Source organism: Coturnix japonica, chromosome 5 (assembly GCF_001577835.2).
Source record: "Coturnix japonica isolate 7356 chromosome 5, Coturnix japonica 2.1, whole genome shotgun sequence".
Lineage (NCBI taxonomy): Eukaryota > Metazoa > Chordata > Aves > Galliformes > Phasianidae > Coturnix > Coturnix japonica.
Window position 1 is genome coordinate 8,013,728 of NC_029520.1, and position 71,266 is coordinate 8,084,993.

The 71,266-nt window shown below is 40.2% G+C and overlaps 2 protein-coding genes across 6 annotated transcripts in view; both read left to right on the forward strand.

Annotated features, from left to right (window-relative positions):
* The first annotated feature begins 3,072 nt into the window (after positions 1-3,072).
* Positions 3,073-25,539, forward strand: LOC107314410 (acyl-CoA (8-3)-desaturase-like). Of its 2 annotated transcripts, XM_015863609.1 has the most exons (13): positions 3,073-3,140; positions 11,928-12,106; positions 16,526-16,636; positions 17,757-17,954; positions 19,013-19,114; positions 19,275-19,403; positions 20,763-20,823; positions 21,464-21,540; positions 22,302-22,399; positions 22,844-22,940; positions 24,050-24,129; positions 24,630-24,755; positions 24,964-25,539. In XM_015863609.1, the coding sequence occupies exons 4-13, from the start codon at positions 17,760-17,762 to the stop codon at positions 25,013-25,015; spliced, it is 1,017 nt and encodes a 338-aa protein (XP_015719095.1). In that variant the 5' UTR covers positions 3,073-3,140; positions 11,928-12,106; positions 16,526-16,636; positions 17,757-17,759; the 3' UTR covers positions 25,016-25,539. The 2 variants fall into 2 exon arrangements, with proteins under 2 accessions (XP_015719095.1, XP_015719094.1); XM_015863608.1 differs by lacking the exon at positions 11,928-12,106.
* A 14,162-nt stretch (positions 25,540-39,701) lies between these two features.
* The window catches only part of CPT1A (carnitine palmitoyltransferase 1A), a 33,007-nt gene continuing 1,442 nt past the window's right edge, over positions 39,702-71,266 (forward strand). The window contains exons 1-20 of one of the 4 annotated variants that reach the window (XM_015863642.2): positions 39,702-39,833; positions 42,485-42,673; positions 49,155-49,309; positions 50,032-50,171; positions 50,573-50,744; positions 53,980-54,081; positions 54,595-54,732; positions 55,913-55,990; positions 56,675-56,782; positions 58,306-58,393; positions 60,183-60,378; positions 61,689-61,877; positions 62,099-62,204; positions 63,455-63,571; positions 64,351-64,515; positions 65,153-65,287; positions 66,205-66,357; positions 67,238-67,342; positions 68,222-68,314; positions 69,689-71,266. The exon at positions 69,689-71,266 is cut by the window's right edge and continues 1,442 nt beyond it. In XM_015863642.2, the coding sequence (XP_015719128.1) occupies positions 49,169-49,309; positions 50,032-50,171; positions 50,573-50,744; positions 53,980-54,081; positions 54,595-54,732; positions 55,913-55,990; positions 56,675-56,782; positions 58,306-58,393; positions 60,183-60,378; positions 61,689-61,877; positions 62,099-62,204; positions 63,455-63,571; positions 64,351-64,515; positions 65,153-65,287; positions 66,205-66,357; positions 67,238-67,342; positions 68,222-68,314; positions 69,689-69,775 (2,313 nt within the window). In that variant the 5' untranslated portion in view covers positions 39,702-39,833; positions 42,485-42,673; positions 49,155-49,168 and the 3' untranslated portion in view covers positions 69,776-71,266. Of the gene's footprint in view, positions 39,834-39,885; positions 39,903-40,255; positions 40,359-42,484; positions 42,674-49,154; positions 49,310-49,984; positions 50,172-50,572; positions 50,745-53,979; positions 54,082-54,594; positions 54,733-55,912; positions 55,991-56,674; positions 56,783-58,305; positions 58,394-60,182; positions 60,379-61,688; positions 61,878-62,098; positions 62,205-63,454; positions 63,572-64,350; positions 64,516-65,152; positions 65,288-66,204; positions 66,358-67,237; positions 67,343-68,221; positions 68,315-69,688 lie in introns of those variants that run through there. The other 3 variants (XM_015863644.2, XM_015863643.2, XM_015863645.2) reach the window with 3 other exon arrangements.

The following is a 71,266-nucleotide window of genomic DNA, read 5'->3' on the forward strand; positions in this document are numbered from 1 at the left end:
GGTTTTGCTGCTGAGGCTAGAAGAGCTGTTTTCACGGCATAGCTTGTGTATCCCTGCACTTCCAGGTTTCAGTTATCATTCTGGAAACTCTCAGTTCCAAACAGTGTTGTTCAGCCAAGGCAAAGATAGAATGTGATTTTGCACTGCTAAATATATAAATGTTCTGACCATAAAAATGAGTGGACAGCCCAGGTGCCCTCAGCCCCTCCTCACAGGAGTGCCTCCAGCCCTGTCACAGCTTTTGTACCTTTCTCTGGATGCTTTCAAGAACTTTAACATCCTTGTTGTATCATGGAACTCAGAACTGTACACAGTATTCAAGGTGAGGCTTTACCAATGCTAAATATATCAGGAGGATATATTTTTGACCAGATAGCCATGCTGTGTTTAATGCACCTCAAAGTGTGGCTTGTCCTCATGGCTGTCAGGGCACACTGCTGGTGCTCTCCAGCAGGCATTAGGTGATTGGAGTTCCCCATTAGCACCAGGGGCTGTGAAAGTGAGACTGTTCCCATCTGTCCCTAGAGGGCCTCATCCACTTGTTTTTTGTCTCTGATCAGGCAACCTGTAGTATGCACACATTAAAATGTCACCCTTGTGGGTCCTTTCGTAATGCTGATTCATTCACTCAATTGACTCCTCAACCAACCCAAGACAGCTCCATGCATTCCAGATACCCTTGCCTCAGAAAGCCATTTTCCAGGTGTCAGTGACTTCTGAGTTCCTCTTATGCACTGAGGAAAAAAGCATCAGCATAATCTGAGTAAGCAGAAGGAAAGAATGTATCACAGCTCTCTCTTCTTTCTTCTCCTCTATTCACAAATATGGGATTATACTCATTTTTGTGACAGCTGAAAGCTGAAATGTTAAGACAAATACCTGGAACTGCACAGCTCATGATATAATAGCAAGTGCTGATAGCAACACTGAAAATGCATCCACAGGAAACACAGCAACAAACCCAGAGGTCCCTATCTTGGGCTAAATGCCAACACGTTAGAAGCAGCAGATGTTTTTCATCACTCCCCTGATTAGGTTATGTCTAGTTTCATCCCATGGCCAGAAGGGATGTGGTGCCTTGCAGCTTGCATCTCCTTTACTTCCTCTGTGTTACATCCTTTGACACCCCAGTAGTGGTTGGGACAGTCTCCAATAGCCTAAGCTAATGAAGCTTATTCTTTTGCCTCAGTCTGCAGCTCACTAAGCCCTTGTATGCCTCCTACAAATGGAATTGCATTATGAAATTAATTTCATTACATTGCTTGCGGTCTTTTGTCCAAGGACACTGGGAGATCTTGATCTGTCGAAGGCCATATTTCAAGATCCAGGTTACCCATGTATAATTCCAGTTGCTGTCAAGCTTCATGTTTAATGTCCAAAAGACAGCACTTGCAGCACTGGACCAGCCAGTGTATTTGTTTGTCAGAGTGCTTTGTTTGTCTAGCATCACCACCTACTTCCTTAGGTTTATTACCTTAGAGCTCTTTGTATGCAAGCAGCTAGTAGCTGCCCAGGGCTAGGATTAAATAATAGTACTGTTTGGAGTTTTAGAAGTATCCCGCAGGCATTGTTTGAGGGTGCTATTTGATTAGGATTAGGAGCAAGTAAGAGAACTAAACTGCAATACCTGCATGTTATCCATTAATATCCATCATGCTGGATTGGCACAATACACCTACAAAGTATTGTTAAAATGCTGTCAATTTGCTTCCAAGGTTAACACTTCAGGTGGATCATAGCACACCTGAGGAACAGATTTTAGAACACAGTGTTTATACGGTCAGCTTGGATTTGAAAGAAAATGCAGTTTCTGAAGAATGTACTGTTGACAGAGTCGTTGTGACAGGTGGACTGTTTCAATCTGTATTCTATGGGCAAAGACAGCTTTCCAGGCTGTAAGGGAGCAGCCATTTAGATCAACAACCTTTTGGGTTTTGCCAGTACTTTCTTTTGGACCTGTGCACTGGGGATACCCTTCATGAAAATTAGGCTACAGAAAGTCAGTGCATGTCTGGACATTTCCCGTGTCATTTACCCAGACTCGGGCAGTAGATGTGCTCTTAGATGCGTTCATATGGAGAGAGCTGTAGACTTTCCAGGTTACAAGGTACCTGTCCTGAACATTTTAGAAAACAAAGTGCCTTATGTGCAGCTCCAGTCCTCTTGTTGCCTCATTCAAATTTGCCTTCCCTGCTTTCTCTGAACCAAAGGAATTATCTGGTTTATTGAATATTGTGTACTCCTTGCATGTTGGACCTCCACATTTTAATGTAAAGGAATTATAATTATGTGATTATTTTTATGGTACCTCACCAAGAGGTTTTTAAAACAGCTGTTGCTTATTGTTAGATATATTCAAAGGCACAGATTAGGTGACTTGCCTGTGATTTATATCCCTAGTTGTTGAAATTATAGCACTGCTTTGTACTGACGTTGCATTTAGCAAACTCATACCGTTTCCAGAGCTAGCTGAACTTATGAGCCTGGCTTTATGAAGTAAGTTGGCATATGCTGAATACAGTGTCATCTGTACAAATATGAATGCTGATATGTTATATTGTTTTATATTTCCAAATGCAATTGCATGCCAGGCTTCTCTGTTAACCTGAGAAGTTTGGTTTGGCAAGTGATAATGATTTGTGTGGTTTGGTTAACAAAGTGGTTACCATTTACTTCCTGTTTCTGCTGCTTTTCGGTTAGCAGGGAAGCAGAGGAGGAACATCCTAAAAGAAAGGATGAGTTGTGACGCAATGTAGAACCAGTCACCTCACATGTAACACTACAGTGAGGTAACCTAGCAGGTGCTAAGTACAGGTTGTGCAACAAACCAGTCCAGCCACAAAATATAGATCCTCCCTTTTAATCTTGATACTGGTTCCAAATTGATAGAATAAATTATGTTGCCCTACTTTGCTCCCCCTCATTTCCCTCAAACAAAGAAGTGACTGAATTGTTCTCACAGAATGAGTGGGTGCTTGGGATTTTGTAAGACAACTCTAAGTGTGCAATGCACCAATTTTCAGCTGAGATTTGTTGAATAGCTGACCATGATTTTAATATATTTTCCCCCTAGGGAGGATAAAGAAGGATGACACAGACCCATTATTAAGGCTGAGGTGCAGTGAGTGCACATGGTAATGGTAAGAGGGCAGTTCTCCACTAGTTTGTTTGATTTCCTATTTCACTTGCTTCTTTTGACTTTTTATTCTGAAGTCCGCTGGGGTTAGATGTGAAAGTACAGTTCCATACAGATCTCTGTGATTTCATTTATGAAAGCAAAAGTGAAGAGGTAAATTGTTCACTGAGCAAAATGAATGGAAGGAATGAGGAAGAATTCTGAGTTGATCTCAAGTGCTTCAGCTTTTCACATAGCCTCAAACTTCTGCTGCCTCCAGCTATGACTGCTCAAGAATAAATAAATAAATAAGAATTTATTATCAATCATAGTAATGAAGGACTTACTAAATAGGATTCATCTTGCCTAACATTATAAGCTAGGCATTTAGTTTAAGCTGTTACCTAGGTTCTCTTGTCCGTGATACAAGATTATCAGCTCTAGATCTGAGTTAGGTTGTCCATCTTTCTTAAATGATTACAGAGCAAGAATAAATAAATCATTTATATTATGCACATGTTAAGCTAATTAAATGAATTCAGTCGTTGCGTCTGAATTATTCCAATGCTTAACTTACCCTTTTCTGAGGCATGGAACACTTTTATTTATTATGATTTCGTAGTCACATTTTTCCAACATTTCATTTTCAGGTCTTTCTATTTCTTTATTAGTCATTCACAAACAGAGGAAAGAAGCTGCTCAAATTAACCTCACTCCATTCTTTTTCTTAGCCCGCTCATTCGATTTCATACATGTATGGCTTGAGCACCCTCTGCTGTTGGAAATTATCATTTTTATTACAACACTTGTATGTGTGGTGGTGTGATACTGAACCAATTAGCCCAAGAAAATGTTATGTACTATGCTGTTTTCAATGTTTGAATTATCTGAAGGTGTCATATGAGCTCAGCCCCACTCAACTCATTCTTATTCATATAGAGTGTCTAGAGTAGATATGCACACTGAGTTTTTCCCTACCAACGTGATCTGTTTGGAATTGCACAGGAATTCAGAGGCTGAGAAAGAATGTAATTTGTATTCTCCAACTTGGAGAATAGAATCCTAAATGTGATCTTTATTAATGGTATCTTAAGAGGAACAGTACTGCTGCCTGATACCACCTGAAAGCAGAAAGAAGGGAAAAGCTGAGGGAGTGCAGTAATGTCTGTGAGCTACTATGGTGATGTGCCTCTAAAACCAAAATGCAGACTTAGAATCTATCAGACAAGGATTTATCAGTGGTGAAAGACAAATGCCAGGGCTTTTGTATACGATGAGGGAAACCTGTTCTAGATGATGTGCAAACTGTAGGTCCCCCAGTCTTCAGAGCTATTAGTTCAAAATGAAGAGGGAGGAATAATAGGTAAATCACAGAAATGAGCCCATGAGAGGAAACAAAAAGAACCAATCAAATTTTCAGATGATATAATTTTTTTTTCCCCAGCATTTTTTAGTCCAAATATTTTAAAGAATGTAGGTATGTACATTTATTTAAATTCTTTTGAATACCAATGTAATTGTCACCTGTCTTTTGTGGGAGCCCAGTAGATGCAAAGAAATACTGCATTTACTTTTACACTTAAAGAGAGGAAGCTCCTTTCATGAGATCAGGTGAAAGAAGCACATGTTATGTCTTTATTGTAGAAATGACCTCTCATGATGGTAAATTACAGCCTTATGAAATATGTTTTCATCAGCTATTTGATGTGACTTGTCAGTACCTGCTGACATACCTCAGATGGGAAGGTAGGATAGATCTTTATCTTGTGGGTTAAGTTGTAATAATCAGTTTTCTCCAACTGCTAACATAGATAAAGCTTTCTATAAATGATATATGAGAGTCCCTACAGAGTATGGAGAGTCCATAAGCTCCATGCACAGGAAATATCTACTGGATTATTAGTGTTGTGCTTTTTCTCTTGATATTTACAATTCTTGTCCTTTAAAGAAAAAAACTGTGGTGGCCTGTATATATAGAATGCCACTCTCTTTGTTTTCCTTTCCAGCAGGTTAGAAAAGGAAATAATAGTGGTTAAAAAACACTTGTAAGACCCATTTCTGAAACCCAAGGACAAAGGAATTAACAACTGTGCAGTATCGATCACTCTCTCCCTTACAGACTGGCAGTGTGAGGGTGAAATCAACAGAGAATTTTCCAGTTACATCTTCAAATGGGCAGAACTCGATAACGAGACAGCATTTTAGCTGTGCTGCAATAAATGACTGTAAAGAAAGACCGAGACTATGAGATTTTAGCCCCCCTCTCTGATGCTTTGCTGTATGGATGACAGCATATCCTTTGAAACAGTTGTAACTCGTGTCTATGCTGCTTTGCATAGATTCTATCAAGTAGAAGGAAATAGGGATTCTCTTGCTGCAGAGATAGCCAGTTGTTTGGTCTGCACTTTGGATTCTAGGGAGGTGAGAATCGGATGCCAGTATCCTGATGAAGAGGATAAAAGGGTCCAAATTTTGAGTTAGTGTAGTAATGTGTGTGGCCCGCTAAAATAGTCACCCGCTTGAAGTATGCATCCAATTGCATTGGCCAGAGAGAGCCTAATCTCTTCATGTAGGAAGATAACTGAAGTTAGACAGTATTAGATACAAGGAGTCTAGGCCTAAATATTTGTTCTGCTGGGGATAATATAGAAAAATCCTGTCCTAATACTAAAATGAAGTACATACATTTGTGAATGTATTGGAGAGGGAGGAAGAGAGGAGTTGCCAGAATGGGGCATCAAATAAATTATGGAAGGATCCAGGCATAACCTTAATTCTGTTTTCAATTTTTCTGATTCTTGATTTAGAAATACTCAGTTCTCTGATTTTCAGATGTTTGAGTCTGAAAAGCAGTTACTATTGAAATGGAAAAGGACACCACAAGATGAAGTTATTTAGAGTGATTTCAGTTGCTGAATTTCTGACTTGTTCTAAGAATTGGAATGCTTCCTGAGGTGATGGGATAGGATGGGACAGGATAGCTCATTCAGAAGGGACCTTCAAAGAAGATCAAGTCCAGCCACCTGATTACTTCAGGTTAAAGCATATTAATGAGAGCATTGCCCAAATGCCTTCTGAATGCCGGTAGGCACGGGGCATCAGCACCTCTCTAGGAAACACTGGTCTAAACCCTCGTGGTAAATACATTTCTTTTCCTCATGTCCAGCCTGGTGCAGATTTGTGCTGTTCTCATAAATCTTGGAGTAAGTAAACATACACTTAGTTTTACAGAGAGGTTCAAGTAGAGGTTGTGTGTTGTCATTATGTCTATGTTCTGCTGTAGTAGTGAAGTAATTGCTCTCATGCATCGTAAAGTTTGAGATGTGAAAAAGAAGGCTGATAAGAAAAATCACATCCCCATTAATGTTACAAAATCTGTTCTATTGCACCGTGTCTTTAAATGTGACTACAATTATCTCCATAATTTGCTATTTGACTTCTTTTGCAGTTTATCTTACATTTGTCCTGTTATCACGTTTAGAACTTATTCCATGCTAACATATCCTAGGAAGCACAGAGTTTGAGGGATATCTGTATCTTTTGTTCTGTTGCATGAGGTGGAGAGAAACTTGAAAAACTTTCAGAGTGGGTGCACTTTTGAGCTGTCCTTCCCCATTGGTAACATTTAGTGATAGCTCCCACCATGCCCCAAAGAATATATGTTTTGTACATTTTATTCAAGTTTGTTTCTTCCCCTGTTCTTGCAACATAGTATGCACTGCTTGGCTCAGATGACTTCTAAATATGTTTTGAATTTCTATCACATCATGATACTTCTCCTTCTTGTTGACACTTTTATGTTTTTGTTCAGACGTGTAGAGGCACATACTTAGTGCCTCTTCAGCGCTCAATTACACACAGGGAACTTCTGGTCTGATTTAGATCGAAATACGACAAGAATGTTTTAACTGGTGACTTGGTGCTTTGACAAACAATTAGAATAAAATGAATAAGAATATTGCAGGGTTTTCTGAAGAATTTAAGAAGCTGAAAGAGAGAATGCTTTCATGTGGTTCCATTATTTCTTCAAGGGGTTAAGACATCTTCCCAGAGCTTGTGGGTGCAGTTATCACCAAAACAGGGCATAATCAACTCTTCTAGCCAAAAAGGGTGTAGTATGGTGTGTCAGAAAAAGAGATGGTATCACTCTTTCTATTCAGCAAATCTCTTTGCACTGCAGCTGTTGAGTCATACTCTGATGTATTTTGGGGGGTGCAGAAGATAAGATCTGTTATTGTGAAAGAATGCATTGCATCACATGACAGTGCAAGCCCATGTTGCTGTCAGTAGAATACTTGAGCAGAACAGAGAATAGAACAGAATAGAGTAGAATAGAATAGATCAGGTGGAAGAGACCTAAAGAGATCATCCAGTGCAACTGCCTGACCACTTCAAGTCTAACCAGAAGCTGAAGTACATAATTAAGGCCATTATCCAAGTGCCTCATGATCACTGAGAGCACTGGGACAGGCTGTCCACAGAGATTGTGGAGCCTCATTACCTGGAGATATTTAAGACCCACCTGGACACCTTTCTGTGCGTCCTGCTGTAAGGAGCATGCATTATCAGTGCGGTTGGACTGGGGAATATACAGAGGTCCCTTCCAGCCCTTACAGTTCTGTGACTGACGGGCACAGGGAATTAGTCACCTCTCTAGGAAGACTTTTCCGGTGTTTAACATCACAGAGGACTGGACGGTCCAAGATCTATCACTGATACTTAAAAAGTGAGGAAAAATGCCTTAGAAGTCTATGTCTTCTCTCCATCCTCACTTGTTAGGTGATATCAAGTATCAGCTCACTGTTGGCTTAGACTTTTCCTTGCTGTTGATTTACTTTAAAAAGCTTTCTTCATTGTCTGATATTATACTGCCCAATGTCAAATAGGTTGAGCTTTGGCTTTTCTTGTTTTTTCCCTGCAGACTCAAACTGCAGCTATATACTCTCTCTGTGAAGCCTGTCTTGATTTTCAGAGATATCACCCATCCATTCCTGCTGTAAAACCTTGTGTCTGTTTCAGCACAGATATCCCATGCATGTAATAAATTAGAGTCATATCACAACTGCTGATGTGACCATCTTGAATTCTGTGCAGGTGTTCAGGATGATGAACAACGTTAAGAATTTCTAAAGACTTATTACATGTTATTGTGGAAATGGCTTATAGTTCCAGTATTGTCTTTCTACTGTGTGGCTCTGAGGAGCTGTTCTAATCAAGCTGCATGCTTGCTCTCTTCTCTAAAACGTGATCTTTGATTCATAGCAGTAAAAAGAGAGTTAATGGTTGTGGAATTGCAACATTCTGAAGTGGAGGGAAACATGGTAGAAACATGGTACAGCCTGCCTAATACTTTCACAAAAGCTATGATGCTCTATTTTTAAATGAGCCCATCACTATTGACATTTATCATCTTGATCACTGACCAACAAAAATGAAACCTGGAAAGAACAAGATAAGCATAGGCTGTCTTGGAGGACATAATTTGGCACTGTGTTATCAATGACAAGTTCTGTTCAACATATATCAATTTGTGTAGCAGCCAACAGGAATAGCTAAGTGGTTCTTTCTTAACAGAGATTTGTTCACAGCATCACTCACATACTGGCTACTTAGGGAGTTTATCAGTGTTCTCCTAAGACTTTTAAGATTATGGTTTTTCAGCTTGAGTCCTTGATACTTGAGTTGCTTAGATGGTGAGCAGATCTTGCTGAATCATTTGGTAACAGAAAGGATTCTGTGTTCAATTATGTGCTGGACAACTACCAAGTTTTTAGAAGTTACTGGCCTAAGAAACTCTCTCTTTCTTACTTAGAAACATTCGCAATACTTGTGTTCTTATGTACTACCTTGTCTGGAGCCTAGACATAGTGTCTTGTTTAGCAGAAAACACTAAGACACTAAAGACTTCCATGCTTCTTTCTCCCCACCAGTGCTGAGTAGAGTGGAAGGATTGCCTGTCTTGATTTGCTAGTGATACCTTGTCAAATGCAGTCAAAAATACCATTAGCTTTCTTAGTGGCATGAGATCATTGCTGTCTTACATTCAGTTTGATGCTCACTGGGATTCCTAAGTCATTATCTGCAAAGCTGCTTTCCAGCTAGGAAGGCACTAACATATATGTGCCTGTGTTTGGAGTACTGCCATCTGTACACACTAGCACAACTGCTGGTCCAGCCACCTAACCTCAATACCATCTGTGGACAGCAGACACTTGTTAATAGATGACAGCCTTGGTTTCCATAAAACTTCTGGGCATAGGCTACCAGTGTGAAGCTGTACAGGCTTTAGGAGATCCAAATTTATTTCAGCTCACGTGAATGACAGTGTCTTACCCATAGCAACAGTTTGGCTGAACAGGCGCATGTCACAAGTCCTCAATAAAGCATTAGCACCTTTTCAAGCCCGTACTAAAGCAGACTTTCCTGCTTGTTGCTGTCAACTCCAGTAAGTAGCGCTAAGCTCTATTGCCTAATTCTCATTCCTGTAACATATGGCACCATGTGAATATGATGAATCAAAAAAAGAAAAACAAAGAAAAAGAGCTATAAGGCAGCAAATAGTAGTTCAGGTGTACAAGCTTCATTTTCCTCTTAGGTATTGCATTTTTTTAATGTTGGTCTGTTTGTTGTTTTTTTTTTTAGTTTCTATATGCTTTGATTTGGCTTACAGATAATAGTGCTTTTTTTTTTCCTCCTTTTTCTTTTGTTTATTTCAGTTAATACACTGTGTGCTGTTCTCAGAGATCCCTGTTTATGGAGATTTTGGTGTCTATGTTGTGGCTGGCTGCTCTGATTGTTACGTAAGGTACAGAGCGCTGTGTAATTATATGTTTAACAACACAATAACTGATATCATTCAGTTTCTTGGGTTGTTACAATTCAGCATCATCTGTTACTGAAATTATTACTGTTGCCCACACAATTGTAATGAAAGAGGAAACTGTCAAAAAGATTTTACTCAGTTACAGTAACAAAGGAAGAACCTTATGCAATCCATTCAATCTGTTTTCTAGCAGTTCAAAATAGAAAACAGAGAAAGGAACATTGAGTCTTATGTTCTGATTATCAGGCAAATCAGTACCCTGCCTTTTTTCTTGTTGTTCAAACCAAATCAAAATATTTATCAGAGCATAATGTTGCAAATACATCATCAGTGCCCCTTCCGACAGGGTAAAAGAACACACCAAATGGGCAGATAGGGACACACTCAGTATAGAACATGGCAGCAATGGAAGCACTAACTCAGCACCCATCTCCTTGAATGACTTACTAGGACATTTTCCAAATGTGGGAACTGCTTTTGCAGGCCATCAGTAATCAAGCAGTGGAAATTAAACTAGTTTTTCAGCATTTGTGCAGGCTAAAGGATACTACAGCCATGACTTTGATGTCATTCATCCAGTTAATGTTTCTCTGGTGTTCAAGGACTCCGAGCTGTCGATGGCCTACAGAAAGGTAAAAATAATTTCCTCTGGTAGTAAGCAAGTATCTTAAGCTTGGTTTGAAAAATCTGCATTCAGATTCTAACCTATATTCAAGATTCATTAATCAGGGAGCATCCAGCCTGACCCTGAACGTCTCCAGGGATGGGGCATCTACCACCTCTCTGGGCAACCTGTTCTAATAGCACCCTGCCCTTATTGTGAAGAACTTCTTTATATCCAATCTGAATCTCTTCTAGTTTGAAACACTCTCTCTTTGTCCTATCAAGGACTCTCTCTCCTTGTCCTACCAACCTACTACCTATCATGAAGGTAGACCCTTAAATAATAATTTGATGCTTATCTATTTAGCAGCTTGATCTTTTATTGTGAAAGGACAGATTGCAAAATGTGGCAACGGGAAGCTGCAATACTGGAAATGCCTGAGTTTAGTTTATTTGGGGAGGGGAATCCAATAAAAAATGGAGTAGCTGTCAATTTCATGTAATAGCCAGATGTTCAGATTCAATAACTCTTTGTTACAAACTATGTTGTTTTATTGTCTTGGTTGATGCAGTAGCAAATGCTGTTATCAGCATTTTTATCAGAGTAATGTGTACATGTTGGCACAATGGTGAAGTCATGAGTCTCATATAAGCCATATGGCAGTTCCTTCTCTTAATGGGTTGTGTGGCTCAATCTCGAGTCATTAAAGGTTCTGTTATCTAAGGGTTTAACATACATTAATAAAAGGACTTAATAGCTTGGCTACAATTTTAGGTGCTTGGGGGCAGTGGTTTGAATCTAAAGCTTCGGCTAAGATATTGCCTGTCTCCTGAAACAGCCAGGTTCTCAGTGCTGCTTAATGCCTCTCAGAGAAGACAAACTGGTCACAGCCAAAATGGATTCACAAGGGGAAAGTCTGTTTAACAAATTTAACCTCCTTTTATGATGAGATTACCCACCTATTCAACCAAGGGAAGGCAGTCATCTTCTTGGAGTCGTGTAAGGAGCATCTGAGGTGCCTGCTTGTGCTCAGACCAGAGCAGAGGAGCCTCATGGCAGCTGCAGCTCCTCATAGGGAGCAGAGGGCAACACTGAGCTCTGCTCTCTGTGACAGTGACAGGGCCTGATGGTGATGCATCAGGGGAGGGTCAGGTGGGGGTTAGGAAAAAGTTCTTCACCAGAGGATGGTGGGAATGGAAAAGGCTCCCCAAAATAACAGGCAGGACCCCAAGCTGCCGGAGTTTAAGAAGCAAGGAGTTGGACCTGATGGTCTTTGTGGGTCCCCTTCCAACTCAGGCTGTTCTGTGATTCTAAAGTTTTTAGGTATTGGTTTATGAATGAATCATGCTTGGTCTTCTATTTATTTATTTTTTTTAACCTTGCAGTATCCAGTGTAGGAGGAATGCTAGAAGAAACAAGTCCTGCTGTAATCCCAAAGATGTGTACCAGTGAACCAGAGATGGCTTATCTCAATGTTAGTCCACAAAAAGTATCAAAACTAAGACTGAGGGATGGCAAAGCCCAGGAACAAGAAAGTATACTTTCTGATTGCCTTCTATGAAAGGTGAGAAGCAAAGAAACACAATGGTAATGACTGTTAAGCTTTTCTATTGACTGTCACTGGTAGCTAAACTGAGAAACTGACTTTGGTCTTTTCACATGTTCCTGTAAAGGAGGAAAGACATTAATGCCATTTAAATAACTCAGCCGTGATAATTGTGAGATTTCTCAAGGTTATTTGAATCAACCTCTTTAACTCCAACTGCAGAATTATTACCAAGTGAGAATTAACCCTAGAAGACCCAAAACAATGAAAAAAAAATATGAGTAGCTGTGTGAGAAATATTACAAATATGTGGGCATTAGTTCAAGTGAAATATTGCAAATGATGAAAAAAAAAACTCAGACAAATTAATTGCTCAGGTTTAGTCACATAATTTGAAAATCATACTCAGTGTGTGTTCCTCTATCCTGACTGATGCCAACAAGTGCTTGAACATGTGCTTGAACATGTGCTGTCTTTGTATGTAACAGTGAAATCACTGATTCAGGTGTGGCTTTAGAATAGTTTCAAGACTTTATAGTCTGTTCTTAAATTAAAGAATAATCTAACTGCTATGACTGCTTAAGGCTGTTCAGAAAAACTAAATCAAATTTTCTTTTGTAATTAACATCAATTTCCTGAAGTTAGTAGTTGAATTTTGTTGGTTTTTTTTCCCCAATAGTTTACATGCTAATTTTACAAGACAGAGAGAAAGGGAGAAAAAGCCTACTGTCAGAGCCTAGCATAACACTTTGTGTTTGCCACCCCGGCTTACCCACAATAACAGAAGCACAAAGTATGGAGCTCTGAGGAACCTTATTAGTGCAAGGGGCACCATGAAAGCCTCCTCCTCCCTGCCCTGTTCTTCACGATTCATATTTCTCACCAAAGGGCTCATGGGCTGTAATAACAGCTGCTGACACTAAGCACCTGTAGTTACTGGGTGGTTTTTGCCTGCCTGCATTGCAAGTGGGTGCTGGGCTGCAACGAAGAAGCTTTGTTTGAGTGACTGATTGATTTGTTGAATGGGGGTTGGGAAGAGGGAAGCCCAGAGGAGCTCTGCCTACAGCTGTCTCTTTGCTAACACCACCTGTATTTCCTGAAACAAGGAGTGAGAAAATGAGGTGGGCGGGGGCTGTGTTGGTGTGTCCCAAGCCTTATATACCGGTACAGAGGCAGGATGGAGGTTCTGCTGGGTGAGCAGTGAGAGGAGCAGGAGGATGGCTCCACATCATGGGGACAGGAAGCAGGATGGGAATGCTGTGGCCGAACCAGTGATGCGATGGTTCACCTGGGAGGAGGTTGCACAGCGCACGGGCCGGGGTCCAGCACTGCAGGAGCGCTGGGTGGTGATCGACAGGAAGGTGTATGACATCAGCAACTTCTACCGGAGGCATCCAGGTGGTGCCCTTCTTATCAGCAGCCACGCTGGGCAGGATGTCACGGTGAGAGGTAGTAGGATGGGGAAGGGATGCTCACTACCAGCTTTTGCTGTGTGTGGGTGCCATGGCCAGCATCATGTGGCAAGAACATGGGGAATGATTGTGCTGGGAATTCAAGGGGGATGAGGGGCTGCAACAGGCTCAGTGGTACTGTTATTATTTGCAAGCTTTCCAGCTTATGCTATGGAGACTGGTAGATCATGGAACGGGTTGGATGGGACCGTAATGATCATCTGGCTCCAATCCCTTGCCACAGATAGGGACATCTTCCACCATGATCCCCATCCAACCTGGATTTAACACCTCTGGAATGAAGGTGCGTAAGAAAAAGCTTAGCCTTGGGGCAATCAGGTTGTAACTGTTTATCCAGTCAGTGTCCTCAGTACTACTCTTATCTCTTGATCTTATTTTATAGCTGCTATAACCGCAGTGGTTTAGAGCAAAGGTAAAGTGAGCAAGCTGCCTCAGAACCCTTAACAGCCATAAGGCAACTACAGTAATTGCTCTGTTTACTTCTAGGAAGGGTATCCCCTCCTAAGTGTCATCCCACATAATTGGTAGGAAAAGACAAGGCAGCATGTTTTCACAAGCAGCACTCTGGAAAAGTTTCTGCAGTTATTGCCCATGGGCTTTCTGATCCTTCAGATGAACAACATTGAAAGCATCTGCTAAATACCAACTGCTGGCATGTTTGTCTGTGGACAAAGAAAATGTCTACTCAGCACCATTCTTGTCTATCTTAATGCCATGGGAACCTGTGGGAATGCCCATCAAAACATTAAGCAAGTTCCCCGGAGTTTCTGCCTTCTGGCACATGCAGGAAATGTTGAAAAAAGTGATAAATCAAAATGTACACAAAGCTGTGACAAATGAGATTACTTCCTTAGTTTGTGTTTTGAAAGAGCAATGCAAGGCAGATGGTTCCTGGATCTCTTGTATCTACGGGATGTTTGAGGTTCATAAAAATTAGAAACGCTTTGCATTCTATATTTTCCACCGTTCCTTTGCTTTAGTTAGTACTGTCAGATTTCTTTCATCTCAGGCTGCTGGGATAGCCCAAGTGATGGATGAATGTGAAAAATACAGACACTTTGTTTCTAGGATCTCAGTTACTATTTAGTAATGGATATCATGTCCAAATGATAAGCCCTGACAGTCTTCAGCCAGCTTTGTGTGACCCCAACTCAACCATCTTCACACTTGTGCATGTGAAATAGGCTGTGTACCATAACAAGGAATTCCTCTCCAGCAGTCAGTGTGGTGCCATGTGACAGCATGAATCCCTTGTACTTTTTAGTTAATATGGGAGACAGAGAGGAAAATGTAGTGGATGAAGCATTTATTAATGAAATGCAGAAGACTTTAGTGAGGTTTGTGCCTTTTGGAATCAGTCAAATTGTTAAATCTTTTGGATGTGCATGATGAAAAATTAAGAAAATACAAACAATTACTTTGACTGGAAGATGGTGCCAAGAGCATGCGGGCTTGAAGGATGATAACTGTGGAGGGATTTGAGTAAGAAGAGGAATCTGAGGAATGGAAAATGAGTATGATTAATGTCAAAGTATTAGAAAGGCTCATGCTGTATAGAACTGTAAAGGCTCCTTTTATTGTTGATTTCTTTCTCACAAAGGAATAATTGCATTGAGACTGGATTTTTTTCTTCTGGATTACAGTTTAGTTAAACTTGCTTGCATTTTGTTAACTGTAAAAATGTCTACTAGTGCAACAGCATGAATTAGTGTTCCTTCCTGTAGATCGTTTTGCAAAGAAGCCGCTTGTTTGTTTGTTGTTGGAGCTGTGGTTTATTGCTGAATTTCATTGTGGGAACTGCTGGCACGGATTTACCTCTAGTAGTGATTATGCACTCAGTACTTAATGTGTTGCACACAGGCCTCAAAATTAGTTGAACAGGTGACGAGACTTATACAGTTTTGGAATGTGGGACAGATTCTGTAGCAAGTTGGGGATGGAATACAGTAAAGTACTAATTCTGGTATGGCTAGACTGGCAAAAAATTCAGGTGAAAGATGGCTTAAAAGAAAGCCTGCCACAGAGCAGTAAGCTGAAGCCCTTTGTTTGGATGTACAAAAACAATTTTCCACAGGTGGAGGTGTTTTGCTTCTGCAGAACACATTTCCAACTTAGTCTCAGCTGTAGTGCGTCCAAGTGTGCACTCCTATTCCCTGCAAGGCTCCAGCTGCTAATCCCTATGTGCTCTGGTAATGGAGTTGTCTCCTCCTGCAATTCTGCCCTTTTCTCCCCAGCCCTGCCTGGAAGCCATCACAACACTATTTTTTCATGCTTATATCTTTGTGAGAGATCAGTTAACACCTAACCAGGCCTGTTCATGTGAATTGCGTCCTTACATTCATTTCTGTATGAGTATCTCACAGAGTACTAGGAAAATGTTGCCTGTATCACTTGGTCTTTGATGAAATCCATGCTGTGTTAGTTAATCTGGGAGCTGATTTTATACTTGGAGCTGTTTGGAATGTTGTTCTGATCTTTCTCCTAAAGCAGACTTCACATTGCTATCACCTGTCTATCTCTTCCTTCCGAACTTGTATTACTTGTAATTTAGTTTTCTATGGCTATTTAGTGTTTACTTGTCAGAACTCTCAGTGTTCTGTATGTCTACTTGGGGAAAAGTAAGAATGCAGCCTCTGGGAAGGATGTATTTCTGAAAGGCCAAAATCTCTCATGCCTGTGAACAAGAACCACCACAGCTTGCACATTCATAATAACTAATTGCAGCCGTGGAAATCAGACATCCCCAATTTACCAGCTGAAATAAAATCTCACTTTGAAAGCATGCAGGGCAGAAGTGACTAGGGAGGGGATGGGAGGTCAAAATAGGAGGTAGGAGGTAAACCGGCAGTCTCTGTCATTGTGGTTCCTCCAAATGAATGTTTTTGCGTGCACAGCAGATGGAGGGTAGTAACACTGTGTTTTTTCTTATCTCTCAACTTATCCCTCAACTCTTCTGCATTTGTAGGATGCTTTTGTAGCATTCCATGTTGACAAGTTGCTGGTGAACAAGTACTTGAAGCCACTGCAGATAGGGGAGCTGGCACCGGATCAACCCAGTATTGAGCCCACTAAAAATGTAAGTCCATCTTCATAAGTCAAAGACAAATATTCTGAGATTAGAACTTATTTTTCTATATCAATGTGGCTTCTAAATAGCACCCAAGTTCTCCAGATTTTTTTTAATTATAATGTAGAAATAACACATTACTATTGGTCTAAATCCATTTTAGGTGGCTAAGAATGTCATTTCTAAGTTATTTTCCTTATCGCAGCAGCTATGTAAATTAGAGCCTTGGCTCTCATGAATATTAATTATCACCTATTCTTTTTTTCTGTTGATTTGAGAAAGGGCCAACCAACAGCTCAGAAATTCTCTTCAGCTGATGGTGAGATTTCAGACTGTATTCCCTTCTGCTGTAGGTATTTGTAGGGAGAGAATGCAGATAGTGTATTAGCCTTTACAATACAGACTATGAGACTTAATTCCTTGCCTTCTTAGACAGCCTTTGGTAGCAGTCTCAAGTTCAAAATTCATACTCATGTACAGAAGCACTGTTGATGGTGGTGTGAAAAAAACCAGTCTTACATGTCAAAGAAAGGAGAGAGGTGCAGACAATAGAACAGGAGTAGTCCTGGAGTACAGTTGTCCTTGGGGTTGTACAGACATAATTTTTTCCTTATGTTCAAGTCTGTTTCCCGTTCCTTTGGGCCATGATTGAGGCCGTGCTTCACCTACTTCTTACAGCTGGCCTGCACTAGAGCATTTGTGTGCCTTACTGCTTGCAAACTGTTTCCCAGAATGGATTATCAAACTAGGCTGGCAGGGTTCTTTAGGTTTCACTTCATTGAGGAAGAGATCACGGTATTCTGTGTTCATGAGTGTTTTGTATGACTTCTGCTGGGTACTTAACACTCACACATGTATTTTCCCCTCCAGTTTAATGCTCTGTGGAGAGGTGTTAGATGTCAACCTCACCTAAATGCCCTTTCTATTTCCTGGCAATGTCTGAGTAGTGCTGGGCTCTGCTGAGTGTGAACCAGTAACGTCCTGAAGATATTACAGTCTTAGACATCTCTTGTAAATGCCCTGTTACCTGCCCAAGAGATGACAGATGGAGCACCAAAGATGTAGTCTTTTGAGGATGCAGTGCTATACTCTGAGAGCAAGAAATTTGTAACACTTGTGCTTCCCACAGAAAATGCTGGTAAAAGACTTCCGTGAATTGCGTGCCTCTGTTGAGAAAATGGGACTTCTGGAGCCAAATAAACTCTTCTTCTTCCTGCACCTTGTTCACATCCTCCTATTGGATACTGCTGCTTGGCTCATTCTCTTTTACTTTGGGACGTCCTTTGTGCCCTTTGTTGTCTCTCTGCTTGTGCTGACCATTTCCCAGGTAAGCAGCAGAGCCCACAGCATGTGCATATGCATTTCTATCAACTTTCATACATGTACCATTGCAGTATTTAGTTCTCTGTTACTTCGGCATAGCTCTTCTTAAGTACAGAAGACATCCTCTATACATCCTGTGTTTACAGAAGGTGGAAAGAAGAAATTCTGCATGTGGGCAGCTCCCAGTATGCCTAATCTGTTAAGTTTTTTTGGTAAGGATATATTCACAGAATTACAGAATTGTTTGGGTTGGAAGAAACCTTAAAGAACCTCCACTTCCAGACACCCTGCCATGAGCAGGAGCACCTTTTATTAGATCATGTTGCTCAAAACATCATTCCACAGCTTCTCTGGGCAACCTGTTTTGGGGCCTCACTGTTCTCATAATAAAGAATTTATACCTAATGTCTAAACTAAATTTCTCCTTTTAGTTTAAGGCTATTATCCCTTGTCCTGTTGGTACACACTCTGATAGAGTTGCTCCTCATCTTTCCTGTAGTCCCCCTTTAAGTACTAGAACTTTGCTACAGAGTCTCCCTGAAGTCTTTATTTTCCAGGCTGGAAAAAAAAAAAAAAAAAAAAAAGAAAAAAAAAAAGAAAGAATTCAGAGCCCTCTTCATAGGAGAGGTGCTCCATTCCTTTGATCAGCCTCACAGCCCTCCTCTAGACCCACTCCAACAGCCCTTCTTTTGCTGAGGGTGGGGTGTCAGAAACACAGAGGAGAGAGGAACAGTCACCTTGCCCTACTGAGAAACACCACCTGCCACTTGTCTTTACCTGGATGTTGAGCTGTTGAGCAACTCCAAGTCTTTGAGTGTTACCATCCAGCCAATTACTTATCCGCCACATGGGCTATCTGTCAAATCTACGTCTCTCCAATTTACAGACAAGAATCTTGTGTGGGAATTAAGAGTATCAGGATTTCATAGTTCCATATGTTCCTAATGTGTTCATATGTGTCCAAGTAATAAATCTTGATATCTCAAAGTAAATATTAGCTACTTCATTGTTCTGGTTTTATTCTTATGTGCCAGTCCCAGACTTTCCTTTTCCCTTTTTCAGGTCCAGGCTTCATGGCTACAGCATGATTTAGGACATCTTTCAGTCTTCAGGAAAACAAAATGGAACCACCTACTACACAAGTTCGTGATGTGCCATTTGATTGTAAGTAACTGACCACAGAAAAACTTGTGAGATTTGATGGTCTTCCTGCAAAAGTGTGTGCCCTGAAGTCAGTGTTCAGCACTGGGTGAAGAAGGGGATTTAGTGGGAGTTTGGCACTGAGAACACCGTAGCTATCACGCTCTGTTCTTCACATAAACAGGGAGCATCAGCCAAATGGTGGACTCTTTTGCATTCTCGACACCATTCCAAACCCAACTGCTTCAGGAAAGACCCTGACATTGACATGCATCCTTTCTTGTTTACTCTGGGGAAGAAATTCTCTGTGGAGGTCAGTATGTCTGTGTGTGCATGCACATGTAGCCATGTACTAGGAGCTGGGAAGAACCAACTCACTATATAAAAAATATCTAAAGCCAAGGTGTGGTCATAGTTTCTGAGAAGATGTTGTTTTGTCTCCTTCAGCCTTCCTGAGCAGGTCACAGTTTTTACTATGTTCATTAAAAATGGCTTAAACTGTTGGTAAGTCATTTTAAACAAACTAGATAAATGCATTTGCATCATATGTATTTCGCAGTAGGAAAATGGTTTCTATTGGTTAGTGGCCTAGTGGGTTGTATAATTATTCCTCAATGAATGATTAATAATAATCTGTAAAGATTAATATCAAGCATGCCTACATGGGATTATTACTTGATGCTAATGTTTGAGGCTTAGAGATACAGTCTGCTTTGGCATGCTTGCCTGATATGACAGGCAGCTGGCACATTAGAACTAAAGAAACAATAGCTCTTCTTGTAGCTCTCTAGGACTGGTTAGGGCAGATGTCATTTGTCCACATAAGACGTTTTCAGCTTGTGCTGATGAGCCACCACCAGAAGCAATAACCTGAGACAATGCCGCAACCCTTTGCTGAGCAACTTTGTTGCTTTTTGAGGCCCTGCTGAAATAGTTCAGAGCAGTGAATGTTTTTTCTTTTATAAGACCTTAGCCAACATGAAGCTGTCACTTAAGTGTATAGAATCAAATAAGAAAGTAGAAAATGTAAACACAGGGAAATGTATTACTATTTTTTGACTAATAGTACAACACGGACTTGAAGTATCTAAGGTTACACTAAATTAATTATGAATGTAGCAGGAATGCAAAAGCAAAGAAATCAAACAATCGAAGTTCACCTTTATTCACTCAGTTTTTATCATAACTCTCACACTTATGAATTGCATAAAACATTCTGGTACAATTTTATTACATTATTCCCCTTCAACACAGATTAAGGTGGCATCTGTGACAGCAGTTTTACTTTCTACTGTGTATCAGAGCAAGTGCTCTGTCCTTTCTATGGGCTGTTACTTCTGTTTTGGTTTGTCACAAGTGTATTTAGAACTACTTTTCAGCAATTGCGTTTCACTTTTCCCCTACTGAAGAAGCAGCGGCTTGCTTAACTGCTCATCTCTGAAGAACTTTACAGAGCTATAAAGTATTAAAGAAATTATCTGGAGTGGGGATTTATAGAAAAGGCATGTTAGGTTTGTAAATAACAGGGCAGGTACACAAGAGGGAGACAGTAGTAATAAGGTCTGTGGGTAGTGTGCCAGAATAGTATCTCATGAGGAGAGTCTGGGAAATGGCAAGTTAACCATACAGGTTGCTTATTTTCCACTCAGTATTTCATTGCTTGTTTTCACAGCTTGGGATCAAAAAGAAGAAATACATGCCATACAACCACCAGCACAAATACTTCTTCATCAGTGAGTATTTTCATTTTCCTGTGATACCACGAGGAAACTAATGGGTGTTGGAGATGTTACTGCTGATCAGCAGCTAAGGTTGGCTGCATCGAAGGATATAATCAGTTTGAGTCTAATTTTTGGAGAGGTTGAAGACCTAACTGGAATATAATCCTGACTAGCCTGCTCTGACATCATAGCTGATGTTCTGAACCACTGATGTGCCAACCTGAATGATTCTATGTGAGATCAGGTTTCTGTACACTTCTTGACTGAAATATCAAGCCAAATTAATATATTTATAACCAACTGGCTTATATTTGTTCCACTCACCCTATTTGCTGTGGGGTACATTTATCTTAGGTCATGTTAAAATTGTACCTTTACAAAGGAGGAGAAATACTCTTAACTGAATATTTAGAGAAGTTACCTGGAAGAGTGAGGTGAGGGTTCTAAGGACTGTTTACGTCAGCTGTATAATACATGGCTATTAAAGTGCACAAGCAAAACAAAGGAAAAATTCAGAGTTCTCACTTCTCCACTATCATTGCCCTGATCTCCAGGTTCTCATTTCTGCACACTTCTCCCACCTTAGCAAAGCTTTATTCTTGTTGCAAAGCAGCACAGTTTACCAGTTATTATGATGAATTCTCTGTTACAGCTCTTCCTCCACTCCTGTTTCCTACCTACTTCCACTGCCACACATTTTATATTGCATACACAAAGAGGTACTGGGTGGTAAGTAACGCTGTGTTTGTACCCAAGGGGTTAGCTGTGGGCTTCCAGTTCTTCTCAGAGCTCAGGCATGACACAGTGTGCTTTTCTATTGGGTATAATACTGCAGACCATTTGGTGCAGCATTTTCAGTGGCTCTGAATACTTTCTGCTAGTCACGTGTTTCCCTACTTTGATGATAAAGGTATGAGCAACAGGCTATTTGGTTTGCACTGCTTTGCCTCTCTTGCTAATCATGAAGTGTGTGTCCATAGCAGTCAGAAACGGGGGAATGTGGATTTATAGGAACTGTTATTCTTGATTTGTCAGCAGTATGAATGCATTTGGCATTGTTTCCAATGCCAGGCAGCCAGTGCTTATGCTTTGTTCTTCTTTCTCTTGCATGTTATGAGTACAGAAAACTAGAGCAACTTTTAAGCAAAACAAAGTAGTTTGTCTAGAACACTGGAAGGGTCACAGTCAGTGATCTGGTACAAGTCTTAAAGCTGTGTTTTTGAAGGCTTAGCTATTTTCTAATAAATTAATCCGCTCGCTACGACTTATTGTTCAAATTCAATTCTATTACAGCAAGCTGTGTAGAGAAACTGCTAGCTTCTCTTAATTTGGATTTCCTTAGATCAATCAGTTTAGGAGAGAAAAAACACACAACAAAAGCCTACAAAAGTTAAATGTAGAAATTTTCCTTGTACATGTGATATTTAGAGAAGGATTTAAGAAATGCAATATCTAATGATTTTCTTTTTTGTTGTATTTGGCTTTGGAAGGACTTGGCCTGTATGCTGACCTTCTATATCAGATTCTTTTTCACTTATGGGTCATTATTAGAAATGAAGAGTCTCCTGGCATATTACTTTATATTCAGGTAATATTTCTTTACAAGTTTCTTTAGTCTTCATTTGTATGTTCCTTTAATCTGTCTGCCTACCTTTCTCTGCCTTTTTCTTATTCTTCCTCTCATTCCTTGTTTTAATTTGAAGTTAAAATAGAACTGCTTGATTGTTAACTCCAATTTTGCGCTGCCTCATTAACTGTGAAAGCAGAGACTTTACTTAATGATAACCAAGTTGAGAAATACCTTACATACTGTTTAGAGCTTTGGAAATAAGTTCTGCTTCTAGTTTCACATGTAAGTTTCATAATTTCTTAAGAAATCCATAATTACTTAACAAGTTGTGTCTAGGTGGTGAACAGGAAGGTCTGGTGTTCTAGCATCTATCCCCAAGTCTGGCCTATGCTGTCACTTCGGTGGCTCATCACCGACTTCCTTATTTGTTACTGAATTCTGACCTTTTGTCTGATTGCACAGGATGCTGGAGAGCAGTTGGTTTGTCTGGGTTTCACAGATGAACCATATTCCAATGGATATTTACTACGACAAGAATTTGGACTGGGTGTCTACCCAGGTAAAACATGTATTCAATAATTGTGGCCATATCGGTGCATACTCCAGCAACAAGAAACTTCTGTATTGCATTAAGGGTGAAACCCACTGATAACTGGGAGGTGAAGATTAATAGGATTATTACAAGAAAGATATTGAGTTACTGGAACTTGCTCAGAAGAGCAAAGAAGCTGAGGAAGGGACCAGGAAACAGCATTTGAGGAGCAGCAGAGGGAACTGGGGCTGTTTATTCTGGAGAAAAAGAGGCTGAGGGGGGAACTTATCAGTATCTGCAGCTACTTGAAAGGAGGATGTGGTGGGTATCAGTCTGTTTTCTCAAGTGACAACTGATAGGAGGTGAGGAAACAACCTCGACTTGCATCAGGGGACACTTATACTATATATAAGGAAAACTTTCTTCAAGGAAAGGATGCTTTAATCATTACAGCAGAGTACCTGGGGAATTGGTACCATCCCTGAAGGTATTTAAAAGGCATGTGGACACGGTTTAGCAGTGGATTTGGTAGTTTGTAGATGGTTGGTCTTGATCATCTTAGGGTCTTTTATGACCTAAAGGTTTCTAGAAAAATGGGATGCAGTTATAGTAATGGAAAAGGAGAACAGCAATGAGCCATTTAATATCAAATATAGGTCTCATCTCTTTCTTAAATGTACTCCCTTACTTACTGTATTATTCTGCCTTGAACATTTTCCCCTTCTGCAGAGACAAAAGTTTGTCTCCTGCTCAGACTGAGCTCCTTTGAACCAATGGAGTGTCACTGTGGTGTCCCCTCTTTGCGCAGTAACTCATTGGAGTAAAACTATCATGGATGCACCTGCTTCTTCTGCAGACATAGGTTTAAGGATAAACGTTTGACTGTCTGTTCACACACATTCACAGGAGCACAGAGCCAGATCCTGGTTTTACTATGGTCCATGTTAGGCAGTCTACATAACACTGCTGGACCACAAAGCTGAAGGAGGGATATGATTTATGTCTAAGGATAGCTCAGCATAGGCTAAAACAAAACAATAGAACAGAATAGTGCGGTATAGCATGCTCTTAGGACAAATGAAAGGCTGCAGTCACCAGTCAGTACTGATTTTTGTTGTTCTTTTTCCTTCCCCCAGCTCCAGGCAACATGTAATGTTGAGCAGTCTCTGTTCAATGACTGGTTTACTGGGCATCTGAACTTTCAGATTGAACATCAGTGAGTACATAAAAATTTCTTACTTCTCCCCCCCATTCTTTGCATTGAATCCTACATTTAGTTGAAGGCACCAGTGAATTTGTCTTAGAGACTGAAAATTAAAAAGACCATGATAGTGTTGATTCAGAACCTCCACTGGAATTGCAGAAAGTTGGAAATTACCAGTGAAAATTGAATATGAATGTGATCTGTTAAATAATTCAGTAGCAGCAATGTATGTCCAAAGCAGAAGCTTAAATATATGTTCCAAGGCACCCTGTTTAAAAATCTGATGAAGTGGTTTAGGTGATAGAGACTACAGTGGAAAAATAAGGAAGGTGGGGAAGTGGGAAAATACCGAGTTCCTTGTGCTAAAAACATGCCACAGGGAAATACAGGAACAGCAAAAAGTCTTGTTTTGTGTGGGCTTTTAGATTCTTAGAAAGTGATAATGAACAGGAACTTGTAAAAGATAAAGTTTCTGATGGGGCACTGAAAGAGAACTTGTCTCCTATTCACAGCTTATTCCCTACAATGCCAAGACACAACTACTGGAAGGTGGCTCCACTGGTGAAGTCCTTGTGTGCCAAACACGGCCTTGAGTACCAATGTAAGCCGTTGCTCACCGCCTTTGCAGACATTGTGCAGTAAGTAACCAGTTCACACACTGGAGACAAAAATGCAGAAAGATGTAAGGGAGGTGGGAGTTCTTAAAAATAATAACAACAAAATAACAAAACAAAATGGTTCACTTGTAAAAAATGAACAAGAATGAGTGGAAATCCTTGTTTGCCTTGTCTTCAGAAACCCCATCCTAAGCAACTGGACTTAATGTGCTCTTTGACTTTCTCCCAGCTCTTTGAAGAATTCGGGAGAGCTCTGGCTTGATGCCTACCTTCACAACTAGGAAGACAAGGCTTGATGGTACCATTCACAGTCTGCCGTATCTTTGCATCCCCAGCAAGGCTAAGAGCAGGAGCAATGAAGGACTTTAAGGAAGAATAAAAATGGATAAGAATTGGAGGATCAGATTCCAATAGATTTGAAGTTATCTGAGTTTTTCTTTTGGTCTTTCCAGGTATTTTGATTCAGATATGTTACAAGAGAATAAGGCCTGCAGGAGCTGGATTGCTATATCAGGGAGGAATGTTTTGTAACCCTGTCTGAGTAGATGTGGCCAAGAAGCAATTTTGAGCATGTGCTTGAGTCAGATTATGGTCTGGTGCAATTGGACACACTTCAGTTCATGCCAGAGTCTCCTCTGATCAGTTGTTTGTTGTTTGCTTGTTTTTTAGATACTCCTCTTGTGTATGGTTTAATGCTTAATATAATGCTTTCCTATTTGAAGTCATTGAAAACTGCACAGGATTTTGACTTAGCTCAGTGCCCCCAACAATGCACTTAATAATAAACTACAAATTATGCCTGCGGTGTAGTAGTTGTTACATGCAATTGAATAACATCTTCAGTGTTTCTCCCATAATTGCTCCTATTTATTACAACACCAGGCATCCTCAGATGCCAGGAAAAAAATACCTCTCAATCTCACTGCTTTTTTCTTTTTTTTTTAACTTTATTTATTTTTTACTTATCTTTATTCATTGATATCTTTTCATATTTTACTTATCTTTATTCGCTGGTTGTCTTGTGGTGATAAGCCATATATAGGCTTCCTATGCTGAGTTGTTTAGTATGTGTAATACCCATCTCTAAACAAATATCATTGTCAGTTCTGCCCCTGAGAAGCCAGTTGAGAGATTCTTGTAGTGAATGAGCAGTGGAAACATGCACCATGCGTCATAAAAGTCTATAAGTCAACTGTAGGTTTAGAACAGAGTCATCACCTACTGCTCAGCTTTTCTTGTTATAATGAAGATAAGGGATTCTGCACTACAAACAAAGGACTTGGAAGAAAAGAGGAGGAACAGAGATCATCTCCTACTCACCAATCCAACTGCAGCTCTGAAGGTGTGTGGAGGTTTAAAGGAGGACACAAAAAGGCACTCTGGAGGCCCTGGGGCGTGTGGAAGGAAATATGGATGTACTAAAAAGCAAAATAATCACTTTGGCTTAGATCAACAGGTTATACAAGGACTCTGGAGGAGCCAATATAATAGGAACATCCTTGGATCCTAACTCCATACTTAGCTGAGCCTTGGCTGACACACATGGTAATAACATAGGGAAAAATCTTTAGGATTTTTTTTAATTTCTTTTTTTTTTTTTTGCAGCCCAGCAGCAATGCAACTCCTAGGATTTTACATTTTTTCCACTCCTAACTCTTGGCCTCAGCTGAGCCTTGGCATTAATTTTTGTTAATGACCTGGAAGATCGGGTAGAGTGCACCTTCAGTGCATTTACATTTACAGTACATGACATCAAATGAAGGAGTGGCTGACTCACCAGGGAGCTGTGCTGCTATCCAGAGGGGCCTTGACAGGCTGGAGAGGTTGGACTTTTTAGTTGAAGGTTAGAGTTAGGATTAGAGTTCAGGTTAAAATTTAGGTTTATGGCTTAGTGTTTGCTTTTATGTTTAGGCTAAGTTCTAGGATCAGCTTAGGCTTGAGGTAAATGTCAGTGTTAGGTTTTACCTTTAATGGCACCTGAGGAGCACTAGAGATTCTTTAATGTCAGTAAAAGACACACAGAAGGCTCTGTTTGCTTACGTAAATGCATTTAGAGATCCCCGGCATACCCAGAATGTTGCTGGAAATCTTCCTGTGTATTGGAAAGCTCTAACAGACATGTACAGAGCACAGAAAGTCCTTCTAAGTCCATAGGTGCACATCACAAGACTCTTGTTGGCTGTGGAGGAGAATCAAAGTGATTGCAGATGCCCCTGGTGCACTTCAGGTGAAGCACATCAAAGGCCACTGAGCTCCCCAGAAGGCACTCGAAAATTACTAGAAATAGGTCAGTTTCCTGGTCACAGGGCTAGATTTGAGTTTTAGGCATCAAGGATTAGGGTTTCATTTAGTAGTTCAGACATTTTTAAGGTTGGAATAAATAATAGGATGTAGGATTGGCATTCTGAGGACCTTGTGGTCTACCAAAAATACTTCCACTTTCTTATGTGTCACCAAAACACATAGAGACTTCTCCTCTGGCATCCAAACTGCATTCAGAGTTCTGGTATGTTTATAAAGTCACTTGAGATCCTGGTGTGCACCAAAATCCATTTTACAGACCTTTCTGGAGCGCAGTCTGACATAGGATTCTGGTGTCCACTAGAGGGCTCTCCTTGACAAATTCAGAGAGCCCAAACGCACACAGGTGCCCTTGATGCTCTTTGGAGTTCTCTAAGCTTCACCTGACGCACACCAGAAAGCATTTGGAGTGAGTCAGCGTCTGGGTGAGGGTTAAATTAGAAGTTCAGAAGTAGTTTGGTATTTGTGTCTCATTCAGGATTAGGGCCAGTGTCAGGGGAATGACTACAGATAGCAATAGGGATCAGCATTCCAGGGCACCTGGCTTTGGTTTAGATTTAGGGGTTGGTGTTTTGTATTAGGGTAGATTTTAGGGTCAGGGAAGGTTTAGGATAATTGTCAGGAATAGGCTTTAGCACCCAGGGAACACTTTAAAGTGTTTTTCATCCAACAAAAGCACACCAGAAGGTGTGCAATTTTTTTTTATTTTTTATTTTTTTAATATTGGGATATGTCTCTGTGAATTCAAGTGACTTCAGCCTCTCAATCTTTTACAGCAACTGCTGCTGATTATGATGGCTTCAGTGTATTGCCAGGAGTGTGTAAGAGCTATTATCTCTCTCTTGGGCCTTAAGGAACTGTTGTACCTTCTGGCAAGGAGCAGGGGATCCACATCTAGTCAGTGTGCGTGGATTTTGTGTTTGTTTGATTGATTTTCTAATGAGACAACAAGATTGGAGCAATTACGTGGTGTACTTTTCCTTTCCTCACTGAAGCCTGGGGGTGGGAATGGCAGAGAGAATTGAGAATGTAATTGATTTATTCATCATCCTGTTTTCTTTTTGCATTTTCTTTTTCCATTTTAATCGCTTGTATTTTTTTTTTCTAATGGGGTAGGTATCCTATTAATTCTGTCTTTTGGGACTCTGAATCAGAGTAAAGCCAGGAACACCTCCTTTCTGGTAATTTACTTCTGTGGTTTATCCACAAATCATAATATTCTGTCTTCCCTTTCAGCTTGTTACTCTTCCAACTGCATTTAATGCCAGAATTACATCACTAACTTATTTTGTCTGAACAGCTTCCAAGCAGCATTATGATGTCTCCTATGAGATTTAAAGGTGCCTCAGATGACAGTCTGGATTGCATTCCCAAAGTAAGTACCTCTAAGTTGGTCTTAGTGAAACATCTTTGGACTAGCTGATTCTCTCAAATGGTGCCCCTCTATTTGTATACTTCCATGTCACCATTCTATTGCTCCAATCAAATGGGTGGGGTTGCTGTATGGTCCCCCACAACCACTCCCAAAGAGATTAAATCAATTTTCCATTTGCCTGTTCCATTTTTATGTGCTGAGTCACTGCTGGGTATTGGGAAATCATTTCCAAATGTATCACTTGTTGGGGATTCAGTTGTACCCAATTCACTCCTTAGTCCCACACTTACAGTAGTCATTCTTCTAATCTTTCCCCAGGCTTCTTCCAACACAAATCAGCCACGTCCTGCAGCTCAGTCTGAGTGTAATCTTATGCTGCCATTGTATGTTACGGCAAACATTTTCATACTTAGATAGTCCTGTCCATTTATCAGAGAAATCCCAGGTACCTCCATCCCCAAATTCACTTGGTTACTGAAATACTTGCTCCCTCTGCTCCCCTTGCCCCATGTAGTTCCTGAGTGTGAGTGCTCAAAGCTCCAATGTCCCCCAGTTTCTGGGTTTTGAGTTGAGATAAATTCATTCAGTTCTTTGAAGTTTCCAATGTTGCCTGAAGTTCTCTTGGTTTCTTTGCTCATTTTACAGGATACAACCACATCCAAGTGCCCAGATTTTCCAGTTCTATTCATAATTCCCATGTTTTATTTAGCTCAAAACCCCCTTCTTGCATTTGGACCTCAAATTTATTTGAGCTCATCTAGGTCTTCATTTTTTTTCCTTTCCTTTCATTTGCTTTCTAAGGTCTCCCCCTGCTGCTGAAGGTAAGTTAACAACAACCAGACACAATTTAGATCTTGTTATCCTCTGCCCTGTTCTGCTCCTAGCTTCTCTAAATATCCTTGGGGGTGAAGCACTAGGTTAATTTCTTCTCAGATTCCCAAAGAACCAGGGCATGTAATAAATACTGCATGACTGATCCCCACACCTGTGTGTCTGGCCAACCTGGTGCTCTGACATTTTCCTGCTCTCTGCTCAAAATAGCATTTCCTACTGGAAGGCTCCAAGTGTGTCTTTACAGCCTGGGAGTTCTTCAGGAAGCTTTCTAGGGCTGCTTGGGTAGAGTAGCTGGGCATGCAGCAAATAAAATTGCATATGAAATTAAATTGGAACAGGTTGCCCAGGGAAGTGATGGAGTCACAGTTGCTGGAGGTGTTCAAGAACCATGTGGATGTGGCACTGAGGGACATGGTCAGTGGGCATGGTGGGGGTGGGCTGGGGGGTTGGATTAAGTGATCTTAGTGATTTTTTTCTAATCTTTATAGTTCTATGATTCTAAATCACAGCTACTTGAGACTGTTATATGAGTGGTTAGTTTCACGTGGCAGTCTAGTTCTTCTCTATTCCAAAGCCTACTAGGTTTTGTTCTTAAACTGTGGTATTTTTCTGTTTTATAGTCAACCAAGTAGTTAAAACGAACTAAATATTTATAGGAACATTTCACTACTTCCAAGAAGTAGATGTGTCACTGACTAACTACCCCTGTAGACCGTAAGCACACCTTAGTTTAATAAGTCATCATTTATAGGTGATTCTTGCACAACTTTGTGCCTTATGTGCTGACTCTGTGCCACTCAGCAATCTGTTCTGTAACTTCCAGTGTGTTATTTCTTGTCCCCATGCCTTAATAGCACCTATTTTTGTGAAGATGATCATCACGGTTTTTCTCTGTAGAGTCTCAATTGATGCTGGGTTTTGGATTTTTGTTGAAAATAGAGGTGAAAACAAACCAATGTTTTGAGATGTTGCAGAGATGTGCTTAGATGGAGTCAAGGACTTTTCCGCTTCACGTGCTGTGCTGACAGTGAGGAGCTGGGGGGACTGGATGCTGCCTGCCAGGTTTAAACCGTCACCAAGAGATTATGCTGGTGGAAGCAACTATAAGAGGAGGGTATATCAAATACCGCAACTGGAGAAAAAATGTACATTCTTGTACTTTTCAGTCTTATTTGTCACTCCTGCTTTGGTCATCTTGGAGATTAAGCCTCAGATCCCATTAGTTGTTGTGCATGTGGTAGACTCTTAAACCTAGAAGCAAATTTTAATATATGAGGTACTTCAGAATGCAGTTTTTTAATTAATAATTTATTTGCTTTCATGTGGATAAATTTGGGTACTGTCATTTGGATGGATAGCCTGAAAAAATGTTAAAAGTAAGGAGTTCAAATACAGTGTTTTGTAATTAAGCAGCTCTGTTAGAGGTAATACTTGGTATTGTCTCCAGCAGCCATCAAGGCCTGGCTGTATCTTTAAGCACATGAATGCTGTCACTTAATGCAAATGGAATTGGTGTGTTTTTCTGGGTTGGAGCCAGGGACTCAACCTCTCACAGAACTGACCCTTCTTTAGACTGGGAAAAATCCATCATTATAAATGGTAGAGTCGTGCCCTGGAAGTCAGATAGGACTATATTTGTTTAAACATAAATAGGGAACAGGTGCAATAAGAACAACCAGAAATTTTAATGAAATGCTGCAGATTCTTTAGGCAGTGTGTGTGTTACGTGTTGTAACCTAGAGGAACGTGGATGGGTTTGAATGAGCTTCTTGGGATACTCAAGGCAAGGAGCTGTAGGAGCTGGGAGCCCTAAATTAGCAGTTTTGCAGTGCTGGTGTATGTCCTCTTGTGGCTTCTTCACTCAAGAAGCCAATGCCATTCAAACAACGGCCCATGTGGTAAGTTCACCTTAGGCTCTCATGTATTGCCTCATTGTGAAGTGAACTGAGTTGGATTTCAAAGGAGGTTCTACCAAAGTGCTGGCATTTCTTTGGAAACTGTCATTTTAATAAGATTCATGAGGTTGAAATGAGTCACTGAAATTTTATCACTACAATAAGGTAAAATGTTTTGCTTTCAAGTTAATGTTTTACATCTCTTTCTCTTGAAATTAAATGCCTTGTTCTTCCAGTAGCTGCGTAGATACAGCATGGACTGTAGCCAGAGGTTTGTGTGTGTAGCTCTAACTCCTACAGCTTAACACTTCATGATGCATGAGGTGGAGCTAACTTAGGATCCTGTGGTCATTGGTGGGACTGAGCAGGCAGTATTCAGCCACAAATGAGCATCACTGGACCATCTTTTCTGTGGTGGAACCTATCTCATTTAACTTTAGATGTCTGAGAATTAACTATGTAAGTGTAAAATAGTGTTGCAGGTGCTCTGCTTAGCCCTGAGAGCGATGGCAAAGCTTGCAGACTGAACTGCAGCTGCCTCTAAGAGGATCTGTTGCCACAGAGGGACCTGGGATTAGACTTAGTGAACCTTCAGAGAGCTCCTGTGCACATGAAACCATCCACATCCTGCTTAAATAGGGCAGACTGTGGTCATGCAGGAATCCTGCACTATCTTGGGGCAATGATGCTTTTTCTTTACCAGCCATGCATGTCGCTCAGTTTTCTTTTTCTGTTGACTTGTGTAAACCACTTCTGATATATTGGTATTTGATGGCATTCTGTAGAACAAGAAATGATTGAGCCACACTTGCCCACCCCATCTGCCAGAAGGCTGGAGGGTAAACATGAGAGTAGGTGATAGTGTCCTAGCACCAGTATTTACAAAAGGAGAGATAAATATATTGCTAAACCTTGAACTATATGTCTTGTCCAGTTCAAGAGTCCATTCTGGGCAATGGTACCAAGTGTTTTTGTACCTGTGTCCTTTTCCAAAAGGACAGACTGTTTGGAAAAGATTTCTTCCCTCTATTTGTCCTTACCATTTGTTTTTAAGACTCAAAGGTATCCACCATTGCAGAAGCAAGTCTGGTAGGGAGGAGTAGGGATAGAAAATACTCCTGAATTTTCCTAGTAAAGTCAGGTCCTCCTGTCACATACCTAACATTGACACTACATGTACACTACCCTGTTTATACCACACATGCACCATACTACAAGCAGTATTTAACATGCTTCCCTTAGCTAAGATGTGTGGACCACTAACAGCACCCTATGTGCATAAACTGCAAGCACAAAGATCCTTGCTGGGTAATTGCCCTGCATGCAATGCTGGCATCTCATTCCATTACTGCAGGTTGCAGGTCCATTGTAGGAAGGACTGTGTGTTCACAGGGCTGATAGTGTTCTCGGTATTACCACTCCGTTAGAGGAGGATTATGAAAGTACGTGCTCTGTGGAAGAAAAACAGATTGTACAAGCTCATATGTAGCTACTGAATAGTATGGATGGATATGGGGGCAGGAGCCCCTTCACGAAGTCTGTTGAAATGTAAGGCTGGGTCATCTAGTCAGGGGCCAGGGCATGACAAGTCACAGCTGCCTCAAAGGCAAGATGAGAAAGTTCTGCAGTGACAAAAATGTGCAAGCTGTCCCTTAGGAAGGCCCATTTCTAGTAGTTATGTTGGATCAAATCCTGAAGTAAAGCCTTTTTTTTTTTTTTCTCTTTTAATCAGTAGCCACACGAGGGCAGCAAGCCTTATTTTCTATTGAAAAAAAGGCTTTTTATTTCTCTCCCCTCCTTTGATTACTGAACATATTGCAAAAAAAATCCCTATTCATTAACACGCAACTGATACCATGGCATTTTAAAACCTGTAACTTTTAGAGCATGTGTTTTCCTCATTTCCCAAAGTTTCATTGCTACTTTGCTGCAAATATTTAGCTTGCATTAAGACTCCCTGATAAATTCTGTTCTACTATTTCCACATACTTTAGTAGAAAGCAGTAATTCCTTGTTTTCTGTGTTGCTTAGAAATATTACTTTTCTCCACTATTTGCAATTGAATGTCATTCTACGAGGTATACTCTTTGGAGGAGAGGTTCAACTTCAGCCCCTTCTCTGACCAATTTAGTTGCTTTGCCATATCAGAGGACAGCAGGACTTACTGACACTCTGAGCTTCTAATAATTCCCCTAATTGATACCTTTGTAAGCTTAGTGACTTTTTCTCTTGATACTTCTATTCTGTTCTGCAGGGACATATTTATGTGTGCTGGTATTCTAGTCACCCAGCCCATCATCTATGCAGCCTTTAAATTGATTGACTTCCCAGGCCCAAATGCAAATAAAACTAACTTTCTCACAGACTTTGAGAGTGCCAGGGCTCCAACATGCAGAGTCCAGGTCTTTGCAAGACAAAAATTCCATGACGGCATTTTGAAAAGCTGCCAGGCAGATGTGGCTTACCTGGGAATCTAACCTGCCTACAGGTCAATAAGCAGCCTACAAAGTTAAGTATGTTACTTTTCTTTGGATTCTGAATAGCTTGTTAGCAAAACCTGATGATGATCTGTGCTTACATCCATCTTTTCTTACTGTTCTCAAACATTTTGCTGATCTGGATGTATGTTTTAGATACTCATGGGTAGAGTTTGTCCTTGGGTGCATGACCACAAAACCAAGCAGATGTACGTTAAATTGAAATATTCAGTCACAAATATGGGCAAAGTCCACTGGGTGCTTACCTCACTCCAAAAAGTTAGCCAAACAGTACAGGAGTGCTTGTGTACTCCTGTTTACTTTCTGTTGCCCATCTTGATAGAAGCTGGACTGATTTCTGTAAATAGGCCAGTCAAACATTTTGCTTTCTGTAAGTTTTTATCACTTATCTGGATGGTTTGAGAAACACAACAGGACAGCAAAGGATGACTAAATACTGAAATTCCTCCAGAAATGAAAGAAAAATATTATGGTGCTTTCATAGCTGCTTACCTACATAGCCAATATTTCACATGCCTTTATTTAAGTGAAGTGTACCACAGAGTTCACTGGATCCTGCAGCAAGTGTAAAGCACTTTTTCCAGACTTGCTTTGCTTATATATGTAGACAGATTAATGTGCTCAGGAAAGGTGTTCCATCACCTTCCCAAGGTTCAAGGGGAAGGGACTGGCCTGTAGTAGGCAAGGAGTCCTTCTTGAAGACAGGAGTGACATCTACTTTCCTCCAGCCTTTGGACACTTTTTTCAGTGGCCAGTTATCAAGGATTATTGAGAGAGTCCTTGCGGTGATATTTGCCAGCTCCTTTAGCACCCAGGGGTGCATCCCATCAGGGCCCATGCACTGTCCAGTTTGATCAAGTATTTCCTGACCTGATTCACTTCCATCAAGGGTACATCTTCCTTGCTCCAGCCTTTCACCCTTGTCTTGATTATCCCCCTGGATCCACAACAAGAATTGTGACATTTGGTTCCACAACAAGTGCATGAGGTGGCCAGACCAGCTGTGGCTGTGTGGCCCAATAGTCATGGCAGAGTCACACTGTTGTGAGACCTGCTCTCAGCAGCAGCATCCACAACACTGCTGTAGGTGAGGAGCTGTGTCCAAAACCTGGATCTACAGTATAACTATGCACAAAGATTTTAAATTGCCTTTGTTTCAGTGCAGCCATGGCCTGTATTTAGCTTAGGCACAGTTTCTGTCTGTCTGCTTCACTTCATTGGAGGCTCTTCCCTTCTGGGGCTCCCAGGGGGTACCTGCCTCAGAAGTTGAAAGCTGTGCTGATGCAACAGTTGTTGCCCCTTCTACAAGCTGTCTGACACTTGCTTTCTCTCATCTTTCTTCTATTACTGGAGGTCTTTTCTCCCTCCTTATTACTTAGCGCTCTGCTTTGCTTGAGTTGGTGGTTCTATGGAAGTTAGAGGAAGCAAACGGCAAATAAATGATGTTTTATTATGGCTGCAGATATAGAAAGATAAGGAAATTCAATAGAAAAGGTACAAAGGTAGATTTTATTTGTATGTGTGCACTCAGCCTTGACTGAAGATGAGACTTGTACATGTTGTAAATGTACAGGGCCTTAAACTCCTGTGGTTATGCATTATACACCTGAAACAAAGTCTGCAGAATTGAGCTCATATTGCAGCCTGTTTACAGAAATCTACCTGTGCAATAAGAGAGCAACTTAAGCACAGCTAGTTTTCATGTTGGTGTGGACACCGAAAGAGAAGGAACTCTTTTGGGACTTGGTATGGTTAGAATATCCTTTTATTTCCTGAGTGGCTGAGGAACAGTACTTGTAAAGAGCAGCACTGTGGATCTTAGTTTGATGGCTGTGATAATGGTATTCAGTACTGGATAGCACTGGTACTAGATGCCAAGAGAGGCTTGATAGGGGCCAAGTTGGTCTTATCCAGACTTCCTTTATATTCTGGGAGGTATTCTGTAACACAGAGCATTTATATTGCAGAGAAATAGGCAGAATGTGTCCTCTCTACTGACCACTAATGAAGGCATATCTGAGTTATTGTGATAATTAGTAAGGAAAATGCCACAATGAATTGTACATGAACAGCAAGCATTTGAAGGGAAAAAACACTGTCATACTATGTAACAAATAGAGACTGTAAGTGAGAGTTGCAATACTTTTTCATTTTGTTTTGTGTGTTCAAAATCTATGAATTAAGTGGAAGGAGAATATTCTAATCCATTCAGATGGAGTTAAGTAGTATTTGCATTTTTTTATGCTGTCTAAAATGGCACAGTCATGAAATAAAGGAAAGACTTTCCTCCCTGCTCCCCAGCTGCACAGATTGTGGTTTGTATACATGGCCTTCCCATGGGCTTTGCTTAGCACGAGCTATGAATAACACTGAGGAACTCAGCTGATGTGCTTTGTCCCTGAAGTCCATAACACACATAACAGTGTGCATTTTCAAGCAAGAGGGTTCTCCTTCTCAAAGTTTTGTAGAGTTTAAATAGTATCCCAAACACAACCATTATTAGGTTGCAACATTCACCATAGCTTTTGCTAATTAACATAGAGGGACCTTCAGTATTGTATTTTTGACTTTTCCCTTACTTTAGAAAACATCCACTACACAGTTTCCTTTCAAAGCTTGGCCAGGCTCCATTTTTCTACTGTCAATATAACCTTAGGCACATGTTGTAAGGTTGTCAGTAATGCCCTTTCTACCTGGGATGCCATCCATCTTCTCACATCTAAGGTGATATCAGGATAACTGTATTCCTCAGCCAATCTGTAATCCTCAACCGATGTGAATGCGAAGGCCGAATGTTGTTTGTCATACGTTTAAAAATCTGAAGATCTGTCACTTGCTGTGGATGTTCCTTCCAAACAGGCAGAGGTAAGCCTGTGAACTCTCACAAAAGGTCTGTCTCAATGTATGCTGTGGCAGTGCTGTTCATCTCACTTTTACAGTTCAATATGTATAAAAATACATTAGAGAGACAGCGAGCTGCTTGGAATGGGATGTTTGAAGCATGCAGATAGCGTTTGTTTTCCTTTGGACTCCTTGCCAAGTACATTCAGGTACTCTTAAAAATTCTCAGTATGGTCTGTCATGGTTACTTGATTAAAATGTAACCCTATCTGAGAAACTCAGCTACCTGCCACATTTATGGTCAGCTTGGTCAGCGCTACATTGGATTTGCGTTTATCCACTTCTCAGTAAGTATTGATTAGTGTTTCTGTTCTGTTGGCTTAGCTCATATCTTTGGAGGTAATGTTACAATAGGTAAGAATACCTCAGGTGTACAAAACAGTAAGTCCAGACACTGAGAGCACAGCCCTGGTCAAGGAGAGTTCTTGGATCAAATCTGGGGAAATCAGTTGAGTTTCTATCACCTGAAATGTTATTATTAGGTAATTTCTAAAGCAGAACTGTATTTCTTCCTAGTTGAGCCTCATCTGCCAGTGTTAACTTGCCAAGGATGCCTGAAAGCCTAGCTAGGTTGATATCCTAACCCATGGAGTTAGGGCAGTGGAACAGCACGTGTTTGTGCTGGCAGAATTTGGTGTCAGTATTGACAGCAGTAGCTGAGATGGTTGATTCATAGCAGTAAGGTCTTGGGAGTCAGGACTGGTCTGAAACATGTAAGGAAAGGAAGAAGTGGTAAGACACTGGCATTACTAATGGTGTGTGAAATCACTCAGTGATTTTCACTGGTCAGTAAATGTGCAGTATGCAGCTTTACAGTAGCGTGGCATCTAATTCTTGACAAAATTCTATACCTTTTGGCCACTGCATTTTGTAAGAACCTCCACTTTTCCTGCTTCATTTCACAGACAGCTATTCTGTGAAGGTATGTGTGTATATGTGTGCAAACTGTCTGGGAGGAGGATTTGCTAAGGGGCCTCAGTGGGGCTCTCTGCTTTTAAGTAGCTTTTAAGCTGAGGCTTTTGTCTTTGAAGCCCTGGCCTTGCAGCCAGGCCACGCTCCCTGTTGATCTGGACCCTGACCCTGACTCAGTTTTCCTGCTTAACAACCTTGGACTTCCTCATTGCTGCCGACGTGTCAAATGATCTGCCTGACCCTGTTTGCTGTCACTGGACCTGTTCTGCTTGCCTTGCTCAGGTGCTGTGGGATGGTGCCCTTGGCAGGGAGGGCACTGCCTGCCTTGCTCTCACCCTTGACTCTTGGCATACAAACATACATTCACTTACCTGTCTATGAAATCTGTATTTCAGAGCTGTTTTCAGTTTGCTTATTGTCAGCGTGTTTTGCCACATGGATTATCAGTTGTAAATCGCTATGGGTCACTGAGCTACTATGTTCTAACTATGAAGTGCACATGCTTAGATATCACAAGAGACAAGAGGGGAAAAAAGTAATCCTAGTCTTGTTTAAAATGAAACTAGCAGCCAAACTGGGAAAAAAATATCTGCTTTAAGCAACCGAGACTGCACACAATAATTCTGTGTGCTAAAAATATTGAATAATTCAGTTCTGATGAGAAGAATAATTCAGCCTCAAGGTTTAAAAAAAAAAAAACAAAAAACCAAAAAAACAATGAAGAGAGAAATGCTTGTTTATTGTAAAACTGCCTGACTTGAGCAACTTGAGAAACAAAATTAACGTTAAAATAATACAGCAAAACAGAAAAATGCAAAATTGTATTAGGGATAATCAGTTTGCATGGGGGATAATCATCTTCCAAACCAGATTCGGGCTTCAGGTTTAATGGTGCATGCAGGTGATTACAGATCCAGTCATGAGAAGCACAATCACTTCGTGTTCTTATAGGAAGAGAAAAGACAGCATGCAGAGAAGGAGCATTTCAGCAGCGTGTTGCCACAGTAGGAGATGGACTATGTTCTGAATAGGACAGCCCTACGCCAGGAAGTATCCAACTTGCTTTATGTGGGTTAATGGGTGAGTAGAGCCTGACCCAGGTGATAGTGGCAGTTCCACTGGCAACAAGTCACGGGGCTGTCTGTAATGCAAGGTTTACATTTGCCAAATAAATAGAGCCAAGTCTGGTTTGGCTAAGTCACAATCACACCGCTTCATATAATGCAATACCTCTTATATATGGGGCTCAGCACCACGATAAAGTGCTTCACCTGGGTGTTCCCTAACTCATGGCTGCTTGCTCAGGTTTTTGGAGGAGACAAAACAACAGCAACGTGTGGACACCAAAGGGATGCAAGTTATCACATTCCAATTCTATTTGTACTTGTTATAGGTAAATAGATGCAAACATGGATGCTGCTGAATTTGGAGGTGTTCTCAGCCATTTCTTTTTGCTTGTTCTCCTTTTGCTAATACTTTTTCCCTCCCTTCCTTCCTTCCTTCCTTCCTTCCTTTCTTTCTTTCTTTCTTTCTTTCTTTCTTTCTTTCTTTCTTTCTTTCTTTCTTTCTTTCTTTCTTTCTTTCTTTCTTTCTTTCTTTCTTTCNTCTTTCTTTCTTTCTTTCTTTCTTTCTTTCTTTCTTTCTTTCTTTCTTTCTTTCTTTCTTTCTTTCTTTCTTTCTTTCTTTCTTTCCTTCTTTCTTTCCTTCTTTCTTTCCTTCTTTCTTTCCTTCTTTCTTTCTTTCTTTCTTTCTTTCTTTCTTTCTTTCTTTCTTTCTTTTTTTCCTTTTTTTTCTGGGCCTGATGTTTCCTCCTGGAATAATGACATCACCTTCAAACAAACGATGGGAGGGGAAATCCTAACCATCAGCAGCGTGGGGTTTTATTGGTGTTGCTTAGGGATAAGGGAGAGGTTCAGGCTGTAGCATTAGTACACCTGGGTTTCATCACGTTTGTGCGCTTTGGAGCCTTCAGGCACATGGAAATGGCAGCTGGGTGGATCCGTCCACGGGATTAAGACCTCATATTCCAGCTGTTTTTCCTCGGGGACCTGCAAGTCCGTGGCCACCACGCCATGTCCCGACCCCACGAGCCGCCATAGCCCCAACTCAGCGCTCCCAACCTATCACAGCACTCAAGGTTCCCCATTCAGCCTATCACCACCCGCTTCCCTTCTCTCCTCCACCCGCCCACTCGTGGAGCACCCCCCGTCCCCTTTCATATCCCCGGGCGCTGATCCCGCCCCCCGCCGCCCGCATCCAATGGGAGGCCGGGCGGCAAGCGCGGCTCCGGCGGGGTGTGCGCGGGGAGCGGCCCGGCTCCCACTCGCGTTCTGCCGGCGTCGCTGCTGCTCGGCCGGGTCGGGGCCGCCGACAGCCGGAGCCGGTGAGCGACGGCACCTGCCGTTCTGACAGCGGGCGGGCGGAGGCCTGGCGGGCCCCGGGGCGGCGGGCGGTGCGTGACCTACATGCGGCGTGCGGGCGTGGGGTCGGGGCGTTCGTTCGGTGCTTTGGGGACGCGGAGCCCGCTGGACTTGTTGCTAAAGGTCCGCCGGGTTTTTGCCGCATCTTCCGTCTCCGCCTCGTCGCCGCTCTCAAGTTCAGAGGGAGGATCGAGCCGGCGGCGTTATTTATAGCCCGGCGGAACTGCCGCAGGGAGCGCCTTTCTCGAGGTTGGCGGTGTGAGCGGGGCGGCTCTGCTGCCTTTCTTCCCCCTTTTTTTTCCCTTTAACTGTGCTGTGCTGCCCGTCTGACCCTCCCGCAGCCCGGATCCTCCGTGAGGTCGCGTCCTCTGCCCGAGGTGAACTATCAACCCAGCGTTACGGATGCGCTTTGACAGCGCTGGTTTTCCTGTTGTGGCCGTAGCGAGTCTTTGGTGCTGATTAATGATGAGCGATGTGTAACGCTGGAGGTGAGGGATGTGGATCGGGATGCGTGGCTTTGCGTTACCGGCACAACTGCGGGAACAGCAGCTCTAAGAGCTCAGCACGAAGCTCCCAAGAGCTCTTAGAGCTGCTGTTCCCGAGCTTCGGGCTGTTACGAGCTTATTTTCAGAGGAAGCCTTAACGCTGAGCAGCCGAGGGGTGGTAGCACTGCGAGCTGTACCGGAACCCGAGCGTTAAGCAGGCAGAGCACGTCGCTTTCTCCTGCTGCCTTTGAGATAGAGCCGCTTCCTTCTCTTTAGTAACTTCTATCCGGCTCTGGCAGCGCCCAGGAGCCGCCCGTGGTGCGCTGCGGCGGCGCGACCTTTCCCCTACTTCCCCACTGCGCTCACGTGGGCGGGCCTGGCTCGCGGGGACGCGCCCGACCGGGGCCCGGCTCGCGGGAGCGCGCACGGTCCATTCGCATCCACCGTCCGTCCCGGGGCTGAGCTGGGATCGAGCGATGAACACGTGTCCGGGGTGACGGGAGGGACGGAGAGGGTGTTTACATTCACTGCATGCACCCACGGTTGGAGTGCTGCAACCGGAGCGCGATTGCATGAGCAGTTTTGGAAGACCTTCTATGAAGGTGACTCAAGTGGAAGCTTATGTTTGCAATAAAAGCGCAGTGCATCTTTCTATGTTCCAAAGCCATTCCCTTTGTAACGCAGTCTGAAAGCCTTTGTCCTGCTGTAACGCGGTCCCAAATTCCACCTGCTCAGAAAAGCAGCATCCGCATGACTAAAAAGCATTCCTCTCTCGTGTGTCTGGGTTAATGTTATTGGAGCAGTCGGTTCAGATATTAAGAAGACGTTCCAAGCTGGCTGGGCACTGTTCCACTCTTGGAATGATCATCGGGAGCAATTCATTCCATCTGTCTTCAGTCACTGCATGGAGGGCAGCTTGTAGGACTGCAGAGGTGCTGCGGGATGGATGTAATGCAGGGCTGCTCAAAGTGAAGCCGTTCCAGAACTATTTGCTACCATCAGGAAGTTAAGCACAGCTCTTTGCATGACCACACAAGCTACTAAGTGCAAAGGGAGGGCAAGGTGGAAAAAATCCTGCAGCCGTCTGAATGCCCAGATAATGTCTTGGATGGCAGTGTGTTTTAATAGAAATAAAATACCCAGACCCCAGAGGTTTGTTTTTGAGGCTGTGGGAGGCTTCTGCACAGGGCAATAGCTGTGCAGTGTTTTGCTGTTCTGTGTTCATCTCTTACTTGGCCAGATGACTGTGAGTTTTGAGGAGGTCGGAAGAGATGGCTTGCTGGGATGTGTACATTCTAATGTGTGTTGCAGTGAAGACCAGACTGATGTAAATGGTTTTGGAGCAGTTCAGTGTGTCCTACTGCTCATAGAAAAAAAATGTCAAGAGCAACAATTGTAATGGTTATAGTTTTGATTACAGCTGTGGGGCGGTTCAGTGTTGTTGTTGTGTGTTTGTTTTTGGTGGAGCACACATCATGGAACCATCCAGTACAGCAGCGTGATGTTCAGGAAGACGAAAGAGGCCGTATGATCCATAAACAGCAGGGATTAAAATTCATTAGTGTTAGCCTAGTAATTAACACATCTGCTATAACCGGTCTTCTCTATGCTTTTTGCTTGACTGTATTCAGTTTCTGCAGGTGGGAAGGCAGCTTTCTATCTACCCATGCCTTTTCTCCTGGAGGTGCTGGTGAAAGCAGTCTGTTCTGTGAGCATGTCTCCAAGAAATCTTAATGGGATCAAGGTCGGGTTTAATGGGAGCTTAAATCCTGCAGGACAGAACTTGCATTTGGTTGTCTTAAACCACACGATGAGTCTGGCCTTTGGGTCTGGCCCCTGAGTTCACCTTGCTTGTTGCGCAGGCCAACAACGGCTTCAGAAATAGCTAAGAGGGTAGTAGGGTACTGGGTGAACTCTTATTTACTGTCTTAGACCTGCTAAAAGCAGACAGATAATCCAGTATATTCATGCAGCATAGTGTTAAACAGTTTCAAACTACTCTTTGTGACAGCACTTTCCTTTGGCATCAGTTTTACTTGAGAGCTTCCAGTTTGTTCCAGTCCCTCTCAGCCACTGAAAACTGTTCGTGAATCAAAGTTCAAACTGTTTTTCTTGACTTTCTGTTTCAGAGCTACAATTATCTGCTTGCCATTGCCATCGTTTAATGGCTATTAGCAGCTAACAGCACTGGAATGAATCTGGCTCTGAGTGTGTCCTGACCTGCTCAAGATCCCAGCTGCAGTGAGTCTGTGGGATAGAAGACCTCTGAGGGGCAAGCAGATCACAAAATCCTTTTTGAGGAAAACAGAGCTGTTCAGGTATGTTTGCATTTCATTCCTTGGTCTGTTTGTCTGTTTCCATATCATCCGTCCACGTGTGTCTGCCACCCCATTTCAGCCTTTGGGAAGGGAATAAGGAAATAGGGACAAAATTCCAAAGAAGTTGCCTTTGGAGGTTATCTAATCTACACCCATAAGTGATGTTGAAAGATGCAGAGGATGGGGCACAAGCTGAGAGTTTTGTCAGTGCAGGCAGTGAGTTACTGCATGCTTGACTGTTCTGATTTCAAACTGTGCTGCGCATGAGGTTTGTAGTAGGTCCCAGTATTGCTGTAGCTGTGCAAATATATGCACTCAGTTCTCCATGCAGGCTTGAATCACAGCATTTACTCATTGTTTCGGTGCAGACTTTCAGACTTTGTAATTTTGAGGGACTGTAGCCCTCAGCCATGCGGGAGGATAAGAGTGATGGAAGCCAATGATCAGCAATCACAACTAAAAAACCCCTTAAAATTTACCTTAAGAAGGTAAATCTATCTCTTTCAGTGCTTTGCATAAGCCATCTCAATCACTGAATTGGCCCAGTAATCCTATTTTGGTAACCCTTTGAGAGAACTACCATGGAAATAATTATGTTCTGCTTTTGGAGAGACTTGAACTGATTTTAGCTCCCTTCAGATACAGCTAATCTGGCATGAGAGTACTTGTCAGGTTGACGTAGCATTCAGTCCATTATCATTTAATAGAAGTTTTAAAGGAGGGCCATCATTTGGTTTCTGTTTTATTTCTGTACCACCGTTATTATGTTCTCTCGAGAAGACCTGCTGAATTTAACCCACGTGGTTGTTCATTGCACAGAAAAAAAACTTGGCTTTATTCCTCTTGGATTTCTCTTAATGGTTTTGTGTCTGCAGACTCGTGGGAGTATAATTAATAATTGTGAAGGACATTGTTGGTAAAACTTGAGCATGTAAAGTAGCCAATGATAACTGCTGCTCAGGCATGATTAGTTATTATTGAAGGTTTGTACATGAGCAAGCTATTTTGAAGTAGAAATTCTTAACTGAATAACAGTGTTGGTTAATCTGTATAGTAAGTTCAGAAGTCAGCTGCTTGCAAAATATCACGTGGTTTATGAATAAGCTCTTTACTCTTCCTGAGGTATCTTGTTACCTTTTTTGAGAACTCTAAGGCCACAAGAAAGTGGCATTAGCTGTAGAATATCCAGCAAACAAACACCTTTTTGGTCATGATTAAATGTTTCAGCTGCATATTTCATAGTGCTTGCTGAAGAGAGTCGGAGATCAAAAAGTTATTTTTCTCTGAGGGGCATAGCAGCCTTCTTTGGAAAATTAAAATTCTGTTAAATTGGATGCTTTAGCTTTAGTTTTAGCTTTGTTCCACTGCTCATCAGTGGAGCACCAAATGCCTGTAAAACTGCTTTAGGCATCTTCTGGTTAGCTGCCTGCCTTACCAAAATCCTGCCCTGATGTTGTCAGGTAGTGGTGAGGAACCACTCGTATAACAGCAGATGTGACTTCGACTGTGTCAGTCTTGGATACTGCTGTAGAGCGTACATTTCAGTGACTGAATCTTCTGCACTTATAGCAAACTCTATGAAAACACATCGCTGAAGTGACCCAGCTTTTGTTATTGGTAATACAGGACCTCAAGTAGATAAGAATGGTCCTTGTTTTCTTTTCCTATGTATACACGTGACGTTAAGTCTCAAGGACTTTTTGCTACTAGGAACTGGTATTCCTTGCCACCATTCATATCACTAGCACTTAAGGTACAGCACTTAAGGTCAGCTCCAGAAAGCTGCCTGCTACCTTTAAACCAGCCCGCTCTCACTATAGCAGTGTTTAAAATGCCTACGTCCATCTATTAAGTTCATACAAATATACCTGTGTGGAATCCAACTTTCCATCCTCCAGATTAATTGTACACTTCTGTCAGTTGCAGAAAATTCTTCAGGAGTGCTTGACTGGTTCCACTGCTAGGTCGCCATTTGAAACTCTGCTTTTCGAGAAGCTTTTGTATTTATGTATAGTATAAATGGCACTAATGGTGAATTGGGAGTTTTGTTCTCTTGGGTGCAGGCCCTACTGCAGATGGGATGCTACAGATGCTGACTGCTGGAGTTTGAATGCTGTGTGTTGCACTCAGGCCATCCAGAGGAGTCTTTCTAAACATCATCAAGGCAACAATGACTTGGTTTTTGCTGTTATTTTTTTCTGTTCTGCTCTGTAGGTAGTGCTTGTTTTCTTCTGGTTCCATGCTCTTTGCACTCTCCCTTCAGGTATTTATAGACGTTGGTAAGATCTCCCAAGCCTGCTTTTCTCCAGGCCATCCAGTCCCAGCTCTTTCATCCTCTCCTCATAGGAGAGATGTTCCACGTGCTTAATCCTCTTAATGGCTTCTCGCTGAACTCTCTGGTTGCTTCATCTCCCTTGTACTAGGAAGCCCAGAACTGGAGGTGGTTCTCAGAACGGGACTTCAGCAGAGCTAAGGAGAGGTGAAGACTCACCTTACCTGATTTCTTAGCAGTACTACTCCTAAAGCACCTCATGGCTCTGTTAGCCTTTGCTTGAAGGACACCTTGCTGGCTGCTGTGCAACTTGCTGCAGACTGGCTTTCCAACTGGTCTCCACGCTTAGACACCTCAGTGTTGGGAACTGTCTTGCTTTTAGTTTAGTACCTGGTATGATGTCCCTAGTGTTTTCATACAGATCCTTTTTTGATTATGTCTGTCTTTGGACATGGAATTTGGTGATCTATATTAAAATGACACAGTAGGTAACAAATTAATTTTTGGGGGGATAACCATTTCTTCCAAAGACTGTAGCAAGCTCATCTCCTGAAGGAAAGTTTAATTGTTTTATTCCTTAGATGAGATGTGTGCACCTGCGTGAGGCTATAAGCGTTCCAAGTGTTTGTAAGCACTGAAACAGGTTGTAAGCACTAGAACAGGTCACCCAAGGAGGCTGTGGATGCCCCATCCCTGGAGGCATTCAAGGCCAGGCTGGATGTGGCTCTGGGCAGCCTTGTTTGGTGGTTGATGACCCTGCACATAGCAGGGGGTTGAAATTCAATGATCATTGTGGTCCTTTTCAACCCAGGCTGTTCTAGGATTCTGAATCTGGCAGCATATTTTAGCTCTGAGCACGGAGATGTTTAGTGCTTCCAGCCTACACACCACCAGGGAGCAATCTGTGGTCAGGGTGCCAGAGATGTCTGTCTGAGAGCTCCAGCAGCATTAAACCTGGTGTGGGGTCCTATGTGGGGATGTTCTCAGTAAAACAATGTAGCAGTTACTGCTCTTCCCAGAAAATTCTCAATGATTGATAGTCAGAGCAGAATAATTGGAGGGATTTGCTTTGTAAGCCCAGTTTGATTACTGACAGATGTGCGCTCCACATAGAAAAGCTATATACAAATAGATGTCAAAATATCATGAAGAGAGCTTTGGGCTGATTTGTTGCGCTTGCTTGCAAGAGAGAGGCATGGAATTAAGTGTTTAACCCAGATTTTGGCAGTTCTGGGCCATGTGAATAAGATTTATTTCTGTTTTACCCTGTGTTTGTTAATTTGCTTCATCTGCAGGAAAAGGAACGATGGATATGAAAACTGCATTTAAATAAGAAGACCCACATCTCCTTCAGTGGGTACAGAATGTGTAGGCTGTAATATGAAATTGACTCTTAGCGTCTGCACCCTGAAATCGCTGAGTCTATCAGCAGCGGTAGCTAAATAGTTACAGTGGGAGTCATAGTGTCAGTGTCCTAAAGGTGCAGCAGTAGCGCAATGAAGAGGCTCTGTGTGTAGCAGACAGCAGTACAGATTTTCAGTCATAGCATTTTTGGACCATGAGGTCTATCAGGACTTGATGTGTGTTTTCCCAGCTGAAAAGCTTACTTCCAACCTTCCAGCCTTTTGTTTGTAACAATAGGAAAATTGTGGCAAGCTTTGATTGACTCAAGCTGGGGTATGAAAAGGGAGGAGGAGAAGCATTGGTGGCTGATATGGCATGTTTGAATTGAACTGAAACCAGAAAAGCAAAAGGAGCAGGCGGCATTCTCCTTTAACACCATTAGGTTTTGGTGAGGAGCGGGTGTGTTTTGAGGGTATGTCAATGCTACGAAAATAACACTCAAAGGTTGAAAATAACCACTTAAGGCTGGTGGCGAACATATGTGTGTTCATGTCTCTCTTTTCCTTTCGGTAAGGTCTACCAATCTGCTTGGTTAGCTCTTGTTTATGGCTCGCTGCTGGAAAAGGTTATTCTGCATTTGCTGACTAAAACGCCCGGAGTTACGAGAAGTTATTGTTCCAGAGTTAGCAAGCTGAGGGATGTGGGCGCTGCCTTACTAACATTGGCAAGTCAAATTAAAAGTCCTGCGCATGCTCCTCCAGCTCGTGCCCTTTTCCCTACTTTGTTAGCAAGCACGTGACAGCGGAGGAATGCAAAGGAGGGGAAGTGTACAGCAGCTTATGATTGAATTGGCCTGTGCAAGCTAAAAGAAGTGTTCAAAGGAAGGCGCTCCAGGAAGTCTTTTTCTGCTCAGCCATCATAATTTCAGAACAAACAGTAGTCTGAGGGATTTATTTTTCTTGAGTAAAGGAAAAGGATATGAAAAGAAGCAAGCTGTGTGATGGTTTCCTATCTTTCAGGATCAAGCAGTGCAATTCTCTGACTAACCTTGTCTTTGTCTTCTGTGCTCGGTTACTTGATTCAGGATTAGATCTTGCTGGTTTAATGTTCTTCCATTTGTACTTTGGCAGTAGGGAATGTTTTCCTTATTGAAGCTTATTTAAATTTAGCGTGACCCTTGAACTAAATTTAGTAAAATATGAGGCGGTTTATGATTAATGCTATTTATAATCTTTTCTTACCTTGGACAATACAAACGCATGTACCTAAGAGGGAGGGTTTCCTGAAATTCTTTCCCTTCAGAAGCAGGAGGAGGATGGTCATAAATTCTCAGGCTGAGAAGCCACAGGGGGCTTGAAGGGCAGTGGTAAGCAGCTGACCTGGTGCTGATGCACTCGCATCCCAGAATGTAGACTAACAGGAGTGAACCAGAGTCAGTTGGCCCTTCTTGAGACAAATCCGGGAGCTTGATTTTCCACTTAGGGATATGGTTGGGTTTATTTTTGTTTTTTAAACTGTCTGAGCAGCACTAGACTTATGATGAATACTTTAATTGCTCTTTGCTTTTGCAAACCCTGTTGAGCCCAGGGTGTACCATGTATTAACTGTTGCCTGTCTCTGCTTTATTGCTCATGCAGTTTTGGTCTCAGTGTAGAGCTCATGGTGTGCAACTCATATGAATGAGTACACAATTGACTTTGACTTCCTGATACTTGCCTTTAGCAAGGCCATTATAAATAAGCAGTTGTTAGTGACTGAGTCATGGAGTACTACAAACTGCAGCTGTTATAAGGAGGGCATGCAGTGCTTGTCTTGCAACTTCTGTTCAAAACCAATTTTGTTTCTTTGCTGTCCTACTGAAACACTGTACATGCATAAATGAAATTGTGTTCTATCACGGTACTGTGAGCTTCAGCTGCTCTACTCTCCAGGAGGCTCAGAAGCCCGATACACCAATATTTGAGCCTCTGCCTCACTGAGCAGTGACTGATCTGGGGGGGGTGTCTTTACATGACCATCAGCTGTTCTAGGAGCAGTTCTGTTTGCAGAGGCTGATCATCAGAGGCTGTTTTAGAGATAGGTACTTTCATAAATATCGCGCTACCTGTTGGTCAATTACCTTACTAGATGTTGTGCAACAGCATTTATCTTGTTCATCTCTCCCTAATACTCTTTCTACATTGTGTATTTGTTTCCTAGTCCTGTTAATGCAGCATTCGCAGTGTTTACATTCCTTAACTGTATATTCATACACAAATGTTTGTATCCCCTCTCCTGCATTCCAGATGATTTTGACATTGTAGAATATTTACAGGAAAGAGGAGCAGGACTAAAGTCACAATAGACTGTTTTTGAAGTGGTTTGCTAAACTGTACTTGTTAGCTCTAGCATGTGGTTTAGTAAGAGATAAAGGTCAACTGGAACTTAATTTTTAATTAAGAAGTCTGAACTTGAGATTTGCAAAAGAAATGCAAAAGGCATAAAGCAGTTGTTCTGTGCTTATAGGAAAATGTCAGCGCTGCCCTGGTTCAAATGGTGTTGATTGTCATAGAATCGTAGAATCACCAAGGTTGAAAAAGTCCTCTGAGACCATTCAGTCCAACCATCCACCTATCACCAATGGCTCCCCATTAAACTATGTCCCTCGGTACAACATCTTACCATTCTCCTTTATCACCTCCACAGCTGATGACTCCACCACCTCCCTGGGCAGTCCATTCCAATTCCTGACCGCTCTCTCTGAGAAGTATTTCCTGAAATCTAACCTGAATCTCCTCTGGAATTATGATGTTATGCTTTGTAACAGACTAGATTCTAGTACCTTTGTACAGAGTCTAATTCTTGTTTTTTCTTTTATTTTAACAGAACTCTCTCCAATAATGGCAGAAGCTCATCAAGCAGTGGCATTTCAATTTACAGTAACTCCAGATGGGATTGACTTGCGAATGAGCCATGAGGCTCTCAAACAAATTTACCTGTCTGGTGTCCATTCATGGAAGAAAAAGTTCATCAGATTCAAGGTACTTAAAAGCAGTCAAGCCTACCAAACTTGGGGGTAATTTAGGTTCTCATAGATATGAGGAGGTTTTGTTTAAGCAAAACTTAGGCCTCTTTGGCATATAAAGTTCCTCGCAGTGAATGACTTGTGTGAATTTTAGTTAACAAGGGATGGATAGAAAGTAAGCAAGTAAGGAAGTTACCTGAGCGTCGATCTTGGATAAATGATGCCAAGCAATAATGTTTCTGATGTTTATTATGGATAGGAATGAAAGAGGCATACGATACAGATTTTTGTGGGTTTTTTAATTTTGCTTATAGAATCGTAAATGGTATCTACTCTATTAGTATTACATGAGGTAAGCGACAGGTTAATTTCAGTATCTCTTTGAAAAACATACTTTTGAGAAGTAGTCTTAATAGAAACATCTTAAAATTTAGAGAAGGGCAGTTTAAATGACGATTTCCTGTGTCTTGTTCAGTAGAATATCCTTTGGCAGTGTTAGTTTAGGGAGGCCTAATAACCCACTTGTGGCACAAGCTGTGTAATCTATGAAGTAATTATTGGTATGGTTGTGAGAATTTCCTGTAGCAATCAAACTTAGCTAAAATCCATGAAAGAAAATGCTAGATAATCTTGTTTAAAATTAAATGACTTAAATGTGTTGATTTTTGTTTCTTTCCATGGTAATATGAAGTCAACCGCTTTGGTATGAAAAAATTATGTGAAGGCTTTTCTTTCCAGAATGGAATTATCACTGGTGTTTATCCTGCTAGCCCCTCTAGCTGGCTTATTGTAGTTGTGGGTGTGATGTCAACAATGTATGCCAAAATTGATCCTTCTTTAGGAATAATAGCTAAAATCAACCGAACCCTTGATACAACGTAAGTAGTCTGAAAACTTACTGTTCTCTAAACCAAATCAGTTTTACGTCTAACTGCTTTTCATCTAAATCCTATTAAAGCGTACCAGTCTTTGAACAGTATGTTTGTGATAAAGTAAGCATAAGACTTAGTGTGTAAAGCTATAAAACATGCAGGTTGTTTTACCAGTATTACTGCATTGTTGTGTACATGTTTGAGAAGTGCATTTGGCAACTTCTGTCGCCTTTGTTCTGGCCATAGCAGAGGATGTTTAGAAATGAGTTCAATAAGAAGGGGCAGACGGGCATAAAACTTGCTTAACACCTGCCTTTGGCACCGCGGAATGTAGGTTTGCAATATTAAGTTCTCCTTAAAACTTAAACTGGTGTTGACTGACTAATACTGCCTTTTGTTTTAAATAGTGGCTATATGTCAAACCAAACACAGAACATTGTGAGTGGAATACTTTTTGGCACAGGGCTTTGGGTTGCCCTTATCGTCACAATGCGGTACTCCCTAAAAATGCTGCTTTCCTATCATGGCTGGATGTTTGCTGAATATGGCAAGCCTTCTGCAGGCACCAAGCTGTGGATGGTAAGGATGTTTTGTCTTTCTGTTCTGTCTCTGTGTATATGTGGTCTGTTTTCAAAACCTTAAAGTAGATATTTCAGTAGTTTTTTTTCTGTCTTGCTTGGGTTTTCTGTGTCAGAGAACAAGGGCTGTTGGATATTTTTACTAATTACTATCATCCTTTTGATGCTGTAGTTGAACTATTCAGTGTGGCCTCGTGGAAGGAAAAGCGAACACTTTAAGAACATCTAAATTTCTTGATACCTTGGGACTGTGTGACTCAAATGCCTACTTTCCTGTGTGCAACCACAGCTTAAGCTCAGACTATGAAACAAAAAAAAACCACCTTGTTCTCACCGCGAAGCACTACTCTAATTCTTTCTTTAAGTGGAAATGTTGGTATTTTTGGTCATCCATTCTAAACTTAACCTTACATTTAAAGGAAACAACAGTGTCTTCCTTCAAACAGTCCTAGCGGTAGCACTCCAAAAAGAGGTGGTGAAAACACGTGAGGTGGGTTGCTTGTTAAACAGTTTACTCTGAAAGATAAGACTGGAATGATGTGGCTTCTCTTGATAATTCAGATGCTCTGGAAAAGGACTTAAGAGGCTGCCATCTCCCTTTAAGGCTGTAGTAGGTGTAGGGAAGGTATGTATAGGTGCTGCGAAAGGTGGAGTGGGTTTTTATTATTCAGGCTCAGTTGTTTTAACTCTTTCTGTTGTTGATGTGGAGTTCAAGTGCCTTTCTAAGATAAAAATTAGTTTCCACAGCCTTAAAAAAAATCAAGAGGTGTGTTTTCCATGTAATGATATATTATGGAAGCTGTTCAACACCAGGTATACAGAATATATATTACAGTTTAATATTAGTTTGCTGCAAATGAAATTTCTAATCAATAGTTTCTCCTGGAAGCAGTGTCAAGAGCCTCATGACTTGAATTTGTACAGTACAGGCTCTGAATGGTAAGGCTTTCTGTCAATTGCTTGAAGCTCTCTGTCTGGATTTTCAGCATGTCCTACCAAACAGATGTGTTAAGGCTGTTAATCTTGGCTTATATAATATATATAACGCTAGCCTTAAACAGTATGAACTGTAGTGCTACTTACCACGCTCTTTTGCATATTGTTTATATATTTCAGTATACGATATGCTGTGCATATTTGTTTTATTTTGCTGTGTATTACATGTGGTTTAAAAACAGACCACTATACAGGTATGCCCAACAGTATCTCATCTCTGCTTAATATGATGCTTTATTTCGTCCCTTGCTTTTTTTTAGGTAGTTTCAACAAAAAAGAAGACTGGTTTCCCTATAAACAGCACCTTGGCTTTCTAAACCTTTGTTATCCAGGAGGGATCCTGTGCATGTGGTGTTGTTTTTTTCCCCAGCTGATTTTCATGCTGATTAACAGCATAACAATATACTTACAATATTTCTCCTTTGTTCAAATAGTCTTGCAGATAGAAAATCTGCACTGTGAATTCAGCTGTGTTTCCTGATGGGTATTAGGATGTGGAATCAGAGAAGTAGTGAAGGATGTGTGTCCGTCAGATCACTTCAGTGGTCTCAAATTCTTAAGTAAACTTGTAGTTGAGTGTGATTGTTGTATTTGTGAGTTGAACAGGTACTCTGAAGAAAATGTTGTCCTTGCCTGGCTAAAGAGTTCTGGAATAAAATAGTCTCCAAGCATGGGAAGTAGATTTTCTTATGATAAGCTATGGTGTTTTTCTCACCTGGCTTTAAATTTGTTTTATCCATAAAGCACAACCAGATTCCATTGGGCTGATCACCCTGGTGCATCTAGCAGATCACTGCTGCGGGGAGGTCTCTTCTACTAATAGCACTCTGCAATTGTTAATGGCTTTTCTACCTGAAATGACCTCCTTTAGCTGTGCTGACCAAGGAAATGGAGAGGGAAGAGACTATTTTCATAAGTAGCGTTTTCAGATGTTCATAATTGGGTTGAAGAGGGTAAGTATTAACAATTCAGTAGTGAAAGGACATCCTCAGTTTTCTTCTGTCTTCAGCCTATTGGAACATAGTATACTGAACTTTATACAATGCACTGTATAGGATGTTGAGCCAAGACTGTACTTCATAATAACTGAATTGTTGGTTTAATGCTTGATTTTACTTTCATGCCCAAATGGGGTGGTGTATATCAACATCCTTCCATGTATAGTCCAGAACTCGCCTGGTTGCGAGTTTCAGCTTAGTGCATTTAGGCTGGACATTAGGAAACGCTTCTTTACAGAAAGGGTAGTTAAACACTGGAATAGGCTCCCCAGGGAGGTGGTTGAGTCACCATCCCTGGATGTATTTAAGAGCCGTTTGGATGTGGTGCTCAGAGATAGGATTTAGCGGAGTGTAGGGTACTATGGTTAGGCTGCGGTTGGACTTCATGATCTTTGAGGTCTTTTCCAACCTGAGTAATTCTATGATTCTATGATTGTATGTGACAACTGAGAGGTGTTCAGAGACAGAAGCAGCATTTCTGTCTTCAGTCTTGTGGAGAATCTGGGATGCTATAAAATTTGAAACTAAGTCCGCAATTGCTGTCTTTCATTATTTTTTTGTTTGTTTATTGGTTGTTGATAACACAAGGACTGTGTATAACACTGGCATGCTTGTGCGACTAGATGTGTTCAAATCATGCGGTTGATTATCTGGAACAAACTTGTTCTTAAAGAAACTCCCTGTAAGTCTGCCTTTGTGCCATTGATGTTGAGCTATAGCTTTGAAAACTATCTAAACATGATCCCAAAGCATAACTGTTATTGATGGCTATGGTTATGTGGGATGCTTGACTGAATGATTCCTGTTTTGAAATACAATTGAGGTGGGTCTTCCTATTGCCTATTTTATAAGTAAAATATCAATGGGTATGTTTGTTTTTTAATTTTTATAGAGGAAAATGAATGAGGAAGTGCACTAACTGCCTGCCTCTATTTTCTACTGGGGTCAAGGTGTGTCTTATGTGAACAATATTGCCTTATGACCAGAAGATTGTTTGGGAAGTCAGGAAGTCTCCATGATGCTCTTTTTCTTCAAATGATGTGTAGTTTACTTTGGAAGATAGTTTGCCATTGCCTTTTTACCTTTGTCAAACAATGATAAATGTAATAGTTGGCTAAATTTAGTCTAGTATTACTTAGTGATGAAAGGAACTCCCGCTTACGTTATTCCTTATTACTCTGTCATTTTCCTTTGTAGTACATAATAAATTGAAGTATATGTTTTGATTTTGTTTCTCTGCAGACTCTTGTAAAACTCTTCTCGGGACGCAAGCCCATGTTGTACAGTTTCCAGACATCTTTACCACGATTGCCAGTTCCAGCTGTTAAAGATACAGTTAACAGGGTATGTGGAATTCAATTCATTATCTTTGGTAACGTTGAATCCATATTTAGATGCCTTTGTATTCATGTCAGAGTGTTTTGTTCTTGTTTTTGTCATGTCTTAAAATCAAGATGTGGTGGTATCAATATTATCTATGTGTTAAAACTGAACATGTAGAAATTAAGGGCTAAGACAAACCGCTGAAACCGATGTCAGTTTGAAGCTGACTTGCTTCATGTTGGGCGATATGGTGTCTGATGTAACACTTTCCAATGAAGTATGATATACAGGGCTTTCAGTGAGAGAAGAATGTGTCTTTAGAAACCACGTATGATTTGTTAGCAAAATTCAGGAAAAGGTCTCATTGTTATAGTTCGCGGGCAAATGTTCAGAAGGGTTTTAACAACGCAGCACTTTGCAGCCTTACGAATGGAATCTGAACACTCTCTCTACTTTTGAAATACTTTTCGTTGAAGTGATAAGAAGGTACACATCTGTTACTGCACTGATGCTGATTCTCTTCCTGTATTCTAGTATCTGGAATCAGTCCGGCCGCTTATGAATGATGAAGAGTTCAAAAGAATGGATGGTCTTGCCAAAGACTTTGCATTTAACTTAGGACCGAGGCTTCAGTGGTACTTAAAGCTAAAATCATGGTGGGCCACAAACTATGTGAGTAAATCGACAGATAACTTATATATTCAACAGATGTAATTTCATTTGTTCCTTGTTGTATTCTTGGCTTAACGTTCATTCTGTCTCAAATGGAGCGGAATGGAATTGAAACTTATGCAAAGTGCATTGGAGGCCTCTTGCTTTGCACAGAAATAAGTTGATGTGGGATTTTGAAAAAAGAAAGTTTGGTAAATGGAACTTTGAAGAGCACATCTTTGTTCAGTTCTGTGTTTGTTATTCTGGAGCCAGTGATATAGTTAGTATGACTGCTCTAAGCCTATTTATGCTTGTTAAGATTTGTGATTAAACCCTGAATGTTGCTGTCCAGGTAGTTTAGATAGAAGAGTGCTTTAGGAAAACTTTTTTGTGTAGAACTGATAAAGCAAAAGGAAGGGAAATAAATAATTGTAACAAATGTTTTTCACCGAAAAGAAAATCCCAACATCAGTACTATAGTGAGAACCGTGTAATGCAATTAGAATCATAGAATGGGACGGGTTAGTAAGAACCTTAATGAGGACATCACCTATTTTCAACTCCCCTGCAGCAGGCAGTTACCAACTATGAGGCATCCACAACTTCTCTGGGAAGCTTGTTCCAGTGCCTCACTGCCCTCATAATGAATTTCTTCCTCATGTATCTATTCAAAATCTCCTCTCTTTTAGGTTAAAAGATAGAACCTGGTTCTAACTTTTTATGCCTTTTTACAAAGTCCCTCTCCAACTTTCCTTTGGCTCCCTTTGGGTACTGGAAGGTTGCAATAAGTTCTCAGAGCCTTTTCTTCTTCAAACTGAACAGCCCCAATGCTGCCCTTGTGCTTTCTTATGTAGTAACTAAAATGTATCTCTACACGTTAACTGTAGTTCTCTCAGGTTACCCCAGCATTTGGGACTTCTGATGCATTTTAAATGTTAAATGAAGATGAAAACTTCTTCAGAAATGTACTATTACTAGAATTACCTCACTTTTTTTGTGTGTATTGTTTTCCTTCAATATTAACGGAAGTCAATGGAAGATTATTGTCTTTTTGTATGTTTCTAAGTGTAAGGGCAAGCTGTCTGTTTTCTCACTGTTGTATGGAGCGTTGTATTGTGGAATTATCAACACAGCAGGCATCAAATATTATTTCTATATATAGGAATAATGAACTTTTATTCACTTTTTTTTCATCCTACAGGTGAGTGATTGGTGGGAAGAATACATCTACCTTAGAGGGCGTGGACCAATAATGGTTAACAGTAACTATTTTGCAATGGTAGGTAAATGCTATAAAGGACTTATGGTTCAAAGCAGCATTGTAAAACTTCTGCCATGGGTCTTAATTTATTTTTCTTTAATATAATACCTTTTTAGATCTCCACTGCCACTGAGTATATGGCTTTCTCTTCTCTTTCTTGAGTATAATCTGTAACAAGTGTCTTATAGAGCGCTATCTACATAATAATATTAGCACATAGCACAGTCAGGCAGACTTGTAAAGCAATGGCTTCTGTTACAGTTTTGTATTTACTGTAACAAGCAATCTTTAAAAGGTTAATGTGGGGGGAAAAAAAACCAATGCATAGCACGGTTGTGTGCTTTGGTATTTGTAAATGCCTGTACAGGAAGTAAAATTGTGAAAGACCCTGAGGTTAAAAACATAAGTAGGAAATATTGTGGTTTTGAATTCAAGTTTTCGGTAGCGTTATATGGGATGACTAACAGCTATGCTGTAGGTTTTCAAACTGTTGCTGTAGGAGGAAATTGTGGCTATTGAAGAAATGGAATTGAAGTCGTCAACTCACTGTACTAGTGTGCTTCATGTATTTTAAGACTTGACTTTATTGACCAGAATATAGCTTTAAAAAAAAATTGAAAACAAAACAAAAAAACAGTAGTACTGTGTATTTTTCAGTGTACTATGGTAGTAGCTAACTTAAGATTCTTATGTACTTTGCAGGACTTCCTTTATTTATTTCCCACGACCATACAGGCAGCTAGAGCTGGTAATGTTATCCATGCCATCCTGCTCTATCGGAAAAAACTGGACAGACAAGAAATCAAGCCAGTATGTATATCGGTTTAAATAGCTTTTGATCTTTTCCACCACAGTTTGTAAGAAGTTGATCAACTTTTAGAGCAGGAGAGGAATGTGTTGTGCCAGAACCATATGTGAGATGCATCTACATTTGTGATCTCAGACATCTTTGTTATCACTTGAATTGCACATGTGCACAAACTACTGACTATCAGATACAAGCTTCTGTTACACCAGCTAATTGTAGAGCCTGAAACTGACTTATCTATTTGCCCAAAAGAGAAATAAGGTCTTATGGTTGCATATGCTAAGTATGCCACCTAACAAAGTATTGATACATACCGAGCATGTCATGGTACTTTTGAATCACTGAGTTCTGAAAATCCCAACAGGAAAATTGAGTAGCATATGAAATAAGCTGTATGCTGAACTATAAACTACATTTGGGTGTGTACTGCTTGCTATATTTTCGTGCTGTTCTTTGTGATTTCTTCTTATGGTTGCTTTGCTTAGTGAATCTACCAAATGCAGTGAATTTATTTACCTAATGCATCAAAGTGGAAAACAAAAAGTGCAGTATTTAGAAACACTTGATTTACACTAAGTGTGTGACTTCACACTTCCTCAGGACACTGCATTTCCAGAAAACTTAAGTGTCTTTCAAGCAGATATTGTTTGAATACCGGATTTTGTTTCAATTTCATATTTTATTCAAGTAAACATGATAATCCCCAGCCCATATACTTAGTCTGTGATAATTCAGTGGATACCATTTTTTTTCCTAGTGCCAGAGAAAGAAACACTAAGAAATGTTTACTAAATGGTAGCTTTTCTTCAAAGCAGGTGTCCCAGTGAAGTCTTTCTACTGTTCTGTTTGTTTGGATGTTACCCAGATAATTGGAGCACATATATAGCATGTCTAAGAAATCATATTTTTCAGGCAGAACACTGCATTAAAAACATCTGGACTTCAGAGGAATTCATGTCCTGAATTAGACATAGTGGTTGTAAGAAAGTCTGCTTGAAAACAAAGGTTACCATTGGAAGGGTGCAGTTGAGTAGCTGTTTCTGTTGGAAGCAAAGGTTGTCGTCATACTTGCCGTTGTGATTTCTCGTGCACACTGGCTTCACTATGCAGATCTTTGAATATTTGGGCTTTTATACAAGGAAGGGAGCCAAAGTAGATAAGAAAGGGTAGGAGGAGAGTTGTGTACTTTCTTGGTGTTATGGTAGATGAACCAGAATCATAAGAAGAAATCAAGGGGCAACCCAGATTGACCATAGAGCGCATTGGATTTCTGATGCAAGCTGTCTTCAGTGCTTGCTCCTGAAGGGTGAGCTTTGATAAGAGGAAAAAAATGCAGCTGCTGGAATGTTATTGAAATCTTCCATGTGTAGTTCAAGGGAAGACAAGGAACAGGAAAAATAAAGTGATGCATAAGAAATATTATTGTTCTGCAGCCTCTGTTTAACCAGACTGTTGGGTTTTTTTTCCTTTTTAGTTTACTAACGGTATATGCTAAATTGGAATTTAATCTCCATGTTTTGTACAGATTCTTCTGATGGGATCTACTGTTCCACTTTGCTCAGCTCAGTGGGAGCGGATGTTTAATACCTCCCGCATCCCAGGAGAAGAATCAGGTAAGCAGAGCAATCCAAGGAGAAAAGGACGTCTTAATGGAATTCACTATGCTAGGGATATTTTCTGCTGGAATCCTTTTTTCCCAGCTAAGGGGTTGAAAGACACTGGGGCACCAATATGCTGTTTCTCAGGAAGTAATGGATTGTCATAGAGCACATAGATAGTTTTTTCTGTTTAGAATAACTTTGAAACTTCCCTTCAGCATTTGCCTCTTTAATTAAAAGCTGACTTGAGGAAATTGTCTGCCCTATGCTTTTAATTCATACATAACCTTTACTTTTTTTTTTTTCCTGTTCTACTCTTTCCGGTTTCTTTTGATACACGTGGTTTTGCTTTGTGAAGATTAAGTTTTCTCATCTGAGACACTTTAAAATTTGTCCTGTATTGATTTTTATTTTATTTTTTTCCTTTCAGTTTATTGCTTACAGCAGCATCCTAATGTATTCTTCTCAGTATGAGTGCATGTTCAACACTGTTGCTTGTCTAGGTTAAAGGCAGGTACAATCTTCGTTCTGGCCGACTTTTCAGTGCTGGTGTTATCTGCTTTGTATACACTGTAAGATACCAGATAAATGAATCGGCTGTAGGAAGGACAGTGACTAAATCTTTCTCTGTAACACATTAAGGAAATGTATGCTTTTTTAATTAGCTTCTGCTCTAGCTTCCAGCAATGAATTGATCGTTCTAAGTTCTGAGAAACTTTTTTTACATCTGAATAGAGGGAGGTACCTGTTTAAGTACAACAGGGTTATTTTTGTGTGAATCTGTTCCAGCAGCTTCTATGGGGCACTAAGACTGTGCTTACAAACTCACAAGCAGTCATGATGGCTCTGCCCAAAGAATAATTGTATCTATAAGTCATAGTTCAACTGTATATTGTCACTGTAAATGTAGATATGCTTTCAATTCAGACAACAGGAGTAAGTTACATCTTGAAGGCAGATGCATGCATTCGTTAATAATACCTATAGATAGAAAAGTAGGGTATGTCATACCTCTCAGTCCTTTCAGTTGCTAGTTGAAGCTAGTCATATAACTACAGGGTAATTTCATTTCCTTATTTTTAATGCCTTTTCTGGCATAGCAAGGATCCTTTTACATATCCATGTTAGGGTTGGATTGCTCTTTCCAATTGACAGTGTTGTTGTTCAGTGTCGTGAAGTCATAGAATGGTTTGAGTTTGAAGAGCTATTAAAGATCATATAGTTCCAGCCCCTGCCATGGACAGGGTACTTCGAGATGCCTTCCCATCCCCCTGTCTGGGTTGATATTCCAGATTTTCCAGCTGCTTCTCCTATAATTCATTTTTACTGATATGAGTCTTAGTACCTGCCATGTTGAAGAGTTGCGTTGAGGCTTAATGAATATGGTGATCTTGTTCAAGGTATATTTGCTTGTCACTCCTCTTTCCTGGTACTATGTTTCTCAGAATAATGTATGTTAGATGTTTAGAATGTCTATTTCTTCACTGCCTCATCAGGTGATTTCCTCAGATTTATAAGAATGTCAGCAGTTCTTGGAACAGCAAAAGAACTGAATGATTGGTTTCTATCTTATGAGGAGTTTACCTAGCTGCTTAGAAAGCTTTTCCGGGTATTTGACACAAAGCCTTCGTGTCATAAATTTAGGCCAGTTGACCTTCTGTTTGTAAACCAAGTGGGGCTAAACTCATTTAAATGAGCTGTGGCTAATTGATAGTACATGCAGTAGGCACTTGATGTTATATAGTGTACTATTAGTATTTTGAGACTTCAGCTTTGTGTTCATAAAAGCAATTTGAAATTCTAGATACTATCCAGCATGTGAAAGACAGCAAACACATTGTTGTCTATCACAAGGGCCGTTACTTCAAAGTGTGGCTGTACCACGATGGTAGACTGTTGAAACCTCGAGAGATTGAACAGCAGATACAAAGAATTCTTGATGATGATTCAGAGCCTCAGGCTGGTGAAGAAAAATTAGCAGCTCTTACTGCAGGAGATAGGTATGGCTATTATCATTTTTTAAATTAATTTCATTATTTGGAAGTATGTTGCTGACATGTTACTGCTTTGCTGTCCTTTGTAATGATGATGTGGAATTAAAAATGATTTTCTAATTATAGCTCTGTATGGACTCCCCATACTTAGCTGGAGAGCTAGAGAAGTTTGCTTTATTTGTGGTTAGAAGTTTAATTTGAGGTTTTTCAACATTTAGCATTTTAAGCTATGTAAGCTTTAAATTTTCTCTGAGATTCATTGATATTGTAAGAATATACTCAAACTTCAGATTGAGAATGTAAATTCAATATCTGCTACTGCAGATTAAAGCAGTATTTATTCACCCAGCTCTTGGTGAGACATCACTGAGTTCAGTTCTATTTTGACAAATTCAGTTTTGTCTGATTTGTTTCTGGACACTGAAGTGCTGTGGGTTTTTAATAGATTACCTAAGAGATAATGTACTTTAATACATTTTATTCATTGGAAAAACTTATAAATTTCTATATAAATAAATGTGGCACTGCTATATAGAAACTCCTTTGTTTGTTAACTTTAGATCTACTTCAGTTGTTTACCATGGGCATTTTCATGGCACGTTGTCCAGATGCTTATATTTAGGTGTTACAGCAGTGGATATTTTTATCTGTGAATTGTTTTCATTTGTATTAGCATTTTCTTTCACATAATATGTATCTTCTTTTGTTCAGTTATTAAATGTAGATAACATTATACGTATTGCATGCAGCAGAAACTTCTGAAGAATAATGTTTATGCTTTTGCATTTGTGTTATGATATGATAGCGTCATTGAATAGTTTGGGTTGGAAGGGACCTGAAAGTTCATTTAGTTCCAGCTCCCTGCCATGGACAGGGTTATTTTGCACTAGACCAGGTTGCTCCAAGCCTTTCTAACCCAGCCTTGAACACTTTTAGGGATGTGGCATACACAGCTTCTCTGGGTAGCGTGATACAGTACCTCACCACAGTCATAGTGAAGAATTTCTTCCTGATGTCGAATCTAGATCTACCTTACCTTAGTTTAAAGCCATTTCTCACTGTGCTCCCTGATAATGAGACCCTCCCTAGCTTTACTGAAGAGGCCCCCTGTAGGAATTGAACTAATGCTGAATTATTTCCTAGTATTGTTTTATACCTCTATGTTTAGAACTGTTCTGTGCTGACATAGTTTAAATGAATGCAAGCAGCAGCCTAAAACTTGATACAAGTAGGAGGAATGTCTCACAGTGTTATTAAGGATGATAAAATATGCACTAATCCATGTAACCTGGCTGTAACCCAAATTCTTTCTGCAGGGTTCCATGGGCTAAGGCTCGACAGGCTTATTTTAGCCGTGGAAAGAACAAACAGTCCTTAGATGCGATTGAAAAGGCAGCATTTTTTGTGACATTGGATGACGATGAACAAGGGTACAGGAAAGACGATCCAGTGAGGTCGCTAGATGCATATGCAAAGTCCTTAATACATGGCAGATGTTATGACAGGTACAGTATTGACTCTGTGAAAAGACCCTTCTCTTTTTCAGAGATTTGCTAATTCATGTGGCTAATGCATGTGAGTTAGTGCCTTATAAACACGTAAATTTGTCCATTTCAAACAAAAAAACCCCACCCGTTGTGTTCAAATGTTTTTGACAGACATGAAGTTAGTGTATAAGAATGTCTTTGAATGCAAAAATTCCTAAGGAAATCTAATCTTTTTGTAGGTGGTTTGATAAGACGTTTACTCTGATAGTATTCAAAAATGGCAAAATGGGGCTGAATGCTGAACACTCTTGGGCAGATGCTCCTATTGTTGGACACATGTGGGAGGTAAGTGTTACACACAAAAGATTAATGTAGAGTGTTTGTTAGATTGTTCTGCAGCAGCCCTGAATAACCCCGGATTCCTTTCCAGTCTCATTGCAACAATGTTGCTTTCCAGTCTCTAGAAACTATGTTGCCTGTGAGTGGTTTTGGATTCCTTTTGTCTTCTATATTGTCAGCAGAAGTAGAAACAAGCAAACAAGCAAAACCTGCTAAAAAAACCAAGTTGCATTGCCTTAAATTAAAGGTCTTCCTTAAGATTTAGTGACAAAGGTGTGTTCATACAAAAGTGATATGTCATCCTATCTAGCTTGTTTTTAATATTCTCAATCAATCAACTAATGCCTGTTTGACATTGTGTGTATACACATGCTCCTGAAGCACTTCAGCTTCCATGTGCTGTAGAATCCCATGCTTATTTTTAAAACTTAAATGCTACAAGCTATAACTTCTATTTCCCTAAAGATATTTTTGAGTTTTAGATTGTTATGTTAGTTAACGTAGTTCTTGTGTTTTGTTGCAATGAATGGTATAAATGCACTTTTTCTCGGATTTGTTGATCACGAATGTAGTTTGTTGGCTTGAAATCCTATCTGAATATTTTTTCTCTTTCAAGTTCAGAGCTATAAACAGTTGTGACTTCATCACTCAATACTGTTTCAGAAACATTAGCTAATTCTGATTTAATTATGTATCTGTGCAAGTGGAACCCAGGTCCAACTGATGCCCCAGGTCATGTCCTGATTTTATTAGCTATGAGTATCCATTTGTATAAGAAGAGAAAGTCCTAACTGCTTTCTCTAAACAGAAGAAAGTCAAACCTCATTAGAAGCTGACTGAACAGTCTAGTTGAGACAAGTTGTATTGGGCAGTGGAAAATTTTTGATGAATTTTTTGCTAAGAATTTGAAGTTAATCTGCAGTAAACTGTTTTTTAGTAAACTGAATTTTTGTCAGATAACAGACTTACAGTGATTCTCTAGAATCCAAATTGAGCAAAGTTTGAAAGCCTTTTTTGGGGGGGAGGTTGAGTTAAAGGGTTTTGCACCACTGCAGTAGAGTATTTTATGTATGTCTTGCTTAGAAGTAAAAATGCCTCAAAGTAACAGGCTAACAGGCAATATTTGAGAATAGATTACGTTTTGCATTGTGTTAAAAGTGTGTTATCCTTAATGTGTTGGCACTTCAAAATTACATGTAGTTGTGGAATTAGAATTTAATGCGTTCGCAATTCTGAAAACCTATCTTTCTTTACAGAATGTGATGGCAACTGAGTATCTTGAACTGGGCTACTTGGAGGATGGACACTGCAAAGGAGATACCAATCAAAATATTCCTATCCCTACCAAACTACAGTGGGAAATTCCAGAAGAGGTGAGAGCACAGCAGGTGGTGACTGGAGAAAAGAGCTCAGCTTTTCCTGAGCGGTCAAATCACATAACTACTGAAAACCTTATAAATAGTTAATTTCCTTGAGCCCTGTAAAATAGGAATTTCACATGTGAGCCCTGCCCAGTTTACTTAAAAGGATGGCAGAGGTTTTAAAGCCGCTTTTTACAAATTCTGTTCAAGAAAGAGCATTTTTACTAGAAATTTTCTTAACTTAGCAACTTGTCCAAAATAAATGGTCATCCATTGTAAGCAGGAACAGCACTGCAGTGAAGTTTAAGTTGTTACTGTGTTCTTATTATGCTTGTGTAACATTTCCTTGAGATTAGCTGTCTTATATGGATTCAGAATTGTGTCTAGATGTTAATAGTATTTATTTTTATTCTTGAGTTCAAGACAAACTACCACGATCCTATTTCATAGGCTGGTGGTGTAGCAGCTGGTGATACACTTCATGTTCTTGTGATCTGAACTATCTTAATGGTTTTTTGTTTGCTTTGAGACCGTTTTTGGACTCCAAATGTGTATTGGCTTAAAACTTGTAAACTTTTTTTAAAAGCTACTCGAATCTTGATTTTCACACAAATATACCACCTTTTTTTCCAAAGGAAGGATGTTTAAACAATGATGTTTAAGAAGGGAACATTTATTTTGTATCAGTTAAATGTGTGTGTGACCTTTTCCTGTGTTTCTTTTGAATGCCTTCAAATGCGCATACTTGTTTATATTTGCATATAGATAAGTAACTTGTTTGTGTATTTCAGTGCCAAGATGTGATCGAGAGGTCTCTGAGCACTGCTACAGCTCTGGCAGATGATGTGGACTTCTGTTCGTTTTACTTTGATGTTTTTGGGAAGGGGCTAATAAAGAAAGCAAAAACCAGCCCTGATGCCTTCATTCAACTTGCCCTGCAGCTTGCTCACTACCGAGTAAGAATTTGACTTATACTATAGCCAATTTAACAAGATTCTGAGTTTCTGTACTTGTGGTTAGAATGTGTGGTTGTGTAAAGTACGCTTTTTTGACCTGGAAGAGTTGGTACCACGTACTAGATAAGCATTTACAAGATAAAAACTTCAGAATCTATGGGTAATAGGAAAGCTGGCGTTTTGGGGTTTTGCAGATGGTGTTCAGATTTAACATTCTCAGATCATATTCTTCCACTTTTTTTTATCCCCATGCTGCCATACAAATCTATGCTATTAAACTTTGAATTGGAAATACTGTAGGATTACTTAACTATGGCTGTGTTAGTTAAGTAGCCACTGAACTTTCTAATAACTTCTGATAGTTTTTGAATTGAGTCCTCTTTCTGACAAACCAAAGGAGAATGGATATAAAATGTGTAGTGTAGCCTCTACTAGTTTGGTGGTTCTAAAGGCATTTATCAAATCCTGTTTTGTTGTTTTTATTCTGTAAGACTGCTAATGGTAGACTACTAATGACTTAAAATGTTGCTTAACTTGTGATTTGTATCCTGTGTGCTTACCTTGACTGCCACCATCAATGAAGAAAGAGAGGCTAAGTCTGACTAAGCCTCTAATTCCTTATTTTTCAACTTTCAAGGACATGGGAAAATTTTCTTTGACATACGAAGCCTCTATGACACGCTTGTTCAGAGAAGGCAGAACTGAAACTGTCCGTTCATGTACCGTCGAGTCGTGTAATTTTGTTAAAACTATGGAAGACCCAAGTGAAAGTGTAAGTTGACTCTGTTGATTTCTAATACTTTTTATTCATGGAAATTTCTGCTGTTTGTAGTATTTAAAGAAAGAGATTCCTCGTTTCAGAACAGAAATGTAGCAGCACATAGCTATCTTCATCCTCTGTCAGGATGGCAGGACTTAAAGGCTACGCCAAAAAGAGTAGTGATAAGTAATAAAAAATAAGTAATAAAAATAAAAAATAAGTAATAAAAAGAGTACTAATTGCTAATAACCAAATATGCCAACTTTTATGGATCCTAAACTCCAGAAAACTCATATCTGTAAATTTCTTGTTATTTGTTAAGCAAGGAATGTCATGCCAAACTCTCAATTGCCATTAAAGAACTTTACTGGGGTATGAGAGTTGACTCTCTTGAATTGCTGATGTATTTGCTCAGTTTGGTTTAACAGAATATGCTTAACATTCAGTGAGGCTCTAGAAATAACTTAGAATAAAATTTTAAATGGATTCATTTTAGTTTTAACATGGTATTTAACTTTGATTCTGACCTACCGTTATGAAACTGTTCAATTTATAGATGTGTGGACACTTCTTAAAATGCATATACCCATATATATACATATACTTTGCTAGTATACAAAGATTTTAGTTCAGTCTTTTTTAATACAAATTTGCCTTTATTGCTTGCTTCTTATCTGTGTGTTTTGCATATAATTTGGGCTATCCATGAACCTTTACTCCAGAATGCCAGTAGTAGTCATGCTTGGCTACTATGAGACCAGTGTTTTCTTTCAGCCCTTGCACTACTCTCATACACTGTCGGTTTGCCTTCTAAAATGGCTCTTGCAGTTCCTGCCTTTCATAAACCACATTCAGACTTGATTTTCTGTAGCTTTCTAAGAAACTAGAATTCACTGAACAGATTTGTTTCATCTTTCTTTCATTGTTAGAATGAAAATAAGTTGAAGTTATTCCGGCTGGCAGCTACCAGACACCAGCACTTGTATCGTCTTGCCATGACTGGTGCTGGCATTGACCGCCATCTGTTCTGCCTTTATGTCGTTTCCAAGTACCTTTCTGTAGATTCTCCTTTCCTGAAGGAAGTAAGTGGTCTTTATTGATTGATTACAATAAATAACCATTTGTTTGCTTAGCATTTTCTGGTATCTGCTCACATTTTGATGGAACTCCAGTTTTCATCAGAAAGAAGAGTATAGATAGCATGGTTTAACATCTTACAGCTTGTTTTCATTTTTTTGTATATATACACTTACGATAGACTTTCAGTAATGAGGTTTACGAGAAAGATATAATCAGTATTACAATAGAATACTGGCTCCTGGCATATATTCACCACAGGCAGCCATGTACTTCCATCTGGAACTGTAACAAAATTACTTTGTTGTAAGTTAACATGAGCTAAGGGAACTGTATATTGTAATTTTTGTTTTTTTGCAGTTTACTGCTGTGCCAAATGGTTTATTAAACCATACTTTAAAGTTGGAATTGATGAAATAAAGCATGTTCCTGCTTTCAGTTAAGGATCAAACAACCTTGCAGAGCTTTTGCAGCCTTCCAAGAAACCTCTGCATTGTGGGAGATTTTAGGAACTTCTGACTCAGTGTAGTATTTACCTGGGGCTTGAGTGCTGCCATCACTGATCTCATTAACAAGCCCTGTTATACAGAGTTTACCAGGCTGTAGACCAGATTCATCTATTCTGAAATAACATTTCTGCTCCAAGAAATTTCATTACTTTTGTAGAAATTAACATCAAGATGGTTTACACGTTAGGGCAAGTTAAGTTGTTCCTTCCAGCACTCTCAATGATTCATGCCATTGACATGTGAAGTAGAGTTACCTTTTAATATTGCTTTATTGAATATTTTCTAAGCTTCTTAAAAATTATTTCTTGAGAGAGTTGCATGTTCCTAAATAATATGTCATACTTGATTATTTATTTATTTATTATCTCTAATAAAGGTTTTGTCTGAGCCTTGGAGACTATCGACGAGTCAGACACCACAGCAACACATTGATCTGAAGAAGAACCCTGAGATGTTATCTTCTGGCGGTGGATTTGGACCTGTATGTTAACTAAATACAAGTGTCTCTTTTAAAAACAGTTTTGTTTCAGACCTGTAATACCTTAATGGTACACATTAAAAGTGCAATATATGCTTTAAATATGGGTTTGATGTTTTCCAACTATTATGAATGTGCTGGGAAAAACCAACATCACCTTTTTCCCTTGTCCCACTAAAATATGAACCATCTGTAATGAAATATGCAGTTATCAAATGTGGCATAAGGCCCCACAGCAAGGAGATCTGATTAATTGGGGGCTTTTATCACAGTTGCTATGCCTGCAGATTTAGTATGTCAAACTATTATTGCAGTGACAAGCAGTTTACTACTTACACTAGACTTTAAGGTTGGGATTAGTAGAAAGTATTTCACTGTTCTGTGTTTTTTATTTATAATTCCTAATGAATTAAAATAAAATAATAGTTCATGCTTTCCACTGAATCACGCTACTCAGATTGGTCTGCTTGCCTTCCTAAGTATGAGTAGTGGCTAGGATAAGAATGAAATGGATTTCTGCAGCTTTTGTGGGCTTCAGAGGAGCTGGTGTAGTGCTGGAGTTTTAATGAGCTTCTGACTTGCTTATGGTATTTTAACAAGATTTGAATATGGAAGTTGATAATATCCTTGTTAATTGTCAGGCAGGCTTTTCCATGTGGTAGACTAGTTTAATTTGTTTCAAAAAGTGTTTCTATGAAAAAAACAGTGAGGGGATCACAGGACTGTTCTTTGGCACTCAGAGATCAGAATCATTATTGTTTATTTTAGTCGGCTTGTCAAGCTGAAAGCTGGTTTTGTGGTGGATTGGTTTGGAAAGTTCAGGGGTCGTGTAGGAAGTGAAGGAAAAGTAAGTTTAAAACTTGTTCATTTTTCTTCCCTTAGGTGGCTGATGATGGTTACGGTGTTTCTTACATAATCTTGGATGAGAACTCCATCCATTTCCATGTCTCCAGTAAATACTCTTGTTCTGAAACGGTAAGGAACAATCCTTTCCTGTTCTGTTATCTGCTTGTAAAACTCTTCTACTCACTGCCTACTCACCATTTAGGAGGAATGCAAGATACAGTTATACTGTGCTTTTTTCTTCTCATGCTATGTATTAATGTTTTCAGCTTCTATAAATCTAGTGACTTCATGAACCAAGGAACTGGTGTGATACTTCACCTTTCTGTCAGATTTAAAAATAAAAGGCCTAAGGTCATGTTTGTGCACATGTCGTTCTCAGGAACTCCTATGAAATGACTTGTATCTGACCTGTAAGCATAGGTGTCTCCTGGCTTTTGTTATCATAGCTTAGCTTTGATTTGCCTCTGGCTGCAGGGATGAAGATAATACAGCAGTATAGTCTTTATTCTTTGAATCTCCCTTGGTCTAAATAGTTCTGACAGAAGTTGATGGTTAAATTTTAATCTGTTCTTGGGAAACTTAATTATCATAATTTATCGGAATGACACTCATCTATTGAAATGCTGTGATGTCATCCATCAATATCCTTCTGTTGCAGAGATCAGTTTCAGTTTGTCCTTCCCCTTTGTTTTATGACTTACCAACATATTCAGTTTTGGCAGGATTACATAGACCATAACTTGTCTGATAGATCTTGGTGCCTCTGGTTAATTATTAGAAAATATGACTTTGTTCATGTGTGTTTCAAATTGTTCTTCGGGTGCCTTTTAGTTTATACGTTAAGTTTCCCTGTACTCTTATCAGTCAAGGCAAAAGTCCATAGAGAGAAGGCAGTGCTTTATGTGCTTGCCCTTGATATTATTAGAGTTTCCTGTAGCAGGTTTTATAATGTAGCTAATGATTTATATTTATAATCTTTGCTGTGCCATTCATTTCTTGGAATAGTTTCTTAAAGTATTGGTCATTTTCATTTGCTGTACTTGTTCTTCTAAGAGATTCAGGATTCCAATAGGAACTCAAGTGTTTTTGTTTTTTTTCTGTTTTTTTCAGTCTCTTTAGGTTGTTCTTTATACTTTCTGGGCATTCTTTTGTCTTGTGAGAAATGGCTTAGATAAAATCATCTTGTATGAACTACATGTTTTAGTTTGGGTTTTTTTAAGTAATGATATAAAGCTATAGATACATTTGATGTCAAAGGTAGATTCTCAGTTCTGTGTGTAGAACGTAACTGCATAATGTCGAATTTACCTGTCAGTAATAGTATAAACCAGGATTAATTCATATAGCATTAGCGTTTTTGTAGTTTAACTTCCCTGTTTTATAGTAATATATGTGACCTAAATCTGTGTTCCAAAGTTACAAAATGTTCAAAGTCTCCCCTTTGCTTAAGAGATAACTGTTACCAGACAGCACGGCTCACTGTGTTTTTATTTATTTATTAAGGATTCTCATCGCTTTGGGAAGAACATCCAAAAAGCAATGGTTGACATCATGGGTTTGTTTCAACATACTAAGAACTGTACCAAATGATCTGGGTTATTACCACAAAGCAACCTCCCATCGTTGGGATGGAAACTATTCTGAACAGCGAATGAAAGCAAGGTTTGCGGAAATGCTGGCTGATGAAGAAACCGAGTCACAATCCTGTTGATCTTCTGAGCAAACCTTGGCCTTGGTTTGAATGTTTCATAATTATTATCATTATTTTTAGGTAGTTTGGAAGCATTTAGTTCCACAGTGGGTGAATTTTGAAATCTTATACATTTCTAGGGATGAAGCGTACCACTATTGCACAAAGGCATGTATATTCTAACTCCTGCAGTTTTCTCCTGTTTTTTTTTTTTCTTAAAATTATTTGAATCCACTTGTATTCCAGAATGGAAGGGATAAAACATATCAAGTCTTAAACTGAAAGCCTTCAAAGGATTTGATTTGGCACGCATCGATAGCAGAATGTTCTTCAGAGTATCTGCTGCTTTATTTAAACAAATGACAACACTTGTGGCTGTTTACCTTCATTAACTTCTTTAAAGGTAATTTTCTCATAAGATTTAAGGAACAAAACAAAGAACCATAAACCATAACCTAGTGCAAAATGCCCAACTGGTCTGTTTCTTTTTGGGAAGATGTATGTGCTACATTGAGGTAGTAAAGTATTATACAAATTAGCAGACATCAAACTTTTCTTATTACTTACAAGCACGTTTGCCACATGATTGATTTTATATCCATGTAAATGGACCTGTGTGCTTGTTCATAGCAGTGCCTTAGTAAAAGAAATATCCTAAACACAGGAGAAAAGCTTGTGCTAGGAGTTGGTTTTAACATTATTTTTGTGGAGGGGAAATAGCAACGCAGATCTAGTTTTGAAATTATAAATTAGGTGGCTGTGATATAGGTAGAGTTGAATTTGTTTATGATGCAGCTAGGTTCAAAGCTCTAATGAGATGATCTTCTATGGCAAAGACCATTCTCTAGGAAGTGCAGGAGTAACTTTGTAGAGCTCAGATACTCATGATCTTGTTTAGCTGAGTGGTATTAGCGATTCGCTGAGAGAAGAGTTTCTGGGTCCCAGGGAATGTAAATATATTTAAACTCGAGCCTGTTGGATAATCTATGAATCAAGGCTGCATGTAAAGGCTGAGTAATTGCAGTTTCCCAGCTTTCAGCCTGAAAAGACCAGAATTGTGTGGTCAGCTCTGCATGAAATGGGCTGTGAAGGCGATGGAAAATAGCTCCAGAATGGGGAAATTATGGCCTTCTCAAACCTCTTCTGGGAGTGGCCCATTGTCTGAAGCGGTTTTTGAAGGGTGCAACAAAAATGGGGGTGGGAATAGGGCAGACAATTTCACTGAAGAAGGGGCGTATTTGTAAATGCAGAAGGGAAATGATTACTACAGAACTGAAGTAACTTGGTGTGTGATGCTACTCATCCTCAAACTGTATCGGTGTCATTACTTCTGTGCACCCATTAGGACAAACTTATTTTTCTGTGAGTAGAAGGTACAGAATATTCAGTAA

Coding starts and splice junctions, on each gene's coding strand:
- LOC107314410 (XM_015863608.1), top strand. Junction 19,115..19,274: donor TCGTGATGTGCCATTTGATT/GTAAGTAACTGA, acceptor TCACATAAACAG/GGAGCATCAGCCAAATGGTG. Junction 24,756..24,963: donor GCCTTTGCAGACATTGTGCA/GTAAGTAACCAG, acceptor ACTTTCTCCCAG/CTCTTTGAAGAATTCGGGAG.